This window comes from Passer domesticus, chromosome 25 (genome assembly GCF_036417665.1).
Source record: "Passer domesticus isolate bPasDom1 chromosome 25, bPasDom1.hap1, whole genome shotgun sequence".
NCBI classification, from domain to species: Eukaryota; Metazoa; Chordata; class Aves; order Passeriformes; family Passeridae; genus Passer; species Passer domesticus.
In genome coordinates, this window is record NC_087498.1 from 3,409,963 (window position 1) to 3,479,347 (window position 69,385).

Below are 69,385 nucleotides of genomic sequence, written 5' to 3' on the forward strand. Positions count from 1 at the left end.
TAATATGATATGATATGATATGATATGATATGATATGATATGATATAATATAATATAATATAATATAATATAATATAATATAATATAATATAATATAATATAATATAAATTTATTATATAATATATTGTATATCATTATATTATTTATTGTTTATTGTTTATTATTATTTTTTCATTATTATCTTTTAATATCTTTTACGATCTGTAAGTATCCTTTCTGTATTCTTTAGCACGGTTTAGTACAGCATTCTTTGATACAATATAGATCATAAAACAATCAATGATCCTCCTGAGAACACGGGGTCAGACCCATCACTCCTCCTGCCACGGGGGTCCCTGCCAGTGCAATCCTTCTGTGCCCAAACCCCAGCAGGGAATGGGGCACGGGGTGACCCAGCTCCCCTTCGACCCCAAAACCCCAGATCCTTCTCCTATCAAAATAAAAAAAACTGAAAAATTGTATCTCTTACAAACCCATCCCACAGTCCATAAATTTTAAATTCACAATCCAACAGATCAGGTGGAAAAACCCAACCAAAACATTGGAAAACCTTGGGAAAATGCTATTTATTTATTTCATATTTGTGCGTAAGGAGAGAAAAAAGAAGCACAAAATCATCTGAAAAAAGAAAAAATAGAAATATTATTTAAAAATCTTTTTAAAAATAGAAATATTATAAAAATCATGAAAAATAGAATATTTTTCATCTGAAAAAATAGAAATATTTTTCTATTCTATTTCTATTTTTCTGAAATAGAAAATCTGAAATATTCTTATAAAATATAGCCAAGAGACTGACAGATGGATAAAATCCTTTATTATCATTATTTATTTTTTGTACCTTGCCATTTATTCCAGAAAAACTTTCTCTCTCTTTCTCTCTCTCTATATATAAAAATCATTACCTCTTTCAGAATAAATCCTTAAAATCATTTATTTTAAAACAAACATATTTTTTTGTACAGCACTAGTTAAATACATTTATTTATTCTCAGTTTTCTGCCACCGAACCACCCCAGAGAACATTCCCAGTTTGGGGATCCGTCCTGGCCCCTTCCGTCGATTTCTCCTGCTGGAGCACGAGCAGGGAAATGTGGAATTTTTTATCCTTTGTGCTCAGACACGGCTCACAGGGATCCAAAATCCAATTTTACACCATCTGAGCGTCCAGATGTGCAGCACAGCTGGAAATCAGGCGGAAAAACCCAAACAAAACCTTGGGAAAATGCTCCTTAATTCCATTTTTTTCACCTTTTGTGTAAGGAAGAAGGGCAAAAAATACATTTCTTTTGTGCCGAACCTCCAAAACCCAAAGGAGTTTTGTTTTTTGACTTCTCCGCGTGGATCTGTTGGGCCAGGGAAGGAGGATCCGTGTGGGAATGGAGGGATGGAATTAACAGCTCTGCCTCAATGTTGGTGTTGTTGTTGTTGTCCCAAAGCCTGACCTCGCTCTGCACATTGATTTAATTCTGTTCCTCGCCCAGCCATCAGCTGGCCAGACAAAAGAATACCAGGAATACACATTTCCTCAGGGCACTGCCAAAATTCCTGCTTTCTGCTAAGAAAAAAAGGGAAAAAATTCCAAGAAAAACCAGAAGCAACGACTTCCTTTGGCCTGCCAGGAGCAGCGGCTGCTCCAGGACGTGCTGGATGGGAGAATCCATGAAATGAGGGAGAAAAAACGCTGGAAAACCACGGAAATTCCCAACATTTTCATGAAAATCCCAATTGGGGCTCCAAAACCTGGGAAATCCTGCCCAGGGATGGGGTTTTTTAGGGATGGGGCATCCAGAGGGTTTCTCTCTCCCTAAATCCAGCCCAAAAGGGCTGGAATTTAATCCCAAAGGTGGAGAAGAGGAATTTAACTTAGGGATTTAATCCCTGCCAGCCTCCAGGTTTGTTTTTTCCCAGCTGTGGAGATCAGAGCGTGGCACCAAATATTTGCACTGCAAGTGGGAATCAAATATCCATGAAATGCCTGGGATAAAGGGGGTTATCTGGGATTGGGAGCTGATCAGTAATGGGGGATTGGAACCCTCTGGAATTCTCTGGAATGATGTAAAGTTGGGGGGTTCTGGGTGTGATTCCAGAGGGGAAAAATCCCAAAAAATCTGGCAAAAATTCCTTGGGAAAGCTGGAATTCTAAAGAAAGGAATGTTCCACTCCATAAAAAGTTTAGGAGGGAAGAAATTCCTGTTTTTCTTGGATTTTGGGCGTTGCCAAATGTTGGGAATTCTCTCATGAGGTGGAAACCCTAATCCCCCACCCTTTTGGGGGGATTTCTAGGGAAAAAGGGAAAGGATAAACAGGAGCCTGCAGGGCTTTTCCTGATCCTGGGAATGCTGGCCTGGCTCTGCGGGATTCTCCCAGCAGTTTTCCTTGCCCTGCAGCAGGAATATTGGATCTGGATCTGAATATCCCCCGTGGGAATGTGGCACCAGCGCCCCTGGAAGTTCACTGCCACTCTCGGGGTATGGGAATGGGAAAAACGAGCAGGAAAACTGAGCAAAGACGGGTCAGGGGTATCCCGGGTGGGGCAGGGAGGGTTCCTGCCCTGATCCAGGCCCTGCTCCCCTGGGAATTCCCTGGAATTCCTCACCCCGGGCACCCGAAGGAGCCGTGTCCCTGTCCTGCCTGCTGAGCTCCCGCAGGAGCCCTGGGCAGGGCAGCTCTGGGGCCAAGGAAATTCCTCCGTGGGGGAAAAGATGGCACTGGGAGAGCTCAGCCCGGCTCCAGCTGCAGGAGGGACCAGGAAAAGAGAGAAACGGGAAAAGAGGGAATGAGGAGGGACCAGGAAAAGAGAGAAACGGGAAAAGAGGGAATGAGGAGGGACCAGGAAAAGAGGGAAACAGGTGGGACCAGGAAAAGAGGGAAACGGGAAAAGAGGGAATGAGGAGGGACCAGGAAAAGAGGGAAACAGGAAAATAGGGAACCAGGTGGGACCAGGAAAAGAGGGAAACGGGAAAAGAGGGAATGAGGAGGGACCAGGAAAAGAGGGAAACAGGAAAATAGGGAACCAGGTGGGACCAGGAAAATATGGAATTGGGAGAGACCAGAAAAAGAAGGAATCAGGAGGGACCAGGGAAAAATGGACCAGGAGAGAAAAGGAAAAGAAGGAACCAAGAAAAGAAGGAACCAGGAGGGACCAGGGAAAGAGGGAACCAGGAGGAACCACGAAAAAATGGCACCAGGAGGGACCAGGGGAAAAGGGAACCAGGAGACCCAAGGAAAACACGGCCCCGAATGCGTCACTGGGGGCTGGGGGCTGTCCCTGCTCTTCCCCATCCCCTGGAATCAATTAGGGAACAATTCGGGCTGGAAATGCCGGGAAGGGAGCAGAGCAGGGATGGGCAAACCTCAAACAATGCAGACGTCTGGAGACTCGTCTGGGACAGAGCCCCGGTGGCACCGGGGAGCTCCGGGCTCGCCTCATTTTCCCTCCCACCGAGCATTTTCCAAGGATTGCTGAAGGAATCACTCCCTGCTGCAGGAGGGAACAGCCCCACGGAGAGCTGGAGCCCGGAGCCAAGTGCCAGTCCCGGTCCTGGGTGCCAGTCCTGGGTTCCAGTCCCAGTCCTGGGTGCCAGTCTTGGTGCCAGTCCTGGTCCTGGATCCCAGTCTTGGTGCCAGTCCCAGTCCCAGGTGCCAGTCCCAGCTCCAGCAGTCCCAGCCACATGCAGAGGGAGCTGATCCTCCAGGAAAGCCAAGCCCATGGCACAGCAGAGCAGAGGGGCTCCGTGCCCTGCCCGCACCGTGCCAGGCTGGGGGGCAGAGCTTGGCAGGGATGGATTTATCTCCAAAGTGTCAGGAGAGGGAAAACCCCCCCGGGGCAGCAGCAAAGCTCTGTGAGCACCGATCCTGTCCAGGCTGGGCACGGCTGAGGGGCTTGGGGGGCTGAGGGGTGTGAGGGGCTGAGGGGTTTGGGGTCTGAGGGGTTTGGGGGGCTCTGCGCTGCTCCCCAGGGCTGTTTCTGGTGCCCACAGCCCTGCCCGGGGAGCTGCAGCCGTGCCAGGCCCTGCCCGGGCTCAGGACAGCCCAGTTTGGGAGCAGGGACATCCCAGTTAGGGAGCAGGGACAGCCCAGTTTGGGAGCAGGGACATCCCAGTTTGGGAGCAGGGATATCCCAGTTTGGGAGCAGGGACATCCCAGTTTGGGAGCAGGGATATCCCAGTTTGGGAGCAGGGATATCCCAGTTTGGGGGCAGGGATATCCCAGTTTGGGGGCAGGGATATCCCAGTTAGGGAGCAGGGATATCCCAGTTTGGGAGCAGGGATATCCCAGTTTGGGAGCAGGGACAGCCCAGTTTGGGAGCAGGGATATCCCAGTTTGGGAGCAGGGATATCCCAGTTTGGGAGCAGGGATATCCCAGTTTGGGAGCAGGGACAGCCCAGTTTGGGAGCAGGGATATCCCAGTTTGGGAGCAGGGACAGCCCAGTTTGGGAGCAGGGATATCCCAGTTTGGGGGCAGGGATATCCCAGTTTGGGAGCAGAGCTATCCCAGTTTGGGAGCAGGGACAGCCCAGTTTGGGAGCAGGGATATCCCAGTTTGGGAGCAGGGATATCCCAGTTTGGGGGCAGGGATATCCCAGTTTGGGAGTAGGGATATCCCAGTTTGGGAGTAGGGATATCCCAGTTTGGGAGTAGGGATATCCCAGTTTGGGAGTAGGGATATCCCAGTTTGGGAGTAGGGATATCCCAGTTTGGGAGCAGGGACAGCCCAGTTTGGGAGCAGAGCTATCCCAGTTTGGGAGTAGGGATATCCCAGTTTGGGAGCAGGGACTGGGAGAGGCTGGGGGCAGCAGGGGCAATTCTGGCTGCTCCACCCTCAGCTGGATTCGGGTACCAAAACAGGGAGGGGAAAGGGGGTTCTGCAGGCAGAGGTGAAATATGGGGGGCTGCCCTGGTTCCTGTGCCCCAGATGTGCCCAGATGTGCTCCAGGTGCTCCCAGTGCCAGGCCAGGCCGTGCCCAGCAGTCCTAACGTGGTCTCCCCAAAAACCAGGGGGTGCAGGGCAGCTTGTCTGAGCAAAGGGGCATTTCCTGCAACTCCTGCCTGGGCCAAACCCCACAGATCCCCAGACCCTGAGCCCCCAAACCCCACAAATCCCCAGACCCTGAGCCCCCAAACCCCACAAATCCCCAGACCCTGAACCTCCAAACTCCACAGATCCCCATCCTGAGCCCTCAAACCCCACAAATCCCCATCCTGAGCCCCCAAACTCCACAGATCCCCATCCTGAGCCCTCAAACCCCACAGATCCCCATCCTGAGCCCCCAAACCCCACAGATCCCCCCCTGACCCTCCCGGGGCAGCACAGGCTCCTCCCTGGAGCTCCTCTCAGAGGGGACAACACCAAGACAAGGTGGGGACAAGGCCACAGGTGCATGGAGGGCAGCTCCCGGGGGTTTGGGTCCTGCTGGAGCCGGGAATTCTGCCGAGGGTCGGGTGGGAGCCGCTCCCTTCTCAGCGCTTCCATCTCCACGGCAGCCAGGGCGCCGCCGGTCCCGGTTTAAAGGTTTAAAAGATGCTCTGCCGCCTGTTCTTGCCGCGGGCTGGGGAGGGGACACGGCGCTCAGGGGGCATCCCGAGCCGGTGCCACTCCCAGAGGAGCCAGCTGCGCCTCAGGACGCCCAGATGTGCCAAGGAACGTCAGCCGGGGGTGATTTGTGAGTGGAGAGGCGGCAGGGAGAGGGAGAGGGGTGGGTCTGTGCTGCCCGGAGCCGGGGCAGCCGTACCTGAGTGCTGGAAGGCCGAGCCGCGCTGCCCGGGGTCCCGCTGCAGCTGGATCTCCTTCAGGGAGAAGATGGAGGCAGCTGGGGGGGACAGAGGGAGAGGGGTCAGCATGGAGCGCCTCTCTCAGCCTGCCACCCATCTCATCCCACCCTAATTAATATTACAACATTATTATTATTATTATTATTATTATTATTATTATTATTATTACTACTATTATTATTACTATTATTATTACTATTATTATCATCATCATCATCATTATAATTATCATTATTATTACTACTATTATAATTATGTTATTATTTGTTATTATCTTTAATAGTATTCATAATAATATTAATATTATTATTTGTTATTATTCATTATTATCCATTATTATTATTGTAATTATCATTAATGTTTTTAATTATTATTATTAGTACCATTATTATTATTTGTTATTATTTGTTATTACAGTTATTGTCATTAATGGTATTATTATTACTATTATTATTAGTTACTATTTGTTGTTATAGTTATTATCATTAATGGTACAATAATTAGTATTAATATTATTATTAACTATTAGTTATTTTAATTAATTTTAAATAATATTACTTATTATTAGCTATTAGTTATTTTAAATAACATTACTTATTATTATTAGTGTTGTTGCTATGATGATGATGATGATGATGATGATGACTATTATTATTATTATTATTATTATTATTATTATTATTATTATTGTGCAGCAGCACTTACTGTCAGGCAGGAGGTGCACGCGCTCGCCCAGGCTCCTGAAGTAGGGGTGCTGCAGGGCTGCCTCGGCTGAGATCCGGCCCTTGGCTCTGTACTGCACACAGCCCCGAGAAAAGCCAGCAAAAATCATTTATATCACACAGCTGGGCACCTCTGTGCATTGACACCACACATCTGGGCACCTCTGCCCATCCCAGCACTGCTACCCACCGTGGCCCTGCCCTGCTCCAAGTGCCCCTTCCCTTCCCTTCCCTTCCCTTCCCTTCCCTTCCCTTCCCTTCCCTTCCCTTCCCTTCCCTTCCCTTCCCTTCCCTTCCCTTCCCTTCCCTTCCCTTCCCTTCCCTTCCCTTCCCTTCCCTTCCCTTCCCTTCCCTTCCCTTCCCTTCCCTTCCCTTCCCTTCCCTTCCCTTCCCTTCCCTTCCCTTCCCTTCCCTTCCCTTCCCTTCCCTTCCCTTCCCTTCCCTTCCCTTCCCTTCCCTTCCCTTCCCTTCCCTTCCCTTCCCTTCCCTTCCCCCTTCCCCCTTCCCCCTTCCCCCTTCCCCCTTCCCCCTTCCCCCTTCCCCCTTCCCCCTTCTCCCTTCTCCCTTCTCCCTTCTCCCTTCTCCCTTCTCCCTTCTCCCTTTTTTTCCCTTTTCCCTTTCCCTTCCCCACCCCTGGGCTGCCCCAGCACCCACCAGGAGCAGATTTGTCAGCAGGTCAACACCTTCCGAGTCCAGCCTGGGAGAGAGGGGAAATAAAACCAAAACTGCACCAAGGCTGCACCAACCACAGCGAGGGACGAGTGGCACTGCAGCCGCCAGCCCCACGAGGAGAAAACGAGCCTGGGCTGCCCGGGCTGCCCTCCACACCCCTCAAACCCCGATCTTTATCTGCCCCTGCTCCGGGGGTACCTCGGGGCGTGATTCAGCAGCGGCTGGGCTCGGTGCTGGCTGAAGTTGTAAGCCTTGAACTCCTCGTTGGACGTTATCCCGGGCCAGGTGTCCTCGGTGGGGGTTCCTGTGGGGGCACAGGGGACCTGCCATGGGCACTGGGTGTGATGGGAACCTTCGGAGTGTGGGGTCTGTCCCCGAGAGAGGGCACCCATGTCCCCAGGGGCTGGCAGTGCCAGCAGGGAGCCTCTCATCCTTACACTGGGCCAGCCTGGAGGGGGCTGCGGGCAGCTTCTGTCCGTGCCAGCTGACCCCTGCCCACCCTGTCCGTGCCTCATCATTCCTGTTCATTCCTGTCCACCTCATCCCATCCCTGCTCCCTCCTTCCTATTGCATCCCACCTCATCCCTGCCCATCCTGTTCCACCCCATCCCTGTTCATTCCTGTCAATCCCATCCCATCCCAGCCCAGCCCATCCCATCCCTTTTCCCTCCTACCGCATCCCACCTAACCCTAACCTCATCCCACGCTATCCCCGTTCATTCCTGCTCATCCCATCCCTTTTCCCTCCTTCCTACTGCATCCCACAGCATCCCACTCCATCCCTGTTCATTCCTCCACCTCATCTCATCCCATCTCATCCCTTTTCCCTCCTTCCTACCACATCCCACCTCATCCCTGTTCATCCCATTCCACCCCATCCCTGTTCCTTCCTTTCTACCCCACCCCTTTTCCCTCCTTCCCACCCCATCCCACTTCATCCCTGTTCATTCCTGTCCACCCCTATCCCTGTTTCCTCCTTCTCACCGCATCCCATCCCATGGATCCCATCCCATCCCATCCCATCCCATCCCATCCCATCCCATCCCATCCCATCCCATCCCATCCCATCCCATCCCATCCCATCCCATGGATCCCATCCCATCCCATCCCATCCCATGGATCCCGTCCCATCCCATCCCATGGATCCCATCCCATTCCATCCCATCCCCATCCCCATCCCATCCCATCCCATCCCATCCCATCCCATCCCATCCCATCCCATGGATCCCATCCCATGGATCCCATCCCATGGATCCCATCCCATGGATCCCATCCCATCCCATCCCATCCCATCCCATCCCATCCCATCCCATCCCGCTCCTCCCCGCCCCGTTCCGCTCCCGGTGCCGTTCCCGGAGCCGCTCCCGGAGCGTTCCCGGAGCATTCCCGGTGCCGCGGGCAGGCAGTGCCGGAGCCGCTCCCGGAGCGTTCCCGGAGCATTCCCGGTGCCGCTCCGGTGCCGCGGGCAGGCAGTGCCGGAGCCGCTCCCGGAGCGTTCCCGGAGCCGTTCCCGGAGCGTTCCCGGTGCCGCTCCGGTGCCGCGGGCAGGCAGTGCCCTCGCGCGGGGACGCGCGCTCAGCGCACGGCGCTCACCCAGCAGGCGGAAGATGAGGTGCAGCTCCTCCTTCACCGTGGAGCCGGGGAACATCGGCCGGCCCGTCACCATCTCGTAGTGGATGCAGCCGACCCCCCTAAAGCGCGGGGACACCCCGCGGTCAGCGGGACAAACCCGCGGGGGCCGCCGCCGGAGCGGGGTCGGCTCCTGGAGAGGATCCGCTCCCACCGGGTGGGGATGGCACGGACCGGCCCGAGCCCCAGGGGATGGGGAAACAGCTCTGGGGACAGGGAAAACTGCTCTGGGAGAGCCTGGGGACAGGGAAAACTGCTCTGGGAGAGCCTGGGGACACGGGGACTGGGAAATCACCTCTGGGGACAGGGAAAACTGCTCTGGGGACAGGGAAATCAGCTCTGGGAGAGCCTGGGGACAGGGAAAACTGCACTGGGAGAGCCTGGGAACAGGGAAAACTGCACTGGGAGAGCCTGGGAACAGGGAAAACTGCACTGGGAGAGCCTGGGGACATGGGGACAGGGAAATCACCTCTGGGAGAGCTCTGGGGACAGGGAAAACTGCACTGGGAGAGCTCTGGGGACAGGGAAATCTGCACTGGGAGAGCCTGGGGACATGGGGACAGGGAAATCTGCACTGGGAGAGCTCTGGGGACAGGGAAATCTGCACTGGGAGAGCCCTGGGGACATGGGGACAGGGAAATCTGCACTGGGAGAGCCCCAAACCCTCTGGTGTAAAAAGCCTCAGGGGACAAGGAAAACTTTTCTGGGAGAGCCCCGGGGACAGGGAAATTGCACCAAACTGGTGTAAAAAAGCCTCAGGGGACAAGGAAAACTTCTGGGAGAGCTCTGGGGGTGGGGAAAACAGCCCTGGGAGAGCCCCCCACCCCTTGTGGTACCCAGCACGGTGAGGATGAGGATGGAAACGCCCGACCCCTCCTGGAGAGCCCGGGAGCTCGGTGCCTCACCACATGTCGATGGGCGTGGAGTACTCGGTGGATCCCAGCAGGACGTCGGGGGGCCGGTACCAGAGCGTCACCACCTCGTTGGAGTAGGTTTTTGTGGGGACAGACTTGGCCCTGGCTAATCCTGGGGGCGGGAGGGACACGCATCCAGGAGTTGCTCCTTTTTTCCCAATCCTGCACCGCCCCTGGAGGGCTTCACCTACCGAAGTCAGCCAGCTTGAGCTCCCCGCGCTCGTTGATGAGCAGGTTCTGGGGTTTGAGGTCTCGGTGCAGGATTTTCCTGCCGTGGCAATAAGCCAGGCCACGGAGCAGCTGGAACATGAAGATCTGCAGGGAGGAGGAGGAGGAGGAGGAAGGTGCATTTAGGACTAAAACTCATCCTGCCTTGAGGAATGTGGATGGTGTGGGCAGGAAAGACCCCTCGGAGCTGTTGGGAATCGTCACGGAATGGGATGAGCGAAGAGTGCAGTGATTTTATTTGGGGTGGAAACGCTGGGGGAGCCTCAGGAGGGACAAAGGGAGCAAGAACTGAAGGGTGAAGGGATCCCCAGCTTCCCTCAGCCCTAAAACCCACCCACCCAGGACGAGGGACAGGGGAGGGGTCCCTGCACGCCCCTCACCTTCACATTGTGCACGCTCATCAGGTTCCCGCAGTTCTCCAGGTACTGCTTGAGGTCGTTGTCCTGCAGCGGGAAGGACACGTCAGTCTGTCCTCCCCTGGCCCCCCCAGCCCCCCGAGGAGCCCCCAGACCCACCAGGTACTCGAAGACGAGGGTGAGGCAGCGCTCGGTGTGGATGATGTCGTGCAGGGTGACGATGTTGGCGTGTTTGAGGTTCTTCAGCAGCGACACTGCGGGGACAGCGGGGTTGGGGCAGCAGGACCCAGGGCTGGGGCAGGGGCACGGGCACCCCAAACCCTCCTGGGGGTCTGGGGGAGGCCCCTCCCGGCCTCACCTTCCCGGATGGCCGTGCAAGGAGCGCCCTCCTCGTGCTCCAGGCGGATTTCCTTCAGCGCCACCAGGTTCTCCGTCAGCTTGCTGCGGCCCTTGAACACCGTGGCGTAGGTGCCCTGGCAGGGACAGGGGACAGGGGACATTTCCCAGGCTGGCACAGCACTGCTGTCCCCAAAGCATTTGGAGGAAGGACCATTTGAGGTGACAGCAGCAGGGCTGAGCTCCACGAGAAAGGCTTGCTCTGAAAATTTCTGGATATTGAAGATTTTTGCCCTTTGTTCTTCAAGCTACTCTTTGAGTTTTATTGAATTCCTTACAGGGGTGTCGCAGACTACTCACCTCTCCCAGTTTGTCCAGTTTAACGTAGGTTTCCAGCTTCCCAAAGCCAATATCTGACTGTGAGAGAGAAAGGAAAACACCACTGGGGAGGAGGGAACCTCATCCAGGGATGGCTTCACCTCCAGAAGGGTTTCCAGGACACTGGGCAGTGACAATTGGGATTTTTACTCCATTTACTGCCCAAACCCTCTGTGTATCCCGGGAAAAGCCGTGTCCTGAGCAGGGGGTGCAGGTGCTGGAACCCGAGTTGCTGCACAACCCCCAGAGCCACATTCCTTATTCATGAGGGGCTCATGAATATTCATGACACCTCACCCTGGCGTTGTTTTATTGATCAGACAGCACAGGCAGGTAAATCCCAGCTCTCCTGCCCCCTTCCCTCCTCCTGAAAGGGCACCTTGGGTCCCAAAATGCCTCCTGAGGCCTGGCCGAGGTACTGGGCACACCTGGTGTCTGCACACGGAGATTTTTCTCCTGTTTTATTGTACACAGAGTTTCTGCTCCTATTTCTGCTGCTGCAGCAAAGGAAGGGAAATGCCACCACTGGCGCCGAGGCTGATTCATTATTTATCCACATTTGCATTTCGGCTGAGCTGCAGGAGGGTTTCCCTCTGCTGCTTTGGGAAGGAGCCAGGCTGAGAGGGCAGCCAGGTGTGCACAGGGGAGGGAGAAGGTGGGAATGGCCCAGCAGGTGCAGGGGAAGGGATGCAGATCTCAGAACTGTGGGGTTGTTGAGGGTGGAAAATCCCTCTGGGATCATCGAGTCCAGGCTGTGCCCGATCCCCACCCTGAGCACTCAGTGCCACCTCCAGGGACGGGCACTCCAAACCCCCTGGGCAGCCCCTTCCAGCCCTTTCCAGGAGGAAATTCCTGCTGATGTCCACCCTGAGCCTCCCCAGCCCAGCCTGAGGCCGTTCCCTTTCCTCCTGTCCCTGTTCCCTGGGACAAGATCCCAAATCCCCCCCGGCTGTCCCCTCCTGGCAGGGAGTTGTGCAGAGCCACAAATTCCCCCTGAGCCTCCTTTGCTCCAGGCTGAGCCCCTTCCCGGCTCCCTCAGGACTCTCCAAACCCTTCCCAGCCCCCTCAGGACTCTCCAAACCCTTCCCAGCTCCCTCAGGACTCTCCAAACCCTTCCCAGCTCCCTCAGGACTCTCCAAACCCTTCCCAGCCCCCTCAGGACTCCCCAAACCCTTCCCAGCCCCCTCAGGACTCCCCAAACCCTTCCCAGCCCCCTCAGCTCCTCCCAGATGTGCAGGAAGGGCTGGGAACGGGCAGGGACAGGAGGGGACCTCAGTGACAGCTGGGGGAGCTGGCACAGTGGGACACGGCTGCAGCAGAGCCAGGGGGACACGCCTGGATGGCACTGCCCCTCTGCTCGGTGCCACTTACGAGGGAGGCCCGGCGGGACATCCTGCTCAGGGGCTTGGGGAGCTCCAGGCTCTCCATCTGCAGCTTCTGCAGGAACTCGGGGGGCAGCCGGATGTCCATGGGCAGCGAGAGGCGCTTGCTGACGTCCTGCAGGGAGGGACAGAGCACGGGGCGCTGGCACCAGGACTCTCGGGGGTCACAGGAGCTGGCACTGACGTGATTTCCCAGAAATTGCGGTGTGATTTCATGGTTTACCCCAGAACCCCGCGTTTCTCCCTGAAGATCCCCTCCCGGGTGTGTCAATCACCTCTCCTTTCCCCACCCTGATCCCAGACTGACTGTCTGTCAATCCTGGAATTCCAGTTTGAGTGATTGGGCAGATTCCAAAGACGCCCCCCAGAGCATCCAGGTGTCCTTTGTCCCTGGTACCTGGCTGGTGGCTCCCTATCCCTTCCCTCCCCCGGTAGAAGGGATCCACGTTTGGGAGTTCCATTGGAGAGTTCCTGGATTCAGAGGCCCGTGGGCCACAATAAAAACTCTGGATTGAAACCCTCCATCAGAACCGACTCCTTCCTTCACCATGGCCCTAAAGCTTCCCCGGCACAGTGACCCCCACCAGAGGAGCTCCATCCCACCCCATCCTGGAGCCCTGGCACGCCTGGGCTTGTCCCCACACACCCAGCTGTGACCCAAAGTGTCTGGGGTGCAGCACCACGCTGGCACTGCTCGGTTCAGCTGCGGGGCCCGGACAAGCCAAGGCACGTCCCCAGTGTTGGTAACACCAAAATGGAAAATTCCTCTTTGCCCAGGATCCTTCTCCTGGGAAGCTGAGAAGCCTGAGAGGAAAATGTAAATAAGAATTGTCTGATTTGGCTCTCCTGTTTTGCTGCTTTGGAACGTGGCAGGTGCGTGTTTGATTGGCTCCATGTGAATTGGTTTTACTTCATGACCAATCAAAGCCAGCCGTGTTGGACTCTGGTCAGTCACGGGTTTTTATTATTCATTTTTTTCAAGCCTTCTGATGTACCTTTTCTCTATAGTTTAGTATAGTTCTAGTATATAATTTCATATAATATAATAGAATATGATATAGTATAATTTAATATAATGTGATATAATATAATAGAATATGATATAGTATAATTTAATATAATGTGATATAATATAATAGAATATAATATAATATTTCATATAATATGTTATATAATATACTATGATGTAATGTAATGTAATATAATAAATATAATGTAATATATTATATAATATACTATGATGTAATGTAATATAATATAATATAATATAATTAATATAATGTAATTAATATAATCAGCCTTCTAAGAATATGGAGTCAGATTCCTCTCTTCCCTCATCCTGGAACCCTCACAACCACCACAGTGCCCGGGGGCTGGTGGCACACGGTGAGTGCCCTGCGGGAGTCACAGCATGTCAGGGCTGGTGTGTGACACTGCCACGTCCCAAACCACAGCCAGGCGGCGGGAGGTGACACCGGGCTGTCCCCAGGTCCCAAACCACAGCCAGGCAGCGGGAGGTGACACCCAGCTGTCCCCAGGTCCCAAACCACAGGCAGCAGGAGGTGACACCCAGCTGTCCCCAGGTCCCAAACCACAGCCAGGCGGCGGGAGGTGACACCCAGCTGTCCCCAGGTCCCAAACCACAGGCAGCAGGAGGTGACACCCAGCTGTCCCCAGGTCCCAAACCACAGCCAGCGGGAGGTGACACCGGGCTGTCCCCAGGTCCCAAACCACAGCCAGCGGGAGGTGACACCCGGCTGTCCCCAGGTCCCAAACCACAGCCAGGCGGCGGGAGGTGACACCCGGCTGTCCCCAGATCCCAAACCACAGCCAGCAGGAGGTGACACCCGGCTGTCCCCAGGTCCCAAACCACAGCCAGGCCATGGGAGGTGACACCCAGCTGTCCCCATGTCCCAAACCACAGGCAATGGGAGGTGACACCCGGCTGTCCCCAGGTCCCAAACCACAGCCAGGCCACGGGAGGTGACACCCAGCTGTCCCCAGGTCCCACAGCCAGGCAGCAGGAGGTGACACCCGGCTGTCCCCAGGTCCCAAACCACAGCCAGCGGGAGATGACACCGGGCTGTCCCCAGGTCCCAAACCACAGCCAGCGGGAGGTGACACCCAGCTGTCCCCATGTCCCAAACCACAGGCAATGGGAGGTGACACCCGGCTGTCCACAGATCCCAAACCACAGCCAGCAGGAGGTGACACCCAGCTGTCCCCATGTCCCAAACCACAGCCAGCAGGAGGTGACACCAGGCTGTCCCCAGGTCCCAAACCACAGCCAGCAGGAGGTGACACCGGGCTGTCCCCAGGTCCCAAACCACAGCAGGCAGCGGGAGGTGACACCCAGCTGTCCCCATGTCCCAAACCACAGCCAGGCAGCGGGAGGTGACACCCAGCTGTCCCCAGGTCCCAAACCACAGCCAGCGGGAGGTGACACCCAGCTGTCCCCATGTCCCAAACCACAGCCAGGCAGCGGGAGGTGACACCCAGCTGTCCCCATGTCCCAAACCACAGCCAGCAGGAGGTGACACCCAGCTGTCCCCAGGTCCCAAACCACAGCCAGGCAGCGGGAGGTGACACCCAGCTGTCCCCATGTCCCAAACCACAGCCAGGCAGCGGGAGGTGACACCCAGCTGTCCCCAGGTCCCAAACCACAGCCAGCAGGAGGTGACACCCAGCTGTCCCCAGGTCCCAAACCACAGCCAGCAGGAGGTGACACCCAGCTGTCCCCAGGTCCCACAGCCAGCAGGAGGTGACACCCAGCTGTCCCCAGGTCCCAAACCACAGCCAGGCAGCGGGAGGTGACACCCAGCTGTCCCCATGTCCCAAACCACAGCCAGCAGGAGGTGACACCCAGCTGTCCCCAGGTCCCAAACCACAGCCAGCGGGAGGTGACACCCGGCTGTCCCCAGGTCCCAAACCACAGCAGGCAGCAGGAGGTGACACCCAGCTGTCCCCAGATCCCAAACCACAGCCAGGCAGCGGGAGGTGACACCCAGCTGTCCCCATGTCCCCAGCCCAGCACTTGCCTCCACGGAGCAGCGGCGCTGGCCGTGGTTGCGGTAGCGCACGGCGGCCACCGGCGAGCGGCCCTGTCCCTCCTGTCCCTCCGGCGGGGACAGCGGGCTGCCGTCAGCTGCCAGCTCCCTGCCCAGCTGTGCCAGCTGCAGGTGTCCCTGGGCCAGGTCTGGGGACGAGAGGAGAGCAGAGTGAGCTGCGGGAGTGGCGGCAGGAGCGCCGAGGAGGGAGGGAGGGCAGGGCAGGGATGCTCTGGGGACGCGGGGATCGCTTCTTCCTTCTCTGTGTCCACAGGGAATTCTGCATTCTGGATTCCTGGGGCGTCAGGAAATGCTGAAATCGCTTCAGTACCAGGAGTCCTGTTTTGAGCAGGATGAGTCCAGGGGCTGCTCCCGAGGAGGCAGCACCGAACTGGGCGTGCTGGGAGCCAGGATGAAGCACTGGATGTGCTGGGGTGGAGAAAAGGTCAAGCAGGACCCATCCCTCCCTTCTTCCAGCTTTGCAGCCATGCCCTAAAACCCAAAAAAAAAAACCCCAAAATGCCTGCAGACGCTCCCTGGAGTGAGGGGAGCAGTGAAAGTGCCCCAGGAGCACGCCAGGCTGAGCTCAGCCCTGTCCCTGCCCTGCCCCAGCCCTGTCCCTGCCCTGTCCCCGGGGCCCAGGCGACAATCCGGGCTCCGGGATGATCTCAGGGCTGAGGAGGGCAGGCAGGGAGGGAGGCAGGAGGGAGGCAGGGAGGGAGGCAGGGCTGATTTTCACGGGGCGCTGAGCAGGGCTGGGACCTGGCTGCGTTTGCCCGGCTGACGGATGAGAGGTGGCAGGCAAGTGACCTGGCAACGCCGTGGGTCTGTGCCACCGTGCCCAGCCCTCACCTCCCCCGTGCCAGGGGGGTTGAGAGGGGCTGGAACGGCGCCAGGGCTTTTGGGCACGCAGTAAAACCCCTCCTCTGCTCCCTGTCCCTCTGCCTCCATCTGTTTTTACGGCGACAGGCAGGAAATGTCCCCTGAATTAACCACAGGTATGAGAATAATGTGGATTAATTCAACCGGACCGAATCTTTTTCACTTCCTCGTTTCCCGAGCGGATTGCAATCAAGGAAAGCAAAAGACATTTAAGGTCTTAGTGAACAGAGCCTGAGTAACTGCTGGAAATGATATTTTGGGTGAATTTGTGCTGTTCTCACAGGTGAAACAAAACCAGAGCTGGGTAAAAGGTGCAGCCTGCAAACCTGCAGCTCTGACTGCAGTGGAGCAGAGACAAACTCTTTGTCATATCTGATGTAAAATCAGAGGTGAATCCACAACCCGGACACTCCAGTGCGAGAGGAATGGAGGATTTGTCTTTCCAAACAAGCTGTGGGTCTGCTGGTAGATAAAACCAGCACTGAGAGATAAACAATGGGAAGGATTCCACTGCTTGATGAATGGGGAAAGATATTTGCTTTACAAATAAACTTCAGGTTTGCTGATAAATGAAACTGGACATTGAAAGATGAAAGAAACAACGGGGAAAAATCCCTAAATTCCATAGGAATTAAAATTGAAAAGGGAGGTTGTACATGAGAGGGGAATCTCTGGTATCAGGTGTTTTGGGAAGTCTGAACCTCTCAAGTACCTCAGAAATGGGGAAAGAGAGAGGGAAATTAGGATGAAAAGGAGGCTGTGTCCTCCAAAAATGTGAGAGACCCCAGGGAACGCCCCACGGCCTCTCCCTTTATTGGAATAAAGTCAAAGCACTCCTCTGTTTCCTTTTTGGACATAAACCTCTGATGTTTGTGGATCCATTTTCCTAACAAGTGGATCCAAAAGAATGGGGAAAGCAGGTAAAAATTCACAGAAAGCTGGCAGAGGTGAGGGGAGAGGGGTCTGGGCTGCCCTGGGGCAGGAATGTGCCAGCCCTGCCCTCCCTGCCCTGACACCGGCAGATTCCCAATCCCAAAGGGCTGGAGCTGCCCCTGGGGCTTGCAGGACCTTGTAGGGAGCTCAGGCTGGAGTTGTGAGCAGGCAGGACCTTGCAGGGAGCTCAGTGTGAGGCTGTGAGCTTGCAGGACCTTGCAGGGAGCTCAGGGTGAGGCTGTGAGCTGTCAGGATCTTGCAGGGAGCTCAGGCTGGGGCTGTGAGCTGGCAGGACCCTGCAGGACCTTGCAGGGAGCTCAGGCTGGAGCTGTGAGCTGTCAGGACCCTGCAGGACCTTGCAGGGAGCTCAGGCTGGGGCTGTGAGCTGTCAGGACCCTGCAGGACCTTGCAGGGAGCTCAGGGTGGGGCTGTGGGCGGGCAGAACTCATTCCACGTGAATTCCGGGAGCCCTGACACAGAACAGATCGGGGCTGCTGCCGTACCAAAGAGAAGGAGAGCAGCCACGGGCAGCCCTTTTATAAACACATTTCAACTCCTCCTCTGCCAAAAGCAGCTTTGATCTCCCAAGGAAAGGGGCCAGACCCTCCTCTGCCTGCCTGGCTCCCAGCTTCTCATTCCTTTGCTGCTCTGAGCTCGCGTTCTTCATCCTCCCTCCTCCCCCTCACCATCATCTCTTCAGGGTTTGGTGCCCCCAGGTCAGAGCTGGCTCTGGTTCATCCCTTCCAGCCCAGACACTGAATTTTGGGTGCTCTGGGAGGGCAGAACAGGCTGGGGGTGTTTGGGGGCTGCTGCTGGATGCCCCCATCTCCCATCAAAGCCACCAAGCCCTGGTCCCTCTGAAAATCACACTCAGGCTCCACCAAGGTGACATTGCTGCTGACAGGAGGTGTCCGGGCTGGAAAGCTGTTTGATTTTCCAGCCTGGAAAAAAAAACCACAAGCAGTTTTTCCTCCTTTTATCAGCATCTGTGGGGGTGAGGTCGTGAGAATGACGGGACGGGGAGGCAGGGCTGGGATTTCTCACCAGATGGGGCAGCTCTGTCCCCTGCTTGTCCCCTCACAGGAGCCACAGCAGCTCTGGAGCAGTCTGGGGTGGTGACCTGTGCTCACTGCAGTGGGAGCAGCTTTGGGGTCCCTTCCAAGCCAAACCATTCCTGATTTTGTGATTCCTGAGGAGGCCTGGCCTCCTCCTGCTGCCCAAGGATGGGTCCAGGCACTCAGAGCCACCAAGGTTTGGGATTTGCAGCCTGGGAGCGCTGGGAGCCAGGGATTTCTGAGGCTGGAGGGAAAACAAACCCCAGGCAATCCCTGAGGAGCCCAGGAGGTGAGGAAAGGAGAGCTGAGTGTTGATCCCTGCTGGAATCAGCTCTTGTCCCTGGAGCCACGATCACCTGAGCTGTCCCTGGCTGTCACCAGTGGGCTCTGGACTGTGGGGACACAGCCCGGGGACAGCCCCAGAGATGCTGGAGGAAGGGGAAAGCTGCAGCAGAGCTGTTTGGGGCACAGGAGCTGCTGCACCAAAGTCTCTTTTCCCCTCTGCCCTTTGGCTCCCCAGCTGGAAAAGGGGCACCAAGCCCCCGGAGAGATCCAAACTCAGCTCCAGCCTGCCCACGAGCCCTGTGAGAGGCTGGTGACACCCTGGGGCTGGCCACAGCCTCACACTGCCCTGCTGTCCCCTGGCTACCTCAGCACCAAGCCCAGAAGCCCAGGGGCCCTGGCAGACCCTGCTGGCCCCTTTTGCCACCCGAGGGCAAAGGAAGAGCTCGAGAGGTCTCGTTAAAGCAGAGCAAGAGGGAAATCACCTCTGGGGGTTGCAGAGGAGATAAGGAGGGGGAGATAAGGAGCCCACATCCCACGGCAGGAGCAGTGCCTCAGCCGTGCCCCATTTTATCCCCGAAGCTCCTGCAGGGCTAATTAACAGCTCAGGTCTAATTACCGCCCTCACTGAGGGCTGCAGTGTGTGGGAGTGAGGCAGGAGCCCCGGGGTGCTGCTGGGCTGTCTGCAGAGGGGAGGGAAGGAGGGAAGGTGGCTCTGGAGGAGCTTCCAGCATCCTCGGGCAGCCTGGCTGGCACTGCCAAACCCTCCCCGCCGGGCAGCGCCGGTGCCAGGCGCTGCCACCAGGGCTCAGCCCCCGTCAGAGAGGGCAAACAGAGCCCGAAGGGAGCCGAGGGCAGGCGAGGGCCGGGCTGCGGCACAGCTGGCAGGAGGCAGAGGGCATGGCCGGGGTGTACCCCGGCAGGAGCCCAGCCCGGCTCTGCCCGGCTCCCCAAGTTCTGCCAGGCATCCCAGGAGCTCTGCCCAAGCTCTGCCCAGCTCTACAAGGCTCTGCCAGGCTCTCCCCAAGCTTTGCCAGGCTCTGCCCAAGCTCTCCCCAAGCCCAGCCCGGCTCCCCAAGCTCTGCCCAAGCTCTGCCCAAGCCCAGCCCGGCTCCCCAAGCTCTGCCCAGGCTCTGCCCAAGCCCAGCCCGGCTTGCCCCAGCACGGTTGCCCTGGCCGGGCTGCTCCCAGCTCCTGCAGCATCCCCGAGCCTGCCCCAGCCTGCTCCGGGCTGTGATGGCTCAGGGGATGTGCGGGTTTGGATTTAACCCCTCATCTCCCTGGGCCCTGCTCTGGGGGCTGTGTTTGCTCAGGGGATGTGCCTGGTTTGGATTTAACCCCTCATCTCCCTGTGTGCTGAAAACCAACGTGCAGGGAGGGCCAAAGGCTGCCCCAGCGAGCCCCGGGTGCTGCCCAGGACAGAACGGCCCCTTTGCCTTTGGGAACATCTGGAGCCCCCACAGGGGTCCCCCCCTCTTTTGGGGAGGCAGGGGGAGATCCCGCTCTTTCCCACTCTCCACCGTAACCACAGCTCCCCATTTTGTGCAAATTCCTTTCCCTCCCATCCCGCTTTCCCGGTGCAGGATAAATCCCTCTGCAGCGTTAACGCCGAGGTGTTATTCACCCCAGAGGACAAGGGAACACCTCCACGCACCCCAGAGCGCCTGGGGGAGGGCTGGAGAGGCTCTCGCCCACCCCAGGTGGGCAGAGCAGGGAGCCAGGGGCTCCTCACCTTCGTTCCTCTGGTTGTTGAGCTGGTTGAACTGCTCCGTGAACTCCGTCAGAGACTCCTCGATGGTCTCCGTGCGCGGCACCGAGAGCGAAAACCTCCTCTTGAAGTTTTTCATCTTGTTCATCTTGCCTCGAGCTGCCAGGGAGGGCAGAGCCCTGCGGGGACGGGGACAGCAGGCTCAGAGGGCTGGGCAGCCCCGGGATGGGCCCCCAGCTCCTGGTTTTTGGGGTGGCAGCATCCTGACCCCAATTCCCACCCCACAGCTGCTGCTCTTTGGGGTTGGCAGCATCCTGACCCCAATTCCCACCCCACAGCTGCTGTTCCTTGTGGTTGGCAATGCCCTGACTCCAATTTCCCACCCCACAACTGCTGCTTTTTGGTGTTGGCAATATCCTGACTCCAATTCCCACCCCACAGCTGCTGTTCTTTGGGGTGGCAGCATCCTCACCCCAATTCCCACCCTACAACTGCTGCTCTGTGGGGTTGACAATGTCCCCACCCCAATTTCCACCCCACAGTTGCTGCTCTGTGGGGTTGGCAATGTCCCCACCCCAATTCCCACCCCACAACTGCTGCTCTTTGGGGTTGGCAGCATCCTGACCCCAATTTCTACCCCACAATTGCTGCTCTTTGGGGTGGCAGCATCCTCACCCCAATTTCCACTCCACAACTGCTGCTCTGTGGGGTTGGCAATGTCCCCACCCCAATTTCCACCCCACAGCTGCTGCTTTTGGTGGTTGGCAATATCCTGACATGAATTTTCCTCCCCCAGGGGTCCATCCCTTCTCTGGGTCAGAGCAGAAGAGGAGCCACAGGAATTGGGTTCTCTGTGGTTTTGAGAGCTGGCTCTGGTCAGGAGGTGCAGGAAGAGTGGGTTTTTTTGAGCCCAGAGCAGGGCTGTGCACACTCAATCACAGCTGTGCCTTATGGCATCCTTGGAAACTCCAGGAATGCCTGGACGGGGGGGAAAGCAGCGTGAAAACAGAAGGAAAGCAAGAAGAAGACAAAACAGCGATGGAAAAGACTCAGTCTCACGTTTCTCACTGGAAAAGGAGACTCCTCTCCCCCAGTTTGGCCTCGGCTTTGCCCTCGCAACAAAGACTTGCTGAGCCAGCAGCGAAGTGCTGAGTGGGGGCAGCAGGGGCAGGGGAGATCCCCTGAGTCCCAGCCCCGGGAGATGCTCCGAGCTCCCAACCCGATCCCAGCTCCATCCCAGCCCGATCCCAGCTCCGTCCCAGCTCCGTCCCAGCTCCGTCCCAGCTCCATCCCAGCTCCAGCCCGATCCCAGCTCCATCCCAGCTCCATCCCATCTCCATCCCAGCTCCATCCCAGCCCGATCCCAGCTCCATTCCAGCTCCGTCCCAGCTCCGTCCCAGCTCCGTCCCAGCTCCATCCCAGCTCCATCCCAGCTCCAGCCCGATCCCAGCTCCATCCCAGCTCCGTCCCAGCTCCATCCCAGCTCCATCCCAGCTCGATCCCAGCTCCATCCCAGCTCCATCCCAGCCCGATCCCAGCCTGATCCCAGCTCGATCCCAGCTCCCTCCCAGCCCGATTCCAGCCCGATCCCAGCTCCATCCCAGCCCGATCCCAGCTCCCGGTGCCTCCTGCTGGGCGTCAGAACCGCCTTAACCGCAGATCAGATTAAGGCAATAAAACCCTTAAAGGGAGAAAACGCTCGGGGCAGGGGCTGGGCTGAGCAGCCGCGGGGCCAGCGGGGAGCTGAGCTCGCCCGGGAGGCGGCTTTGCCTTTCCTGCTTTGGCTCTTGCCCGGCTCAGCGGGGCCGGGATCAGGCTGGGAGCGCTGCCTGTGCCTGGGCTGGGGTTGGGCTCCAGCCCCGCTGCAATTCCTCCTGCTCAGCACGGATCCAGCACGGATCCAGCGCTCCCTGGATTTACAGGCATGAAATCCCAGAATCCCAGAGCGGTTTGGGTTGGAGGGACCTTGGGATTCATCTCCTGTCCCTGCCATGGGCAGGGACACTTTCCACCGTGCCAGGTTGCTGCAGACCCTGTCCAGCCTAGCCTTGGACACTGCCAGGGATGGGACATCATCGTTCCACCCCCAACCAGCCACAGCTCTGCCCCTCCAGCCTCAGGCCTGAGGAGGTTTGGGTCTGTCCCTCTCCTCTTCCCAATGCCAGCAGTGTGGGGATGCTGCTCCTGCATCCCTCATCCCCTGGACACTCCAGCCTCCCTGCCAGGGGATTTTCCATGAACAACCCTGGACTTGTAACATTGCTCTGAGCCCACAACCCGATTGGAAGAACACAATCACCCCCTGGTACCAAACAGACCCCAAAACTTCTCAAGGATGTTTTTTCCCCATAGGGAGCGGCTCTTTCTGGCCCATCCTGTGTCTGGAGCAGCTCTGCCCCTTCCTCCTGAGCATCCCTGCTCCTGCTCTTCCCTGGCTGTCCCCAGAGCCCCCCAGCCCCCTCCCAGCCTTATCAGCACACTGCTCTGAGCACCCAACCCAATCTGAAGAGCACAATCTGTACCAAACAGATCCCAAAACTTCTCAAGGATGTTTTTTTTTCCCACAAGGAGCGGCTCCTTCCCGCACATCCCAGACCCCTGGAGCAGTTTGGCCCCTTCCTCCTGGGTGTCCCCACTCAAACCCTTCCCTGGCTATCCCCAGAGCCCCCCAGCCCCCTCCCAGACTTATCAGCACCACCCTGGACTCTAACACTGCTCTGAGCCCCCAACCCAATCTGAAGAGCACAATCTGTACCAAACAGATCCCAAAACTTCTCAAGGATGTTTTTTTTCCCCACAGGGAGCGGCTCTTTCTGGCCCATCCTGTGTCTGGAGCAGCTCAGCCCCTTCCTCCTGGGTGTCCCCACTCAAACTCTTCCCTGGCTGTCCCCAGAGCCCCCCAGCCCCCTCCCCGGTTCATCAGCCCGGCCCAAGGCGATCTCAGCGTTCCAGGCTGATCCCACAGCGCATCCCCGTCGCCAGGACAACGGCAGCGCCCGGCCCGGCGTGCCTGCATCTGAGAGCTCAGAAGATTTTCCGTCAGCAACACAAACACTCCGCCTGGGCGCCTGCCAGGCTCTGCGGCGAGGCACGGCACCCTGCAGTGGGTGAATCCCCTGAAAACCCCGGGAATTCACCTGAATCCCGGCAATTCCCCCGCGCAGCTCGCGCCTTCCGCTCCGAATTCCCGAGGCTGAAGGCTCGGCCTCGCCTGGACCCGGGGCTGGGGGGGTTTGCCGGGGGTGGGAAGGGAGGCAGGGGGGGTTGGGACAGCTCCACTCCAGCCTCAGACGTTGGAATGTTTTCCCAGCGCTGCAGGAACGTGCTTGGGCACAGGGAAGAGGTGGCACCGGGGATGCTCTGGGCTCCAGAGGAGATTGAGGAGATCCAAAGTGAATCCAGCTCCTGGTCCTGCACCGGGGACAAAGCCCCAGCCTGGCAGGGACTGGAATGGGATGAGCAGGACATCAAGCAGGATTTTGGGATCTTGGGAAGGCGTTTGGCTGAGCAATTCCTGCTTTAACAATCCCCCACTGATCCCAACCATAACCTCCTTAGATCCTTTGCTCAGGATCAAATCTGGGTCAGGAAAGATGCAGGGAACAGGAAAGACACTCGGGTGAGTGAGGAAAATGAGAAGTGGTGTCTCCATCTCCTTTCCCCCCCCAAAAAAAGCCGTGGGTGGTTTACAGGGAATCAGCTTCTCACTGACACAAAACTGCTCCACAAATCCAGATCCTTCCCCCTTTTGCTTCCTGCAGGAATGCCAGCAGCTCCAGGCTGCTAAATATAAACCTGGGAGAGGAGAGGAGCTGAGAGAGGGGTAAAAATAGCCCCGGGCTCGCTGCAGCCTCTCCTGCCACGCCCGAGCTGCTCCCTGCTCCTGCTCTCGCCTCCCCGGGCTCATTTTTCCAGCTACACCTGGACCTGAATGGGATCCGCTGCTGGGAGTTCACATTAAAGCTGGGATTTATGGGATTGTGCTTGTTCTCAGCCCTTGGCTCCTCCCCAGCAGGAATTTGCCCTGTCCCATACGGATACAGAATCCCAAAGCTGGGATTTATGGGATTTATGGGATTGTGCTTGTCCTCAGCCCTCAGCTCCTCACCAAGAGGAATTCTCCTTCCTTGACAGGAATTCACCCTGTCCCATATGGATACAGGATCCCAAAGCTGGGATTTATGGGACTGTGAACTGGGATTTATGGGATTGTGCTTGTCCTCAGCCCTTGGCTCCTCCCCAGCAGGAATTCACCCTGTCCCATATGGATACAGGATCCCAAAGCTGGGATTTACGGGATTGTGATTGGGGATTTATGGGATTGTGCTTGTCCTCAGCCCTCAGCTCCTAACAGAGAGGAATTCTCCTTCCCTGACAGGAATCCACCCTGTCCCATACGGATACAGGATCCCAAAGCTGGGATTTGTGGGATTGTGAGCTGGGATTTATGGGATTGTTCTTGTCCTCAGCCCTCAGCTCCTTCCCTGACAGGAATTCACCCTGTCCCATATGGATACAGGATCCCAAAGCTGGGATCTATGTGATTTATAGGACTGTGCTTGTCCTCAGCCCTTGGCTCCTTCCCTGACAGGAATTTGCTCTGTCCCATACGGATACAGGATCCCAAAGCTGGGATTTACAGGATTGTGAGTTGGGATTTATGGGATTGTCTTTATCCTCTGCCCTCAGCTCCTTCCCTGACAGGAACTCACCCTGTCCCATATGGGATCCATACAGGATTCCAAAGCTGGGATTTGCTGCAAGCAAAGCACCCCAGCCTTGGTGCCAGGGGGAATTTAGGGTCAGCCTGGGGCAGGAAATGTGGGGCTCCAGGGGGAATTCAGGGTCGGGCCGGGCAATGTGGGGTGCCCCTCAGCCCCCCGGGGTTCCAGGAGCTTCGCCCACCCTCCAGCCGCATTCCTTGTGGGGGGGGAAAAAAATCCCTTTTTACAGCTGCTGTCCCCGGCACGGATTTCAAAGGAAGAGCTCCTAGCGACCGCCTCTTGTCTTGTTTAATTTTGTTTAATTTTGTTGGGTTTTTTCCCCCCCCTCAGTGTCCTAAAGGAAGCGGCGGCATTTATTGACTTTCCGAGGGAAAGTGCCCCTTGTCAAGCAAAGCGATGACATCACTTTTGGTTTTACAGCCGGGCAGGAACAATGACAGCAATGCCTGGATGCTGCCGGGGATGCAGAGCGAGCTGGATAATTAACAGCAGGCAGGAACATGACGTTGCACGGCGGGACACGAAGGGAAGGAGCAGTTTCGCAAGGCAATGAGGAATTTAGGCATCAGCGGGCAAAAAAAATGAAATCACCCTGCTTGGAACCCGGCCAAAAGCCAGGATTAAAGCCAGCAGGGCGAGTGATCTGCATTTACTGGAAGTGGGGTGGAGATAAATACCCGGCTGAAACACTTCAAAGAGCCCCAAAGGTGAATCCCAGCAGGGAAGATCCTCACGGGAGCCAGACGTGGAATTAACGATGCTTTAAACGCTGCCCTCGAGGCTGTGTCCGGAAATCACCTTTACAGCTCCTCGGTGAACTGTTCCCCCCGGGAATGGATCTCTCCTGTGCTTCTGCAGCTCCCCTGCTCTGGAATTCCCGAGCCAGGTGTTTTAGGCATCACCAGAGCGTGGAACTGTCCCCCACCTCCTCCAGCAGGGTTTGGAAGCAAAGCTTTCCAGCATTAATTACTGCCTCTCAAAAATGATCAATTTTCTGTATTTTTCCTTACCCTTTTACCAGATTCCTGCCCCCATTTCCCAGCCGAAAGAGAGGAAAAGTTTGCTTCTTCTAAACCGTTTTTGTTTATTTATTTATTTTTAATCCCTGGAGAGATTACCAGTTGTGTTTCCAAGGCAAACTGAAAAGCCCCATTCAGCACTCGGTGCTCCTGGCTATGAGGTGGCATCGATTCACTCCTGCAAGGCCCGGAGAAATGGGGAATTCTGCTCCTCGGGGAGCTTTTATTTGCTCAGCAAATACAGCAATCCTGCAATGCTGTGTGTGGCTGCAGGGCCCAGCCAACCCCGCTGGAATTCACAGAATTCACAGAATCACCGGGTTGGAAGAGACCTCAAAGATCACCGAGTCCAGCCCAGCCCCAACACCTCAACTGCACCCTGGCCCCCAGTGCCACATCCAGGCTTTGTTAAACACCCCAGGGATGGTGACTGCACCACCTCCCCGGGCAGCCATTCCAGAACTTTATCACCTTTCTGTAAAAAACTTTTCCCTGATATCCAACCTGCAGCATTCACATTCTCTGAAATAATCCCTTCACCCAGGATTTTTCTCCTGAGAAACTTCAGAGAAAATGAAAACAATTCTTATCTCACTTGCTTCTCCTCTGTTGTGCTCACATGTGGAATGTGTTTGGGGATGGTTCACCCACAGGTGATTGTTTCATTGGTTTCGTGTGAATTGTTTTGATTCTTTGACCAATCAGGGCCAAGCTGTGTCAGACTCTGGAAAGAGTCACAAGTTTTCATTATTATCTTTTTAGCATTCTGTCTGTATCCTTTCTGTATTCATTAATATAGTTTAGTTTAGTGTTGTTTAATACAATATAGATCATAAAATAATAAATTAGCCTTCTGAGAACACGGAGTCAGATTCATCACTCCTGCCTGCCTGGGATCCCTGCAAATACAACACCAACGTGAATTTTCCCTGGTGCAGCTTGAGGCTGTGTCCTCTGGCTCTGCCAGGACGTGCCCCTCCCCACATGGGCTGGACACAGAGCCGGGGGCAGCAGAGGCTCCCCAGGGCCAGGCAGCTCCCTCTGAGCTTCCCCCGAGCTCCAGCACAGAGTGGGAGCAGGGAAAAGCTGCCTGGGATGGGAGAGATTCCATCCTCCCTGTGCTTCACATTCCTGGGCTGACAGGAGCTCAGCACCCCCAGATTCCTCCTGCACTCCGGATTTCCTCTGCAGGACTGCGCTGAGGTCCTCAGAAATGTGGGAAAGGGGATGGGAGTGACTCCAGGCTGCTCTGGGGACTCAAAGAACTGCAGATGGAGAGTGCTGATTAGAGCTCAATCCATCTCCATCAGCAGGGATCTCAGAGCTCATCCCATCTCCATGGACAGGGATCTCAGAGCTCATCCCATCTCCATGGACAGGGATCTCAGAGCCCATCCCATCTCCATCACAGGGATCTTAGAGCTCATCCCTTCTCCATGGACAGGGATCCTAGAGCCCATCCCTTCTCCATGGGCAGGGATCTCAGAGCCCATCCCATTTCCATGGACAGGGATCTCAGAGCCCATCCCATCTCCATCACAGGGATCTTAGAGCCCATCCCATCTCCATCACAGGGATCTCAGAGCTCATCCCATCTCCATGGACAGGGATCTTAGAGCTCATCCCATCTCCATCACAGGGATCTCAGAGCTCATCCCATCTCCATCACAGGGATCTCAGAGCTCATCCCATCTCCATCACAGGGATCTTAGAGCCCATCCCTTCTCCATCAGCAGGGATCTCAGAGCTCATCCCATCTCCATGGACAGGGATCTCAGAGCCCATCCCTTCTCCATCAGCAGGGATCTCAGAGCCCATCCCATTTCCATGGACAGGGATCTCAGAGCTCATCCCATTGCCATAGACAGGGATCTCAGAGCCCATCCCATATCCATGGGCAGGGACCTTAGAGCTCATCCCATCTCCATGGACAGGGATCTCAGAGCCCATCCCATATCCATGGGCAGGGACCTTAGAGCTCATCCCATCTCCATGGACAGGGATCTCAGAGCCCATCCCATCTCCATCACAGGGATCTTAGAGCCCATCCCATCTCCATGGACAGGGATCTCAGAGCCCATCCCATTTCCATGGACAGGGATCTCAGAGCCCATCCCATCTCCATCACAGGGATCCTAGAGCTCATCCCATCTCCATGGACAGGGATCTCAGAGCCCATCCCATTTCCATGGACAGGGATCTTAGAGCTCATCCCTTCTCCATGGGCAGGGATCTCAGAGCTCATCCCATTTCCATGGACAGGGATCTCAGAGCCCATCCCATCTCCATCACAGGGATCCTAGAGCTCATCCCATCTCCATGGACAGGGATCTCAGAGCCCATCCCATCTCCATCACAGGGATCCTAGAGCTCATCCCATCTCCATGGACAGGGATCTCAGAGCCCATCCCATTTCCATGGACAGGGATCTCAGAGCCCATCCCATTGCCATAGACAGGGATCTCAGAGCTCATCCCATTGCCATAGACAGGGATCTCAGAGCCCATCCCATATCCATGGGCAGGGACCTTAGAGCTCATCCCATCTCCATGGACAGGGATCTCAGAGCTCATCCCTTCTCCATGGACAGGGATCTCAGAGCTCATCCCATTTCCATGGACAGGGATCTCAGAGCCCATCCCATCTCCATCAGCAGGGACATCTTTCACCATCCCTGGCTGCTCCAAGCTGCCCTTGGCCGCTCCCAGGGATGGGATTCCAACCTGTGCTGGCTGCAGGGATGGGAGGGAAGGGAAGCCCTGTGCTGGGTGCACATTCCCACTCTGCTTTGGAGCTGACAAGGAGCCCAGTAACAGGAGCACACAAAGGACCTTTGTTCTGCCCTGGGATATTTTGCCTTTCTCTGTGCCCTCAGCTCTCCCTCGGCTCCTGGTGAGCTCAGGGCAGCTCTGAGCGAGGCATCCCAATGCCAGCCATTATTCCAGCAGCTCAGAACACTGGGCACTTATTCCTTAACCTGGGAGAAGTGGCCAGTGCTCAGCTGCAGCAACAATGGGGCCACTGCTGGCCGGTCTGGCCACCCCAGGGCTGGGGGAGCTCAGGGCTGGCATTGTCCCCACCCTGCCGGGGTCGTGTCAGCACTTCCCTGGTACGTGCAGCATCCCCAGGGTGGGAGCAGCCTGGATTCTGAGGATTCCGAGGATTCTGGGGATTCTGAGGATCCCTACACTCAGGGACTCACAGCCCCTGGATCAGCAGGTGCCCTGCACTGCCAAAGGGCCAGCAGTGGGAAGTCTCAGCAAAACTCTGAGCAGGAATTTCTCCTCAGACACAATCCTGAGGATTCTGAGAATTCTGGGGATTCTGAGGATCCCTGCACTCAGGGACTCACAGCCCCTGGATCAGCAGGTGCCCTGCACTGCCAAAGGGCCAGCAGTGGGAAATCTCAGCAAAACTCTGAGCAGGAATTTCTCCCTCGGACAAAATTCTGAGAATTCTGAGGATTCTGAGGATCCCTACACTCAGGGACTCACAGCCCCTGGATCAGCAGGTGCCCTGCACTTCTGGTTCACTCCAGAAGGGCTGCAAGTGGGAAATGTCAACAAAACTCTGAGCAGGAATTTGTCCCTTGGATGTAATTATGAGGATTCTGAGAATTCTGAGGATTCTGAGAATCCCTGCACTCAGGGATTCACAGCCCCAGGTGCCCTGCACTGCCCGAAGGGTCAGCAGTGGGAAATCTCAGGGGCAGCTGAGCACAGGGATCCCAGCCCAGCTCCCCTTTCCCAAAAGATATTAAAAGCACCAGGAATGACATCCTGGACACCCGATAGCCCTGTGGAATTTGAGAAATGCAGCCACCTCTGTCACACGGGAAAGGAGGGGGACAAAGAGCTGCACACAAGGTGCAGAGAAGAAGGGGAAGCCACATCCTTGGGAAAAGCCTTTCCAGAGGGATCCTGGCCTCAAAGGCCCTGGACAGGATTAAATTTCCCAGGAAAAAAACCCACAAAACAGTTGGAATCTAAACAAAACCCCACGTTTCTGTGGAGCAGCAGCAGCACGAGCACTTGGAGCAATTAAGAGCTCGGCTCTTTGCCATGGGGTTTCGAGGAGAATGGAAATGTTTTGTCTTGACAAAAGGACTTGGAAAAAAACCTGAAATCTCTGCCTGTTTCACTCCACAGCCTGGAGACACCTGGATTTCCACATCCTGAAGGAAGATCTGGAGAGATTTCACTTGGGGTTAAAGCTCCCTCCTCTCCCAGCAGGATCCCAGCTCTGCTCCAGCAGCTCCTCGGAGCTCCTAAACCACCCCAAACCACCCTGGGACAGATCTTCCTGCAGAGCAGGGATGGAGTGAGAGGGGAAGGTGCTCCTGTCCCCACTCCTGTCACTCCCAGTCCCGGCCTGGGCTTCCCCCAGGACAAAGCTCTGGAGCAGCAGTGCCACAGTTTGGCATTAGAGGCACAAACCCCCCTGGAAATCTGATTTATTTAAAGCCCTGCGAGGGCCACGTGGTTGGCAGGGAGGGAGCAAACCCTGCCAGGCTCCTGCCCTGACTGCACTAAGCCGGGATTAAACCTTAAACCAGCCCTGCACCCATCCTTGGAGGGCCTTGTGCTGCATGTGGGAATATCCCACATTTCCCCCTCAGATGGGAAGGAAAAGCAGCCACAGAGAGGGGGGCGAGGAGAAGCCAACATTTGAGGGTTTCCAGGCACAGCAGGAGCTGTGATCAGTATTATTTTTATTTAAATAAATATATAAACATCATTATTTTTGGATCCCTCTCTCATAGAAAGGGAAATCCTGCAAAACCTTTCATCCTGATCCTTCCTCATCCTGATGATCTCAGAGCCCCAGCTGGGTGAGATGTGGGATCTGTGGGATCTGTGAGGTCTGTAGGGTCTGGGGAATCTGTGGGGTCTGTGGGGTTTGTGGGGTCTGTGGAGTTTGGGGGATCTGTGGGGTCTGGGGGATCTGTGGGGTCTATAGGGTCTGTGGGGTCTGTGGGGTCTGGGGGATCTGTGGGGTCTGTAGGGTCTGTGGGGTCTGTGAGGTCCTCCTGGCCTGGCTCTGCTTCCCCAGTGAGGAAAGAGATCATCCCAGTCCTTGCCCCAGCTGGGGATCAGGAATTTCTGCTGTTCCCAGCTGAGGGAAGGGATCATCCCATGCTGGAACTCTGAAGAGTGAGACTTCAAAAACAATGTTTCCTGAGTTTTATTCGCCCTGACCTTGGAGCAAGAAAGAGCCTGGAATTCCAACAATCCCAGCCTTGCCCCAGCTGGGGATCAGGAATTTCTGCTCTGCTGTTTCCTGATCAGGGAAGGGATCATCCCAGCCTTGCCCCAGCTGGGGATCAGGAGTTTCTGTCCCACTGAGCTAATTTCCTAAAACCTATAAAAATAAAAAACTAAACTTTTCCCCTAAAAAATTAAACTTCTCCAAACATTCTTCCGTAACTGCCCCTGAAAACCTTCAAATAAAAATCTAGTTTTATGTTACCTCCTCATTAAAATTATCTCCAATTTCACTTCCAAGTTAAGAAAAAGGCAACAGAATAGAGAGATCCCAAGAGCAATAAACAGATTATTCCTGCCTCAGTGCAAGCTCTGATCCCTTTCCTGGGAGGAAACGTTTCAGGCCTGTCTGGGAACCCGGGTGAGCACGGAGTGTTTGGATAAACCTTGCTCCTCGTTAAACTGTAAATGCCATCTGTGCCACCCAGCCAAGGACAGCGCCGTGTCCTCAGAGCTGTGGTGTCACTCGTAGACAAAGCAGATACATTGGTGGGGTTGAAAATAATGAATTTTCCTTTTAATATTTTAATACTTTTATTATAGTTCTATATTAATTTATTTGTATAAGATATTTTATTATTATTATTTTTATAGTTTAATAAATATCTTTAATATATTTCTAAATTAAATAATATTAATGATAACATTAGTTGATGTTATTAAATATTATATTTGATATTGTTTATTTAATAATATTTTAATATTTTATTTTAGAAATTATTTATATTATTTATTTAATAATATTTAATGTTTTATTTAAATTTTTTTTCACTTTACTCCAAACCCAGCTTCTCTCTGCTATAAGAGCCTCACTGGGGGAGGGAGCCCTGCTGTCCTTGACAAGCCAGGCTGGTTCCTGCTCAAGCCTTGGAGAGATAACAGAGCCCAGAGCGAGATAACAGAGGGAAAGAGAGGGATCTCCCCAGGAAAAGTCATGGCTGGGCCCTCAGACCTTGGACACTGCAGCCTGGCTGCATAAAAGAGGCGTCAGAAGTGGACAATAATGGAAATAAATTAAAATATTGTGCTTTTCCACCAGTCCAAATCAAAACATAAGGGAATTTCCATGTGGTTTTCACAGGAAAATAACAGAAATAAATTCAAATATTGTGCTTTCCCTCCAACTCCAAATCAAAACATAAAAGAATTTCCATGTAGTTTTCACAGGAGTGGAGGAAAATCCACGTTAAAAAAGGGATGACACCGAGCAGGGCCTTGGGCACTGTCAGGGAGAGAGAGGCACTGACCTGCAGTCTGCTGTGCATAAAAGAGGGATCAAAAATGTAACAATAATGGAAATAAATTCAAATATTGTGCTTTGCCACCAGTCCAAATCAAAACATTAAGTAATTTCCATGTGGTTTTCACAGGAGTGGAGTAAAAAAGGGATGACACCGAGCAGGGCCTTAGACACTCTCAGGGAGAGACCTTAGACATTGCAGCCTGCTGTGCATTAAAGAGGCGTCAGAAACGTAAAAATACCAGAAATCAATTCAAATATTTTCTTTTCCCCCCACTCCAAATCAAAACATAAAGGAATTGCCATGTGGTTTTCACAGGAGAGGAGGAAAATCTACACTAAAAAAGGGATGACACCGAGCAGGGCCTTGGGCACTGTCAGGGAGAGGCCTTGGACACTGCAGCCTGCTGTGCATAAAAGAGTTATCAGAAACGTAAAAATAATGGAAATAAATTCATATATTGTGCTTTTCTCCCCACTCCAAATGAAAACATAGAGGAATTGCCATGTGGTTTTCACCGGAGTGAAAAAGGGATGACACCGAGCAGGGCCTTAGACACCGTCAGGGAGAGGAGAGGCTTGGACACTGCAGCCTGCTGTGCATAAAAGAGGCATCAGCAGCAGAAAATAATGGAAATAAATTCAAATATTGTGCTTTTCCCCCCACTCCAAATCAAAACATAAATAAATTTCCACGTGGTTTTCACAGGAGTGGAGTAAAAAAGGGATGACACCGAGCAGGGCCTTAGACACTCTCAGGGAGAGACCTTAGACATTGCAGCCTGCTGTGCATTAAAGAGGCATCAGAAACGTAAAAATAACAGAAATCAATTCAAATATTTTCTTTTCCCCCCACTCCAAATCAAAACAGAGGAATTTCCATGTGGTTTTCACAGGAGTGGAGGAAAATCCACGTTAACAAAGGGATGACACCGAGCAGGGCCGTTCCAAGTGCATCCAACCCTCCTCTCCTGCCTCCCAGCTGATAAGGAAACCTGGAGATAAGGCAGGATTATAACCCTGAGGTTTGAATAGAGGAGGGATTTTGGCCCAGGCTCTCTCAGCAGGGCCTCCCAGTGCTCCCAGTTGTGATGTGGCTCAGCACTGGTGTGGCTGCCTGTGCCTGCTGCAGGCTGGGCCTGCCACGCTATGATAGCGTAATTAGTGGCACAATTAATCATTAATCAGGGGGGATTGGGAGGGATTAAATGCTTAAGCAGCACATGTGCTGCTAATGGTAATTTATTAAAATGCTCCTTCCCCCTTGGATGCTCTGCTGTGTTTGCCTGGAATTAAAATGCCCCAATTGAGCCTTTTCCAGGCACTTTTCTGAGGAAATGGCTCTGCCCATCCCTGTGTGGGGAATTTGGGGGAACCCAGAAGATCCCAGAGAGGCTCTGCAGGGACAGGGCACCCACGGGAGCGATGGGACAGTGACAGGACAGAGGTGGGACAGCATGGGACAGAAATGGGGTAACCATGGGACAGTGATGGAGCAGGGACGGGACAGAGATGGAGCAGGGGATGGGAGAGCATGGGACAGTGACAGGACAGAGATGGGACAGAGATGGAGCAGTGAGGGGACAGAGATGGAGCAGTGATGGGATAACAATGGGGCAGTGATGGGACAGTGAGGGGACAGTGAAGGACAGCATGGGGCAATATGGGACAGAGATGGGGCAGAGATGGGATAACAATAGGATAATGATGGCACAGAGATGGGACAATGATGGGACAGAGATGGGACAGAGATGGGACAGCAATGGGACAGCTCCTGCTGCTCCTGCTCTCCCCAGGGCCTTTGGGAGCCCCTGCTCAGGCAGAGCAGGGTGTGGGGTGTTGTTGGCTGATTTGTTCAATTCAGTTTGGGCACACAGAGACTCTCCTTGCATTTTAATTTGGACCAGACACAAACCAGTCTGGGTATAACCAAAACCTCCAGTTCTGCCTCCTCCTCCTCACAGTCCCCAGGCACACCAAGACCATTTCCTTGGTTCTGTTTTTATGGATCATGGATCTAATGGATCAGGGCTCCTCAGTTTCTGAGATCTCCTGAAAGTCCCTCTGGATCTACATTGGCCCATAAACCACCAACCTAAAATAATAGGCCCATAAACCACCAACCAATAATTCCAATCATAGATGGCATAATTCCAAGCTCCAGGTGATGTTCCATGCTGGAATGCAGGAAAAAAACCCCTCAAAGTGCTGAATTTATATTCCTGTGCATGTTCCCGAGTGCAGAACTGAGGCTCCTGCTCACAAACCTTGTCAGATTTAGCAACTAAAAAAAGCCACGGCTCCAAGAGTGGGAAGTGCTGGGAGCAACAGGAGAGAGGGAAAAGCTGGGGGTGTTTTGAGGATAAATCCCCCCAGGATCAGGAATCCCAGCCCCTGAGTGACCAGCACATTAATGCTGCCTGACTAATTAAATAGAAAATAAACCATTAAAATAAAAATGGAGACAGAGGAGAAATATAAGGAACGCTGGGAATGTTTTCCTGCTTCCCAAAAAAGGCACATTTTGATTTTTTTGGGGGTTTTAGTGTTTACAGTCGGCTTCAGCAGCCTCTCCTTTTAAATGGAACGATTCAAGGCAAAATCACCACAGAAAACTGCTCAAAGCCAGTGCCCTGCCCCACTCCAGCTGGGAAAATTTGGGTTGTTTTAAAGGAAATGGCTGAGGATTTCAGGGATTGGGGAAGAAAGAGAGGGAGAGGGTTCATGGAGAGGCTTCAATAATAAAAACACTGAGAAGGTGCCCAAAAGATGAATTAAATTCATAAAACCCAGAGCACAGCGAGACAGGAGCCATTTGATTCAGACCAACACATCCTGGAGAGAGTTTTAGGCCTCAGGTTTGAGATCCAGAGCTGCCAGTGATGGGATTTTCCCAACCCCAGGAATAAACTCTGTGCCTCAGTTTCCCAGCTGATAAATAAGGATGACAAGGGCAGTGCAAGGGTGGAACGTTTGGGTGTCACCAATAAAATAAGGGAAAACATGAAAAAATTTAAAACTAACTAAATAATGAACGGAAAATGCCATTAATTGGAGTGTCCTCATTAGCAGCCCACAGGAGCTCTCCCTTCCCAGGCACTCAGGGAAGGGCAGCAATTCCACTCCCTCTCCCTCCTGTTTTCCCCATCTCTGCACCCCAGCAGCAGCTCAGGTGACCCCGGTGTCCCAGCAGAGGTGACAGGGACCGAGCTCTGCCAGCTCTGGATTGGGAATTTGCCACTCAGTTTATGATTGTTGTTGTGGCAGTGCCCGGAGGCCCGAGGGAGGGAGGGGTCACGGTGACAAACAAGGAACTGTCCCTGGTTTGAACCCACACAGGGCGAGGAAAGGGAAGCAAGCCCAGCTGAGATCCCCGAAATGTCCCATCTGAGCTGCTCCTGGATCCCAAAAAGCAGCAATCCTTGTAAACAGCAGCTCAAACACCCCTCTCTGAACACTTCCCAAGTTATTCCTGCCCCCAGCACCCTGGGGGTGGCAGAAAATGGAGCAAAAGCCCCAACCAAAGGTGGAATTGCTGGTGCTGGCAGCGGGATCCAGTGCCTGGAGCATCCTCCTGCTTCCCCAGCTGCATCCCTGCAGGTCCTGCCTCCCTGGAGCTGCACTCTGCACCCAGAGCTGCTGCTCAGGTGAGAGAAGGAACACCCAGACTTCCAGCAGGGATCAGGAAGAGAGATGTGGGCAATTCCCAGCGGGGAATGCGGCTGGGAAAATCCTGTGGTGGCTTGGAGCTCATCCCTAGAAGAGCAGGGAAAGGCAGGAGGAAAGGGAAAGGTCTGAGGCTGGGCTTGGAAGGAGCTGCCTGAAGGACGAGCAGACAGATGAGAGGTGACAGCGGTGGCAGCAGCACAGATGAACCTCAGCCCTCTGTGCCAGGGCTTCCCACACTGCTCCCTGCCTCGAAAATCATCCCAGCAGCAGTTTCTCTTCCAGCCAGACAAGAGATAGGAGCCAGAGATTGGGAGCGACTGAGCAAACAAGCAGCAGATGAGCAGCACTGGCTGCGGGCAAAACGCTGCTGCCTTGCAAGGAACGCTGGGCTGGGAGGTGGGGAGAGGGCAAAAGATGCTCGGGCTGATTACTCTGCAAAGTTAATTGTTCACCAGATTGGGATCTGGGCCACATCCATCAACAGGCTGCTTCCTGCCGCCAGGTTTCCTGGACAAACAGCAGGAGCCAGTGGATTTAGAGGAGAGCAAACCCAGCGGGGCAAAGCTCTGCCTGGACAGGGTTCACTCTCCAGCAGAGCCCTCTCGTCGCTTCCCTGCCTGCACAGAGGCAAACCCAGCCCAGCTGAGCTGAGCTTTTGGGGTGTCAGCACATGAATTAGAGCAGAACTCGCTCCAGGCTTGGGATCTCCTCTGAGCTGAGCCAAGCTCCCCTGTCCTGCTGCCTGAAGAAGCTGCCCCAATTTCCCTGAGGATGGAAGGAGAATCTGGGAGGCTCCTACCGAGCCTAAGGCCTTTTGGAAACTCTTACTCTTCTTGGACATGACTCCAAGCAAACAGATCCCAGCTTTTCTGGAGATTCTCAGCCCTCCTGGCCCAAACCTCAGCTCTGTGGAGGCCAGAGGAATGTCCCAGGGTTTACAGGCATTGACCAAACATTCATTTCTCTCAGAAGGCCGGACCAAGGGGATGATGGTCTCAGTAGAAACTGCAACGTGGATATTTTAATGCACGCAGCGAGTGGACACCCAGGGTTCTGCCTGACCAGGTGGTGGGACACGGAGAACGGAAGGATCCTCATGGATTTGGGAGATCAAAACTCAGCTGAGCTCCCTGTAGCACCCTGAGCCATTTTGCCCCTGTATTTTACCCCTGTGCAAAATGCAGCTGCTCCCATCTGCCTGCTCTGGGTCCAGTGCCAGCGAGGGAAGGCAAAACCTGTCCCCTGCAGCTCCCTCTGCACCCCAGCCTGTCCCCAGGGGACAAGTGACACTGGCAAGGAATGCACACGAGAGGCAGCAGCTCAAGATTTAAAGCAGCTCGTTTGGAAGCCAATAAAAAGCAGCCAGCTGCACTTCAGCCACCTGTAACCAGCAATGTGTGACACCATCCCTTCCCTCTGTCACTCTGTCAGCAGCACAGCCCCTCTGAAGGGTCCATTCAGGGCTGCACAAAGAGCTGCCTCAGTGAAAGGGGCCTGGAGATGAGCATTCAGTGCTTCCCATCCCTGCCAGCATCCCAGAGCTCTGCACAGCTCAGGGAGCAAAGCCCTGAGAACAAAGCAAGGTCAGGAGTTACCAGAGGGGGGATCTCAGACGTGGGGACACGGCGGTGACGTGGCCAAGGCCAGGCAGAACCCGTGGCAAGGCCAGGGACAGGGGAAGATCTCCAGAGCCCTGATTAGTTGTAATTTTTTCTCTCTTTCTCTCTGTCCCAGCAGGATGGGAGAGGAGGAACTCCCAGGATTTCTGGCGAGGTTGTTCCACTACTCATTTATTAACTGCTCCCATTTGGACGTGGTACTGATATTTTCCAGCGTGAGTGAGTGAGTAAGCCTGGGAACCTGGGACCAAATCTGTGAGCCCTGCCTAGTGCACAGACACCAAAACTTGCTCAGAAATCTTCTGGTGTGACGGAGAGCCTGGAAATCAGCAAACTCTGAGCTGGGTGCCTCACACACTGAGGAAATTCCACGGATGGGGTGAGCCAGGTGCCCTCCTATTCCTGCCTCTTCCTCTGGGACTCTTGGACATCCCCTCCCACCTTTTTTTAGGGAGGAAAGGATGCTCCACACCACAAACACGCTGAGATTTCTGTGCCACCTGTGTGTGCCTGCTGACACCATGTCCATTACCCGACGGCCAGATTCCTGGAGGGAATCTCTTCAGGACCATGGGAACTGCTGTTCCCGACCTCTCCCCTGCCCCAGAGGCGCTGTCACAGCCTGGTGAGGCTGGAGAACAGGACTCTGCTTGCACTGACCACATCTCAGCCCCACGTGTCGGTACACCCCAGATCCACACCCCAAATCTGCCCCACACCACTGGGAGGGAATTAATTAATGAATCCCAGCTCCCTGCAGGGCCCTGTTTGATGGCTCTTGCCCTTTCACAAACCTCATCCAGAGGCTCCAGCTTTCTGCCTGATGCTCCTTCAAAGCTTTTCCCCCTTCAGGCACCTTCCCCAAGCCCAGCACACATCACATTGCACCGCTGCTTTCCTTGATGCACAGCACAAAACCCAGCGCCAGCAGCCCCAGGCCTGACCCTGATTCTTTCTTCCTCTCAGAGCTGATGCCACCATTGTGCCAACACGCTCAGCCCAGGCTGTTTTCACCGAGAGATGAGGCTGTTAAAGCTTCTCAGGCTGCCCTGGCACGGAGGGCAGCTCCCAAGGGGCTGTCTGGGGACAAAGAGGGGGACACGCTCTGGGGCACACCCCCGGGAACTTGTCACAGCAACAGGCAGCGCTGGAGAGATGCAGCTGGTTGTGACAGCCGCCAAAAACTGCAGCGCCAGGGGAATGCCGAGCTGCCAGCCCGGGGCAGGGCTCCCTCCCGAGCCGGGACCCACCGGACAGACCCTGGCTGTCACCCCGGGCGCTTCCACACTGAAAGAATCCCCCCAGGCCCCTCACAGCGGGACCCACCCAGGCATGCCCATCAAAATCCAATACTGGGCTTGACCCGAGCTCCCTGAAACAGATTTAGGACCAAACACGCGCAGGAATCTCCCTCACCAGGGAGCTACGAACCGCACCGAGCTACGAACCGCACCGAGCTGAACCCTCCCTCTCCGTTCCTCCGACTCCAACTCTCCCCTCCCCTCGCACTTTGTGCCCCGCCAGCCCCAAAGGCAGCGGCGGTGGTCTCCAGAGGGGCTGGGGGGGCGAGCAGGAGCCCGGAGGGGCTGGGGGGACGGGCAGGGTCAGGAGAGGGGCTGGGGAGCGGGCAGGGTCAGGAGAGGGGCTGGGGGACGGGCAGGGTCCCCGGAGGGGCTGGGGGAGCGGGCAGGTCACCAGAGGGGCTGGGGGACGGGCAGGGTCCCGGAGGGGCTGGGGGGACGGGCAGGGTCAGGAGAGGGGCTGGGGAGCGGGCAGGGTCCTGGAGGGGCTGGGGGGACGGGCAGGGTCAGGAGAGGGGCTGGGGGGACGGGCAGGGTCCCCGGCCCGCGGCGGGGTCCCCCCGGCACTCACCGGCCGCCGAGCAGGTCGCTCTCCCTCCTGCCGTGTCCCTTCCTCCTTCCTGCGGGGCAGAGCAGGGGCGGTGCTGCGGGCAGAGCAGGGGCCGCTCGGGAACGGGGCCGGGCTGCGAGCGGAGCGGGGCCGGCACCGGAGAGCGGCTGGAGCGGGACCGGCACCGGAGCGGGGCGGATGCCGGAGCCGGTACCGGAGCAGGAGAGGGTTGGAGCGGTGCCGGAGCACACGAGAGGAGCCGGTGCCGGTGCCGGAGCAGGAAAACGGTTGGAGCGGTCCCGGTGCCGGGGGAGCGGTGCCGGTGCCGAGCAGGGGGCAGTTGGAGCGGTGCCGGTGCCGGGGGAATTGGAGCGGTGCCGGTGCCGGTGCCGGTAGCGGAGCAGGGGCAGTCGGAGCGGTGCCGGTGGCGGTGCCGGTGCCGGGGGAATTGGAGCGGGGCCGGTGGCGGTGGCGGTGCCGGGGCAGTCGGAGCGGTGCCGGTGCCGGTGCCGGTGCCGGGGGAATTGGAGCGGTGCCGGTGCCGGTGCCGGTGCCGGTGCCGGTGCGGGCGCGGTGCGGGACCCGGCGCGGTGCGGGAGCGCTGCCGGCGCTCGGCTCCGTGCGGCGCTGGCTCCTCCCCGCCGCAGCCCCGGGATCGGGAGCCCGCTCGGCCCCGCCGGCCCGGGCAGAGCCGCGCACGGAGAGCACAAACACACCAACACGGCGCGGCGATCCCCGCCTCGCACGGCAGGCAGGGCAGCTCCCTCCTGCGGCTCCTCCTCGAGCCCGAGACACCGGCACCGGAGCGCCTTTCAGCCTCTCGGGGCTGTGGATTTAGCAGCCGCACCCCCCACCCATTCCAGCTCCTTGTTGTCTTATATTTAGTCAAACATTCTGGGTTGGCCAAAAATAGAGCAGCCATGGAAATAAATCAGGCTGACTGGAGGTGCCAACGTTGTCTGCCTGAAAGTAATTAATTTCTTATATCCTCGGCTATATTAATCCTCGCCTTCCCTCCGCACGCCGCCCTGTCTGTCAGCAGAGCTGTTGTAATGAGTGCCGAAATCTGGGGGATGTGCAGGAGGTTTAGGGTGTGGGGAAGGGCAGGGGGAAACTGAGGCAGGGAAGGCACAAAATCCATCTCCACAGAGAGTGCAGAGTGGGAGCACGGAGGGCACAGCAGGGCTGGCGAGGAGGACAGAAGGAGACACAAGTTCTGTGGTGGAAAATCCTAAATTTAGGGTCTTCTTTCCAGATGCGGATATTCCACAAAAACAAACAAACAAACAAACAAACAAACAAAACCCAAAAAAACAAAAAAAAAAAAAACAAAAACAAAAACACAACTGTCCAGGAGACACAAATTTGGGCTTGCTCAGTTTGCTGCTGCCAGAACTCCTTTCCCCCTTGTTCCTTTGGCGCGTGGGACTTGCTGACTCTCATTTCTGATCTCAGAACCACCAGCCTGCCTGGGAGACACCTCGAGGAGAGGGGAAGTGCTTCCCAGATGGTGCACCAGGAGCTTCAAATCCGAGCCCCCATGGAGGGGAGGGATGTTCTGGAAGGATCCATCTCCTCCGGCCACCTCAGCCTGTCCCAGGGCAGCACCCTGAGGCCCTCAGCAAGGTTTGGGTGCCCTGGGAGTGGGGTCAAACCTTCAGCAGCAGCTCTTCAGTGGGAGCAGGAGCTGAACCAGCGGGCTCTGAACGGGGCTGCCCCTCTGGGAGCAGGTGGGGGGCTCAAAACTGAGGCACAGTGACCCAGAGGGACGTGGTGGCTTTGCAGCAGGGCTGAGAGGCCATCCTTGGTGACACGGGGTGAGCTCTCGTCTGTCACCTGTGTCTGATGGGGATTGGCATCCTGGCTCTGTGGGGCTCAGGGAGGAGCAGCAGGGGTGGGGCCAGGGGTGATGTGGTGTGCAGGGTGTGTGTGACACACAGGGTTATGTGTGACACCCAGGCTGTGTGTGACACACGGGGTTATGTGTGACACCCAGGGCTGTGTGTGACACCCAGAGCTGTGTGTGACACTGTGTGTGACACCCAGGCTGTGTGTGACACCCAGGCTGTGTGTGACACATGGGGTTATGTGTGACATCCAGGCTGTGTGTGACACCCAGGCTGTGTGACACCCAGGCTGTGTGTGACACCCAGGGCTGTGTGTGACACCCAGGCTGTGTGTGACACCCAGAGCTGTGTGTGACACACAGGGTTATGTGTGACACCCAGAGCTGTGTGTGACACCCCGGCTGGCTCCTGTGGCCGCCTGCCCCGCGCTCACCCCGGTCAATGAGTGCCCGGTCATGTGGGTGCTCAGTCAGCGCCCTGGGAGTGCCCATCCCGCTCCCTTCCTGCTGCTGCCTGCACAAATGGCCCCTTTGGGGGGTTTTCCACATGCCAGGCTCTGCCTGGCTCTCACTTCCACACTCACCCGTCTCCTCCCTGCAGAGGGGAGATGTCACCCTGGGGAGATGTCTCTGGCACTTCTGGGTCATTCCCAACAGCTCCCAGACCACCTGGAGCCTTGAATCCAGTTTGAAACCGAAAGGAAAAGACATTCCCAGGAAAAGCTCCAACAAATTAAACTGAAGGCCCCAAACTGGAACTTGAGAGAAACCACGAGGAGAAAGCATCGAGCAAAGGGCAGGAATGTGACAGCAATTAGGGGACGGAGCCGCGAGCTCGGCCCTTGTGTCACACCAGCTGCTCGCTGGTGCGGAACATTCCTCACAAACACAAATTACAGCCCTGGGCATGCCAGGCATTGCTGCGGGTGCCGACAGCGCCGGCCCTGGGCGGGATGAGCGGGGGGAGCTCCCAGCTGCTGCAGCTCGGGACCGAGCCGGAGGGCAGCGGAGGGGTCGGGGGATGGATGGGGGCACGGCTGAGGGGCACAGCGAGGCCGGTGATGGGGCTGGGGCCGTCCCAAAGCACAGCCCGAAGCCAAGGGTCCCTTGAAGGTGTCCCTTGAAAGTGTCCCCTGACGCTTCTGCGGGCGCTGAGGTCGCCGGGGTTAACTCGGTGCCCACCTGTGATCCCCGAGTGAATTCGCTCCGCAGAGCCTCGGGGCATTTTCCGAACTCAGCGGAATGGCTGAGCAGAGGGCACACAAAATTGCTGGGGGTTTAGGGAGTTTTTTCTAGAATTACTTTGTGTTCTGCCGTTGTTTTTTCTCTTTTTTGTGATCGCAGACCCTCAGTGGGGTGTGGGGGAAATGAAGGGTGAAGATGGGCTGGTTGTAGTCGGGAGTGTTCCCAAAAAATGGGTCTGGCTGGAAACTCCAACGCTTTGTGTCATGGCTGTGATCACCTCAGCTCGTGCTGGGGGAGACTTCAAATCCTTCTCTTCCTCCTCCTCCTACTCCTCCTCCTCCTCCTCCTCCTCCTCCTCCTCCCGCTGTGTTCCACACCGGGAATGGTCGCACAGCTCCCGGTCTGTCCCTGCCTGGGGCAGCCAGGGGAGCGCTGGGTCTCAGCCCACAGCCCTTTTGATGTAAATTGAATTTTTTTTAGGGATACTCGTGCTGTGTTTCCTCACACCGGGCGTCCCCTGCCACCTCCTGCCTGCAGCACCTCGGCCAGGCCGTGAGAGGAGGGGAGGTGAGGAGGGGAGGGGCTGGGGGCTGGGGGCTGGCAGCCACCTGGGCGGTGACATCCCGAGGGGCTGGGCTGGCTGGGAGCCGTGTCCAGGCAGCAATGGCATGCACATCACCCCGAGTGACAGCTCCGGGCTCAGTCCTGGCATTTCCTCCTGGTAGGAGCAATCCTGTTTCTTCCCCACGGCAAAAAATCACCCAGCAGGAGCTGCTGCTTCCCAAATCCAGGGAAAAGGGCTCCTGTGCTCCGCAGGCTGCGGGCAGGAGGAGCTGCCAGGAGCTCCAGGGAATGCCGCAGCATCCTGAGCAGCATTCCAGTCACACCCTGAGGGATTTCCCAGGGCTTCTCCTCTCCAGAACCTTCTCTGCAGGGCCCTGAGAGGGGCAGAAGGAAGGTGAGGAACCAGCACAGCAACCCCAGCCCCGGCCTCACTGTGTGCCCCTTGTCCCTGTCCCAGGCAGTCTGAGGATGGGAATTTGGGAATTCCGAGGGGCTGGCACGGAGCTGGAGCCCAGCCCTGTGAAACTGTGCCCGCCCCAGGCTGGCTCCTGGCCAGGCACATGAAACCCTCTGCTTGTCCTGCTGGGGACACTGCAGCCAGTGCTGGGGGCTGGGGACAGGGGGGACAGAGCCCAGGGTGGCCTGGGGAGAGGGACAGCCTGGCAAAGGCACCTGGGGAGCAGGGACAGCCTGGAAAAGTGACCTGGGGAGCAGGGACAGCCTGGCAAACCTGCCTTAGGAGCAGAGCAGAGCAGCTCAGGCTGAGCAGAGGTGACAGCAGTGTCCAAATGTGTCACAGCAGGAGAGAGCAGCCCTGCTACAGCCATGCCAAGCGTCCTTTGGTGTAAAACCACTGAATTTTTAGTGTAAGAACACCCGGTTTTGGGTGCCAGCTGCTGGCCCCTGTGGAATACCTGTCCCCAGAGTGGGGGACTCATCCCACAGCACACACAGGAGCTCACCTGCCGTGCCAGGCTGCAGGGGAGATCAAACACACCCAGCAGCAACACAGCAAGAACCCAGGCCCAGCAAGAACCAGTCAGGAAAGATCCGAGCTCCAAAGCCAGCTCTACCCAGCAGGCACCGCTGTGTCCCTGGGGAGAGCTCCAGAGCTTGGATCTGCAGCCCGGAGGAGCCCTGGCCGTGGCCAGGAAAAGCAGAAAGTCGATTAAACCTGACAGCTCAGACTGAGGCTGTGGAGGAACAGCACCAGGACTGAGCCTGGCTCCTGCAGGGAGCTCTGGGGGTCACATTCACCTGTTTCCCTGCTGCAGGGCTCTCAGGGAGGATGCAGAGCCCTCAGCAGCTCCGTCTGCCCCAGCGCTCAGCTCACATGGCCTCGCATGTGTGCAGCTCCCGAGGAGAGCTCCGGGGCTCTGCAGGGAACATTTCACAGTCACTGCATCCCTTCCCCACTGCCCTGCCACTCGATAGCAGCGTGGGCAGCGAGTCATGGAAAGGAAAATGTGTTCAATGCCTCCTCCTCCTCCTGCTGCTGCCCTGGCCTGGCCTGGCTGCTCCCCCCAGGCACAGGCAGGCACGTGGAAATCATTGCCCGGAGAGCAGAGCTGTGTTTCAGCAGCAGTGCCAGGGCTGGGTGAAAGCTGGCTGCTGAATCGAGGAGAACTGGGAAATGGGGCCATGCTCCAGTGCCCAGCCTGCCTCGGCAGGAGCTGCTCGCTGGAGAGGGCAAACGAGCCCAGGGTCAGAGCCCAGCCCGGGCTGGGGCTGGGCAGGTCCCAGGTGTCGGAACCCAGGACGTCCCTCCGGGGACCTGGATGGTCTGGGCCCCTGGCAGGGGGCTGAGGAGCCCTGGCAGAAGGCAAAAAACACCTGGGGATTCGATCTTAGCCCCTGGGAGAAATTACCAACCTTGTATGAAGAGTCACAGGTCACAAAAGTCTGAGTAGCTTAGTAGTGGCAATCACAGGGTGGAGGAAACAGTTTTGGAACCTTGTACAGGGGGATTTAGAACCTTGTACGGGGGGGGTTTAAAACCTTGTACAGGGGGTTTAGAACCTTGTACAGGGAGGTTTAGAACCTTGTACAGGGGGATTTAGAACCTTGTACGGGGGGTTTAGAACCTTGTACAGGGGGTTTAGAACCTTGTACAGGGGGTTTAAAACCTTGTACAGGGGGTTTAAAACCTTGTACAGGGGGTTTAGAACCTTGTACAGGGGGTTTAAAACCTTGTACAGGGGGTTTAGAACCTTGTACAGGGGGATTTAGAACCTTGTACAGGGGGTTTAGAACCTTGTACAGGGGGGTTTAGAACCTTGTACAGGGGGATTTAGAACCTTGTACAGGGGGTTTAGAACCTTGTACAAGGAGGTTTAGAACCTTGTACAGGGGTTTTGGGATTTTGTACATGGGGGTCAGGGGCTCCCAAGAGGGAGGGATTTGGGTGTGCCCTGTCCTCCTCCTTTCTTCGCCCTGGCATCCACGTTCAGAATGATGTTGGCACTCACAGGTTGGTTTAGAGGAGAAGGTCACTGTCTGGCACAAGTGATAGGTATTGGAACACAATTATAAACATAGTACACGTAGTTTTTAGTATAAAAGATAGCACCAGCCTGGGAGGTGGGCAGTGTGCCTCAGACTGACCTGCTGGACAGGCCTGTGGCAGGTTGGAATAAAAACATCTTAGCAACAATAAACAGCCTTGAGAACCACAAATGAAGAATTCTCCCTCTTTCTTTGACCATCAGGCTGGCTCGGGGTCATCCTGACCCCAGGGAACTCGAGACACTCTGATTTTACCACAGCCCCCCAGCTACACCTCTGGTGGGTTCACAGACTCGGGGAATGTCGGTCATAAAATGGTTTGGGTTGGGAAGGACCCTAAAGATGATCTTGTCTAAAACTCCACCTCCCGCTATCCCAGGTTGTGCCGAGCCCTGTCCAGCCTGGCCTTGGACACTTCCAAGGATGGGGCAGCCCCTGCCAGGACCTCCCCACCCTCCCAGGGAAGGATTTTCCCACCCATCCAACCTGGACTGCCCCTCTTTCTGTCTGAACCCATTCCCCCTTGTGCTGTCGCTCCCAGAAGGGGCAGGACAGAAGTGATATTGTTATTCCTGTTTTAAAAGCGGGTGGATTGAGGAGCAGGAGAAACGGGGATGTTTGGGTATCCCTGTGCCTGTCCCAGAGCTGAGGGAGCTCCTCAGGGTCTCCCTGCAAATCCCCAAGCCCGGATCACTGCAGGCTCTTCTTGTCCCATGCTGGAACTGGGACAGGGAAGCCACAGCTTCTCTGGGAATTCCAGCCCCTCACGTTCCTCCCAGCCAGGAATTCCTTCCTGATATCCTATCTAAATCTGCCCTCTTCCAGCCTAAAACCATTCCCTGTGTCCTGGTCATTCCAGCCAGGAATTCCTTCCCAATATCCAACCCAAACCTCCCCTTTTCCAGCTTAAAATCCTTCCCCCTTGTCCTGGTCATTCCAGCCAGGAATTCCTTCCCAATATCCAACCCAAACCTTCCCTTTTCCAGCCTAAAACCATTCCCTGTGTCCTGGTCATTCCAGCCAGGAATTCCTTCCTGATATCCTATCTAAATCTGCCCTTTTCCAACCTAAAAGCATTCCCTGTGTCCTGGTCATTCCAGCCAGGAATTCCTTCCCAATACCCAACCCAAACCTCCCCTGTTCCATTCCCTGTGTCCTGTCCCTCCATCCCTTGTCTCCAGTCCCTCTCCAGCTCTCCTGGAGCTCTCTGTGAATCTCAAATCACCTGAAACCACTGGAAATCGCTGAATTGACATTCTCAGGGCTGTGGGACACAAAATCCTGTCCCCAGGGTGCCCAGCAGTGCTGACCATGGCAACCACGAGGCCGACTGCAAACCACTGAATCCAGCAGCATCTCCTCTGAGTTTTGCCCATGGAGCATCACCATAACAACAGCTCCACCAATCCACACCAGAGATCCAGGCCCTTAGCAACCAGGAGCTGCCAAATTGCAAAACAAAGTTAAAAAAAAAATAAAAATCTGCACCAAGTGTTTCCTGCACGGCCCTGCTGTGGGTGGGCAGAGCTGCAGCGGGCAAAGCCAGGAAAATGCCCAGAGCACCACAGATCCCGAAAGTTCTGCCCCAGGAGGTGCCAGAGCCTCTCTTGTGGTGCCACTGGAGGGTTTGGCCGCTGTTTTTGGTGTTTTACTGCGTAGTTCCCCTCCCACAGAGGGAAAGCTCGGTGCACACAGAACCTGAGCTGTCACCCCTGAGCGCTGTGATTGTCACCCAGCCCTGGCACCTGCAGGAGCTGCTGGGCCTGGGCCTTTCCAGGTGTTTTCAGCAGCTGTTTCCCAGGGGTTAAACCACTTCAGCAGCTTCAAAAGAGCCAGAGTTTGCTCCTGTGAGTGAACCTTGTCCCCTGTCACCCTGCTTGGAGCGTGGGGAGGAGATAAGCTGTTTTTGTTTTTTTTTCAGGGAACCATCCATCTCTCCCACTGAGTCACTGCCACAGTTCCCCTTGCCAGGCAGGTCACGGGGTGAGCTGGAGCTGAGCACACCCAGGGCTCCTGGGAGCAATGGTCAGCGAGGCCAAAGTCCTGCAGGGAAATGTGCCCGAGCAAAGCCAGCAGGTCTTTCTCCCTGCCAGGACACACCAAACACACCAGCAAAGGGCCTGGTGCTTTCCTGCTGGCACAAACTGGGAGTCCCTGCTTGGACTGGGACCAGCAGCACCCAGGGGTTGAGAACAGAGCTCAAACTTGGGATTTCCAGCCCAAAGCAGCAAACCCTGCTAGCAGGAGGCCTGGCTGGAGGATAATTAGGATTTTCCGAGCCCTTGGCTGCAGGGATGCGTGGGTGGGTGGGTGGGTGGATGGAGCAGGAGGAGCTGTGGCAGCGGCTGGCACTGCACAGCAGGAACAGCTTGGGTGGCACCAGGGACTCCCTCACTGCTGGCTGGCACAGCCGCGGGATGCTCAGCCAGCATTTGCAGCTTGACTCACAGCCTGCTCAGCTATTTTCAGCCCAAAGGAGGAATCCAGCCCGGCTCTGGCTTCCCAAAACATTGGTGCAGGCATAAACTTCAGCGGGCATTAGAGGGATGATGGATGTGAGAATGTTTCCAAAACAGAGAGCCAGGGACGGGCTGGGGCGGCAGGGCTGGGCATGGGAATGGTGCAGCACTGAGGAGAAATCCCTGGAGGGCTGGAATGGCAGGGATGGAGCTGGGAAAGGCTCTGGGCCGAGCTGGGAGCGGGGTGGGCACTGTGCCACCCTCACTCCCATGCCAGCCCCGCTGTGGTGTCTGCAAGGTTCAGAATTCCAGGAGGCAGAAGGACACGGGGAGGGGCAGAGAACCCTGAACAGGAACAGGGGTTCTTTTCCCTGTAAACCAAAACTCACTCCTCAATGTGCTGATATCAGTTCAGAGGAGGCGTTGGGCACTGCCAGGGCAGCCTGAGGTCGTGGGGGTGGCAGCTTGGGGCTGGGAGACATCCTGCATTTGGAATTTTAGGGGGCAGGAGGCCACAAGGGGCCACCGACCCCTGGATAGGAACGCCGACCCTTTTCCATGGGAAACCAAACTCTCCCCACCAGGTTTTTGTTGTCAGTTTGCAGGAGGTGCTGGGCACTGCCAGGGCAGCCTGTGTTGCTGGTGGTGGCAGCTTGGGGCTGGGAGAAATCCTGCATTCAGAATTTTAGACAGCAGAAGGCCACTTGGGGCCACCGACCCCTGGATAGGAACGCCGACCCTTTTCCATGGGAAACAAAAGTCGCCAGCCCAAGTTCCTGGTGTCAGTTTGCAGGAGGTGCTGGGCACTGCCCGGGCAGCCCGAGCTGGAGGTGGTGGCAGCTTGGGTCAGGGACACATCCTGCGCCGTTTGGGATTTGAGGGTGTGGCAGCCCACGGGGGCCGCTGGGGCTGCTGGAGCTGCTGTTCCCCACCCCACACCTCCCATCCCGTGTGCCACCCCCAGCTCTGCTGGGACACTGGGGAATTGGAGCAGATGCCTGGGAACAGGGAAAATCCCTCCTGCAGCTGCCCTTCCCTCTGGGAGGGACAGGGGGACGCTGAAGCAGCAACAGCAGCCCCAAAACCCTCCCGGCTGGGGGAGGTGACAGGAACACGGTGGGTGACCCACGGTGTGCTCAAGGCAGCGGTGGCACCGCGGGGAGCTCACGGTTCCTCTTCCTGTGCACCTCAGGGTCTCTCCTGGACTCATCCCAGCGGGATTTAGGGGATCTCAAACGCTGCTCCAGCCTTTTCCCTCCCCAAGGAGCCCTCACAGGCTGCTCTGTGCTGGTTCTGCCCTCAGAACACCACAAACCAAACCGGCTGGGGCAGGCGGGGTGGACAAGGACCTTGTCCCCTCCTTCCCTGCGAGCCAAGGCAGCGTGGCAGCCGGAGGGCGCAGGAATTCCTGCAGCAGGGAGCTGGCACAGCCTGGCAGGGCTGGCAGCTGCCCAGGGAAAAGCCTCCCTGGGACAGCGCAAGGCTCAGGTGCTGCTGGGCTGGGCAGGAGGGAAACGAGATCTGAGGGGGGCCAGGATTGGTTTGAACTGGTGCTGAGGGACAGGGACACAGGACATGGGGACATGGGACACAGGGCATGGGGACATGGGACACGGGACACAGGGACAGGGACACAGGACATGGGGACATGGGACATGGGACATGGGGACACAGGACATGGGGACATGGGACATGGGACATGGGGACACAGGACATGGGGACATGGGACACAGGACACAGGGACAGGGACACAGGACATGGGACATGGGGACATGGGACACAGGATATGGGACAGGGACAAGGGATACAGGACACACGGACACAGGGACACAGGGCACAAGGACACAGGGCACAGGACATGGAACACAAGGACAGGAACACAGGACACAGGACATGGGGACATGGGACACAGGACATGGGGACAAGGGACACAGGACACAGGGACACAGAACACAAGACACAGGACACAGGGACATGGGACTTGGGGACATGGGGACACAGGGACAAGGGACAGAGGACATGGGACACAGGACATGGGGGCACAGTGACAAGGGACAGAGGACATGGGACACAGGACACAGGGACACGGGACACAGACCACAGGACATTTTTCCCTGGATCCCGGGCCGTTCCCATCCCGGAGAGCTGCACAGCCTCTCCCTGGAGCTTTCTCCTCCTGGAGCTTTTCCCCGCGTCCCTCCTTGATCCCTCCCTAGCTCCTCTCCCCACCCACGGCCACCCCCGCCTGGCCTGTCCCCTGCTCCAGCCTTGTCCCCAGCCCCGCGGAGGTGGCGGCAGCTTTTGGAAAATGCTTCCACCTCGTGGCCCTCCGGGGAAACGCCGGCTCATGGAAAGCCCAGCCTGGCACCAGCGCGGCCGTGCCACCCTCTGCGCTCGCCCGGTGCCCCGGCTCGGCTCCGGGTGGGCACAGAGGGAGAAGCCTCGGGCACGCTTTGGGAAGCAGCTGGTGGCGTTCAGGGCTTCACTCCTCCCTGGAAATGCTGCGGGAAGGGGGATCACAGCCCTGCGAGGGTCCCTGTCCCCATTGTGCCACCAGCACAGCTGGAGCTGCTGGGAAAGGCTCCCCTGCTCCACTGGGGGAGATTCCGGGGCTCCAGGAATCCGCGAAAACACCGTGGGCTCTCAGAGGGGTCTGTAGGACACTGGGGTCTCACAGAGCTCCGGTAGGACACTGGGGTCTCACACAGGTCTGTAGGACACTGGGGTCTCACTCAGGTCTGTAGGACACTGGGGTCTCACAGAGCTCTGGTAGGACACTGGGGTCTCACAGAGCTCTGGTAGGACACTGGGGTCTCACTCAGGTCTGTAGGACACTGGGGTCTCACAGAGCTCTGGTAGGACACTGGGGTCTCACTCAGGTCTGTAGGACACTGGGGTCTCACAGGGTCTGTAGGACACTGGGGTCTCACAGGGGTCTGTAGGACACCGGGGTCTCACACAGGTCTGTAGGACACTGGGGTCTCACAGGGTCTGTAGGACACTGGGGTCTCACAGAGCTCTGGTAGGACACTGGGGTCTCACATGGGTCTGTAGGACACTGGGGTCTCACAGAGCTCTGGTAGGACACTGGGGTCTCACAGGGGTCTGTAGGACACTGGGGTCTCACAGAGCTCTGGTAGGACACTGGGGTCTCACACAGGTCTGTAGGACACTGGGATCTCAGGTCTGTAGGACACTGGGGTCTCACAGAGCTCTGGTAGGACACCGGGGTCTCACACGGGTCTGTAGGACACCAGGGTCTCACAGGGGTCTGTAGGACACCGGGGTCTCACACAGGTCTGTAGGACACTGGGGTCTCACAGGGCTCTGTAGGACACTGGGGTCTCACAGAGCTCTGGTAGGACACTGGGGTCTCACACAGGTCTGTAGGACACTGGGATCTCAGGTCTGTAGGACACTGGGGTCTCACAGGGGTCTGTAGGACACCGGGGTCTCACACGGGTCTGTAGGACACTGGGGTCTCACACGGGTCTGTAGGACACCGGGGTCTCACACGGGTCTGTAGGACACTGGGGTCTCACTCAGGTCTGTAGGACACTGGGGTCTCACAGGGTCTGTAGGACACCGGGGTCTCACAGGGCTCTGTAGGACACCGGGGTCTCACAGGGTCTGTAGGACACCGGGGTCTCACACGGGTCTGTAGGACACTGGGGTCTCACAGAGCTCTGGTAGGACACTGGGGTCTCACACAGGTCTGTAGGACACTGGGATCTCAGGTCTGTAGGACACTGGGGTCTCACACAGCTCTGGTAGGACACCGGGGTCTCACACAGGTCTGTAGGACACTGGGGTCTCACAGGGGTCTGTAGGACACTGGGCTCTCATTGGATCCCAGAATCCCAGCACGGTTTGGGGTGGAAGGGACGTTGAAGCCCATCCAGTGCCAGGGCAGGGACACCTCCCACTGCCCCAGGCTGCCCCAAGCCCCGTCCAGCCGGGTTGGGACACTGCCAGGGATCCAGGGGCAGCCACACAAAATAAACAAAGGAATTCCCTGGTGGAATCTGCTGTCCCAAGGAACGGGCTTCGCTGGGCACGAGCAAGACTCAGCTTTATTTTAAACCAATTGCACTTTTAGCAATTTTTGCTACTGTTAGAAACCAAAACCCATGAAGATGACAAACCCGTTCTCCAGGCTCCTTTATTTTGCACAAACCCACCGGGATTGTTCCCTCTGATGCCGGGGGAGGAGCAGAGTGCCCCGAGGGTGCTGCAGCGGGGGACCCGAGCTGGGGTCACCCCACACCCTCCCCGAGGAGCAGCTGCTCCCCACACCCACCCGAGGGGCGCTCCCGCTCCGAAGTGACATCCCTGCTGCCACAGCCACGTCGGGATCCTCCCAGAGGATGTCGCCAGGCTGCGGTGTCCCCTTGTGGCCCAGCTGCAGCTTGAAGAGCTGCGGAGTGAAGGGAATTCCCCAGAGGAATCGGGAATTAACGGCGGAGGATGAGCAGCCCTGCAGCTCGGTTTGTGTTGTTGGGAATGGCGGTGCCTTGGAATCACGCAGGGAACTGTCAGAGGGGTGCACTAATTTAAAAAATGTTTAAAAAGCCTGGATGTGGCACTGGGGGCCAGGGCTTAGTTGAGGTATTGCAGCTGGGCTGGACTCGATGATCTTTGAGGTCTCTTCCAGCCTGATAATTCTGTGAATTTTGCAATTTCCCATGGAATAAAGGACCTCAAATTTCACAGGAAAAGTGAGTTTGGCTGCAGTGGAAGCTTTCCCAGTGAAACTCCCCTCGTGTTTGCAGGGAGCCGGGGAGGGCAGCCCTGCAGAGAACACTGGATTCTCCCGTGGCTGCTGCCTGAAGCATTCCAAATTGCTTTTTTTGCAATTTGCATTGGCAAATCCCGACAGGCAACACGTCGGCAGGGCTCGAAAAGAGGCACAGCCAGGCTCCTCTTCCCGACATCTCATCCGCCACAGCGCGGGGAGAGGCGGCTTTAAAGCCGGGCAGGATCGAGCTCCCGCTCTGCTGGCCGGGGCTCAAGCCGAGCGCTCCGGTAAAGGAGCAGGAAATCGGGAGCGGCGGGATGGGGAGCGCTCTGTCCGGCCCATCCGGACACTTGGCACGCCGGGAGCTGCCGGGGGTTAATCAGAGGCCTGCTGGAACCTGCCAGTCGCCACACGAGGAAATTAAAACCCGGGCACCATATGCCGCGCGTCCCCGGGAGGGAGCGGAGCGTCGGGAGCGGCGTCCGCATCTGCCCGGGGCAGGTGCGAGCTGAGCGGGGTCAGACCCGGGATAAAGGGAGAGCTTCCCGTGGGTTATCCCAAAGGGATAAAGGGAGTCCTTCCCCCGGAGTTCATGCCCCCAGGATAACATGCTTCCCAGGGGTTCATCCTCCCGGGATAACGCCCCTCCTTCCCAGGGTTATCCCCCTCAATAACCTCAATAATGCCTCTCTTTTCCCAGGGCTGTCCCCCTCAATAACGCCCCTCCTTCCCAGGATTTATCCCCCTCAACCCCGCTCCTCCTTGTCCCGGGTTAACCCCTTCAATCCCGCCTCTCCTTCTCGCGGGTTAACCCTCTCAACCCCGCTCCTCCTTGTCCCGGGTTAACCCCTTCAACCCCGCCTCTCCTTCTCCCGGGTTAACCCTCTCAACCCCGCTCCTCCTTGTCCCGGGTTAACCCCTTCAATCCCGCTGCTCCTTCTCACGGGTTAACCCTCTCAACCCCGCGCCTCCTTGTCCCGGGTTAAGCCCCGGCCGTGCCGGGGGGAAGGATGGCACACGTTCAGCGCAGCCCAGCGGCAGAGCAGCCGGTGAGGCAGAGCCAATGGCCGCTGTTCATGCTCAGCGAGCGCGTCCATCTCCCCCCACACCCTCGAGCCCTTAAGTTGCAGCTTTTCACTGCCTCGCTGAGCAGAGCCGAGCAGAGCAGAGCCGAGCAGAGATGCTGCTCAGCGGGAACAGAAGGCACAGCCTGCTGACAGGTAGCCAGCATGGACCCTGAGCCCGCCAGGGCCGGCTGCTGAGACAGGTACGTGCCTCCCGAGGCAGGGAGCCGAGAGCAATCACGTTTGGGATGCAAACTTTAATTTTCCAGCAGCGGGAATATGGAGATCTGGCTCCCTCGGAATGATTCCTCCCCGCTTCCCCAGCGCCGCCACCTCCCCTTCCCCTGCGTTCTCTCCCCGTCCCCCCCGGCTCCGACACTTCGCTGCGGCCTCTCCATCTGGGCGCCTTCGTTTTGGGGGGATTTGGTGCTCCTTGAACCTGGCAAAATCGGGAGAGAGGAGAGCAGCAGGACAGGGTGGTCTCCGCGGGCTGGGTGGGCTCCGGAGCCAGGCATGGCCAGGGTGTCTCATTCCAGGGATCCCGGCTGGTAAATCCATCCTTGGAGAGCCAGGCATGGCCGGGGTGGCTCATTCCGAGTAAATTCATCTGGTAAATCCATTCCTGGGGGGCCAGAAAAGGCCAGGGTGGCTCATTCCGGGGATCCCGGCTGGTAAATCCATCCCCGGTGAGCCAGGCATGGCCAGGGTGGCTCATTCCGGGGATCCCGGCTGGTAAATCCGTCCCTGGTGATCCTTGCTCAGCTCGCGGGAGGATCCAGGAGCTCTCCCATCCCGAAGTTCCTGCCCTGTCTGGCACCCGGCGCTCCCCGGGGAGGGGAGGGGCAGCGGTGAAACGGGGCCATGGTAGAGTTAAACTGCACAGTTAAACTGCACTGTTAAACTGCACAGTTAAACTCACAGTTAAACTGCACTGTTAAACTCACAGTTAAACTGCACTGTTAAACTGCACAGTTAAACTGCACAGTTAAACTCTCAGTTAAACTCCCCAGCTGAACTCCCAAGGTGCCCCTGACCCGGCGCTGGCCGGTGTCACCTGTGTCCCCTGCCCTGTGGGGAGGCCTGGCTGTGCCCCTGGTGTGCAGAGCTGTGCCCGGGCACCCTCCCTCTCCTCCTGGGGATACCCAGCCTCCTGCTCAGAGTCCGCACGGGGGGCTGGGGGCACCGGGGGAGGCAGAGGTGGCACTGCTGTCGCTGTCCCCTCCTCTGGTGGCTGTTTCCCCGTGGGAGCTGCCCGGGCTCGCTGCTCCCGGGATTTCGGTGTTTTCTCAGGCCTGTCAAGGGGAATTTAAACCAGGGAGCTGTGGGATCCTCCAGGCAGGGATAGCAGGGTCTGCCTCCCCTGGGGGGCTGGGAAGGGTTTTGCGGTCCCGGGAAGAAGAGAGGAGCGGGCTGTGCTCTCCCTGGGCTCGGCTTTGCCCGGGCTGGACCGGGGCGGTCTCGGGGTCCCCATTTCCCATTTCCACCCTCGGAGCTCATTCCCGGCTCTGCGGCTGGGGAATGTTGTCCAACAAATCCCTCCTGGAGCCGGTGCCGTCAGGTGGCGCCCGGGAATCGGCAGCGGGAGCTGGGAGAGGGAGCGGCGCATGGCACGGGGGACAGGGACACCCGGAGAGCCTGTGACACAGGGAATGGGGACACACAGAGCCCCTGTGACACAGGGAACGGGGACAGGGACACACAGAGACCCTGTGACACAGGGAATGGGGACACCCGGAGAGCCTGTGACACAGGGAACGGGGACAGGGGACACCCGGAGAGCCTGTGACACAGGGAATGGGGACACCCGGAGAGCCTGTGACACAGGGAACAGGGACAGGGGACACCCGGAGAGCCTGTGACACAGGGACAGGGACACCCGGAACCCCTGTGACACAGGGACAGGGACACCCGGAACCCCTGTGACACAGGGAATGGGGACACACAGAGCCCCTGTGACACAGGGAAAGGGGACACCCGGAGACCCTGTGACACAGGGAACGGGGACAGGGAACACCCAGAGACCCCGTGACACAGAGAATAAGGACATGATTCCCACCCGTCCAGGATCCCTCCCATCCCTCAGGGATCTCTCTCACCCCTCCAGGACCTCTCCCAGCACCTTCAAAGCCGCCGCAGCCCGAGGGGACAGAGCAGCTCTGGAGCTGATGGTGCTGAGGGACACGAGTTGTCCCCAGAAATCCCAAACCCAGGAACATTTCTGCAGCTCAGCTGGGAGCAGAGAGAGTTGGGTGTGCAAAGAGCTGCTCACACTGACAAAAAAGCACCCCTGGGTTTGTATCCAGGTTCACTCAGCTGCGACTGCACTGGGGACAAAATCCCAGGCTGGGTTCCAGCTCGGGGACAGGACCAGGAGCGGGGATTTGGGCACAGCCTGGCCTAGTCCTGTGGCTCTCCTGCCTCTCCTGAGGCTTGGGAAGGCTGAGCTGGAACAGGGACCAGGACAGCAAAAGAATAAAGCAGGGATTTATTAGGACGCCCCAATGGATCCACCTTGGGCAGCACAACCCAAAATGGGCACAAAATGAACCCAAGATGAACCAAAATGGTCAAAAAATGAACCCAAGATGAACCAAAATGGCCACAAAATGGACAATGGTCACGGGGTCTCTCACTTTTATCAGTTCTGCTCCATTTGCATATTTGAGCTAATTGTCCAATTCCATCTCCAGCCCAGGCAGTCCCATCCTTGTTTTTCTCTCTTCATTCCACGCTGTTTGTGCTCTTGGGTTGAGATTTGGATCATTTGTCCTTGGTGCCCAGCTAGAGCAGGAATTGTTTTGTCTCCGTGAACAGAGCTCACCATCCCTTGATGTGAAACTCAGACCCACACACTGAAGCAGCACAGAACCTGAAAAATAGAAAATCCAAACCCTGAGGCATCACTGATGCCCAGAGCCCATCCCAGGGGTGGCAGAGCTGCCCGGGCTCTCTGTGGAGCCGGGATTTGCAGCAGCCCCGGCGCAGGGGAGCACGTCCCCTGCTAATCAGCATTTAATTAAAGGACATGCTGACATTTGGAAATCAGAAACAAGTCTCCTGTGTGGGCTGCCTCTCTCTGCCGCTCGCCTCTTCTCTGAATCACTCCCTGACATTTTGCCAGATTAGGATGTGACTCCCTCTCTCTCTCTCTTTTTCTGCTTCCTTATAAAAATAAATTGAAAAGGAGCCGCCAAGGCCCCGCCGCTCCTCGGGGAGACGCCGGGGGGGACGGGGGAGATCTGCCGTGATTCCCGGGATTGCAGCGCGTCCTGCAGAGCCCCGAGGGGGGGCAGCTCTCTGTGGGGCACAGGCGGCTGTGGCTGGCCTGGGACAACGCTTCTGCCCGTCCGAAAGCGCCCAGCGAGCCGGGTGGCCCCCGCGGGGCTGGCACCAGCCCGGGATGGCGCTCAGCGAGTCCCAGGCAGGGAAATGGGGAGCCCCGGCAGCGGCTGGAGCTGTGCGGACCCCCGGCTGGGGCGGGAGGGATGGGGGAGCCTCGGAGCGTCACCCCAGGCTGGGGACAGGAGGGCTGAGCCCTGGCTGGACTCACGGTGGGGGGGACACGACACCCCCGGCCCCGGAGTTGGTGGGGTCCCCCTTCTTCCCTCACCCTTAGAACTATCGGCCCCCCACATGCAGCCCCCCCGTGTCCCTCTTGTGTCCTCTCCGTGTCCCCCACATGTCCCCCCCTGTCTCCCATGTCCCTGTGTGTCCCCCTGTGTCCCTGGGTGTCACCCCGTGTTCCTGTGTGTCCTCCCATGTCCCCTCCATGTCCCCCACATGTCCCTCCGTGTCTCCCATGCCCCTGTGTGTCCCCCCGTGTCCCCTCCCTGTCCCCCTCGTGTCCCCCCCCCGTGTCCCCCCATGTTCCTGGGTGTCACCCCTTGTCCCCTCCGTGTCGCCCCATGTCCCTCCCGTGTCTCCCCGTGTTCCTGGATGTCGCCCTCGTGTTTCTGTGTGTCCTCCCGTGTCCCCTCCATGTCACCCACATGTCCCTCCGTGTCTTCCATATTCCTGTGTGTCCCCCCGTGCCCCCCCCCCGTGTTCCTGTGTGTCCCCCCCGTGTCCCCTCCGTGTGCCCGCCGCCAATCCCCCCCGTGCCCCCTTTCCCCCCGGTGTCGCTGAGCGGGGCCGGGCTCCGGGGGCTCGGGGGTCCCTTCCCCGTCCCTCCCGGGCTCCGGGGGTCCCCCGGCTCGTCCCCCCTCCCATCCCCGCGTCCCCCCCGCCTCCCGCACCTCCTGCCGCGCTGAATCGCGGCCAGCGGCTCTGCTCAGCTGCGGGAGACGCGAACAGCAGCGAGCCGGGGAGCGGGGGCCGGGGGAAGCCTCGCTTCCCTCGGCTGCTCATTTCGGTCCTCCTTCCAAGCAGAAATTCCTGCCATTAATCAGGAGCGGGAGCGCGATCGCAGCCGCGCGGGACGGAATTCCAGCGGGCCCGAGGCAAAGCCGAGCCCGGAATTCATCGCCCCGTGACAGAAATGCCGGGAGATCCCCGAGACAAACGGAGGAGAGCGCCCGGAGCGTCCTGCCAGGCTGGGGCTGCCTGGGACAGCGACAGCGACAGGGACAGGGTCCCTGCAGTCACAGCTGGGCTGCTGGGGCGCTGGAGGGAGCAGAACTCGAGCAGATCGCTCATTGCAAGCTGACAGAAAGGAGGGAGCGGGCGCTGTCCCAAATTGGGGTTTTCACCCCCCAGACGTTGATCCACACGCGGGGTTGGGGTGTTGGAGTTATTTCCTGTTGCCGGGTCACCCCAAACCCATAACCACGGGATCCCAGGCTGGTTTGGGTTGGAAGGGACCGTAAAGCCCACCCAGTGCCACCTCCCACACCTCCCCCCGTCCCAGGCTGTCCCCAGCCTGGCCTTGGGCGCTCGCAGGGATCCAGGGACAGCCACAGCTTCTCTGTCACCCGTGCCAGGGAAGGAACAACCCCTTCCCAATATCCCACCTGCCCTTCCCCTGTGCCGGGGGAGCCCCTCCGAGGTGCCAGGGGACACCTGGGAGCAGCTGGAGCAGCCCAGCCGGCGCTGTCACCGCTGTCACCGCTGTCACCGCTGTCACCGGGCGCTCTGGGGCTGCTGCCTTGCCCAGACCGGGCGCAGGTGCTGCAGCTGCTGCAGCTCTCTCTGCTGTAATTGCGCTGCCGCTGCCGCCCCGCCGAGGCCATTTCCCCTTTATTGGTTTGTTTTGAGTTGTGTGGCCGCGCTGGGAGCGAGATGGATGGGGCTGGTCCCGCCTGCTGGGAGGCTTTGGTGTGGGAATGGCTGTGGGGGAGTTCCCAGGGCAGGGGGCAGCTCCAGAGCCCCGTTCCTGCCCCAGGGCAGGGAGAGGTGATGCCAGGCCTGAGGGGCCATGCCCAGGGCTGGGTGCTGCTGGGTATTTGCCCCAATGAGGGACCTGCAGTTGTCACTTCCAGCAACTCCCGGTAAAACCCAAAGAGTCAAAATCCAAACTCCAAATCCACAGATGCCAGGGACTGGTGTGCCCTGAGGCTCTCCCATTCCAGGGTCTGTCCTCCCCTGGTGTTTCTCAGGAGAAATCAGACAATGGGAATGCTGCTGAGCCCATCCTCAGCCTCTGATCCCTGCAGGTGTCTCGCTCTGTGTGGGGGCTCTGATCTGAGCTGCCTTTGCAGTCTGAGAGGGATTTTGTGCTTGCAGCTGGGCAAAGCAGGTGATTTTTGCTCCCTGAACAACCAACCAACCTCCTTCCCTTCCCTTCCCTTCCCTTCCCTTCCCTTCCCTTCCCTTCCCTTCCCTTCCCTTCCCTTCCCTTCCCTTCCCTTCCCTTCCCTTCCCTTCCCTTCCCTTCCCTTCCCTTCCCTTCCCTTCCCTTCCCTTCCCTTCCCTTCCCTTCCCTTCCCTTCATTTTTGTGGCCGATTTCTTCTGTTCCCTGCAGATTTTCCGGCAAAGGGAAACCCCCGGGGAGCTGGGTGAGGAAAACCCTGCAATTCCTTTCAAACCCCGGGGTGTGTGGCAGGGGCCGGGCACCTCCGGGTGCCCCGTGCTGTGCCTGGCATGTCCCGGTGCCCGCCCGGCTCCTGCCGGGAGCTGCGGGCAGCCCGGCCGAGGGAATATTGATTGGTTTTCCAGCAGAAGCTGACAGAGCCCGTTCCTGGTGTCTAATGAAGACTGATGATCCCATCCTCTCGCCCCGGTGCTGTGGGGAAAAGGGAAATTATTCTCTGCATCCTGGAGGGAGACTCCACAGCCGTCCAGCCCTCGCCTCGCCTCATTCCCGCTGGTTTTCCCTTCTTTTCCCATCCTCATGGATCCTTCCCAGCTCCCAGAGCTCCGTTCCCTCATCCCAGCACACGGATCTGCTGCTGGTCCACACCAAGGGGGTGAAGATTTCACCGCTGGGGGAGGATTTGTTGTGGATGGAATTTCTTTTCCCGGCGTGGAAAGATCTCCCACTCCACAGTCAGGCAGAAAAAACAGTTTAAATGGGTCAGGGTTTAAAAGAAAAATAAGAAACCTCGCCTATTAGCAGGGTTTTATTTCTCTTGTGGCTTTCACCCTTCAGGGTTGGTGTTTTCGGGTTTTCTCAGCAAACAGGACGGTGGGAAATGCTGAAGTGTTCCTGGGTCAGGGCTGAGAATCCTCCAGGATCACAAGGCTGGGGGAAGAAAGAGGAAAAGCCCAAGTGCAGGAATGCACGAGGTGTGAAATGCCGAGGAATTTCAAAGGAGCCATCCCTTCTACACCTCCAGCAATCTGAGGAGCCTCACTGCTCCATCAGGCCCAAATGTCCTCACGGGCCTGGCACTCCAGGGATCTGCCAGCAGCTCTCGCACTTCCCGCCGAGCTCCATCCTGGGAAAACACCCAGCAAATTCACTTTAAAATCGTGTTTTGACGCCTGGACCCTGCCCTGACTGCTTTGGGGTGGGATCTCTGCTGTTCCCATCAATATCCCGAGCTCCATCCAGCCAATTTCTTGGAAGGGGACAAATAAATTCTTGTCGAACCAGGGGGGAAATCCTCCTGCAGCAGCAAGGTGCATTTCCCGAGCCCATTTGGATATTCACGGCACAGCGATGACTCCTTTTCCTCAGCTCACAGAACGAATTTCATCAGGAATTCAACACGGCCGTGAGAGGAGAGCCGGGCGAGGCTCCGGGGAGGCGAGGAAACCGCAGCGCTCCGGAATTCCGAATCAAACCCTCCAAAAACAAAACACCTCCGGCACCTGCCTGCACATCACGGGCCTCCAAACCACAACAAGGAACCTTGGGCTGGGCTGGGGGATATTTCTGGGGTAGGGTGATTTAGGGGAAGAGCTTCGGGAGCAATCCCCGGGCTGCCAGGAGCGCATCCCGGCGTTGCTGCTGCTCGCTGCCGAGTTCAGCTGCAAACATCTGGCGAAGTTGAGCACCAGGGGCGAGGGGAAGTCGGGCTGACAGCTCCTGTGAGATCAACGCCGCCAGCGTCATTGCTGGGTGAAAGCTCCCTCACAAAGGCAAGGGATGGAAGCAAATCTTACATGACACGTTTATTTTTGTCGTCTATTTATTAGCTCAGAGCAAAAGTCCTGCTGCGCTGCATTATGGGGGATTATGCAAATGAGGGACATCAAGACAATTAAAAAAAAAAAGCCCCAAGTGAGCACAATGTCAGAGCGGAGCAGATGCTGGGGACGGCTCAGCCCTCCCTGGCCCTCCTGCCCCGGCAGTGCCGTGCCCGGATCCGGCATTGTCCCCCCCCACATCCCAAAGCTCCTGGCTCCTTGGGCAGCCCCAGCAGCTCATTAGGCCCGTCAGTTAATGAGCTGCCCGGCGCATCAGGGGAATTCATCAATTATCCCATCCTTATTTAAGGGGAGGATGCGCGGGATGCTCCGTCCTCACCCGCACCCCTGCAGCCGAGATGAACCGCTGAAATTCGGATTTTTGGGGTTGTTTAGAGGGCAGGAGGGTCCTTGCCCACCTCCAGGGATCTCCTCCAGGGCAGAGCAGCCCCGCAGCCGCTGTCCCGGCCCGGGGGAGGGAATGCCTCCCGAGCCCGGCTAAATCCCATCGAATCCACAAAAATCCCCGCGGTTCCGCTGCCAGCCGGGATTTGGGAGAGCTGAGGTGGGGGAATAGCAACGAGCCGCGGAAAAGAGAGAAAAAAAAAAAAGGTCCCAAATCCGACTTGTCTTTGCTGTGCCAAGCCCGCAGGACTCGGGATGGGTTCGGGATTTAATCCTGTCTGAACCCCGCTGGCTGGAGCTGAGGTGAGCCAGGGACAGCTCCTGGAAGTGGGGAAACGCCGTTTTTTCCCCCAAAAAAACCCCTGGAATAGCGAAGGCAGCGGGGGAAGCCGCAGGGGAAGCCGCTTCCATCCTCACCCCGCTAATTACACTCATTAGGGGAGCAATGCTGCCGCCGAGCCCGAGCTAGCCCAGCTATTTTAAATTCCCCTGCCTGCTCAAAGCGCGCACCGCGGACCTCGGGTGGGCTTTTTTTTTGTTTTTCCTTGGAAAAGGGGATTTCTCCTTCCAGGTCAGAGGCTCTTTTGTGTCTGCTCGGCTGCGAGACGGGGCCGGAGACAAAGCAGGAAGGGGGAAAGCGGGAGAGAAGCGAGCCGGGAAGACCGGGATGGCTGCGGGGGGCACAGGGAGCCGTGCCCCGGGTACCGCATCCTCCGTGCGGGAATGGGAATCTGCGGCGGGAGATGGAGAGCCACGAGATAATTTATGCACCAGCTCGGCTCGGGGTTGCGGGTGGGAGGGAGGGAGGCCTCTCCCCATCACCCTTCACCCGCCCCCTCCCGCCCCGCAGAGCCTCGCCATCCCCTCCACAATTGGGAAGGCACCTCTTCAGCACCGCTCGGGCTTTTGTTCCTTCTCTTCCCCGCCGGCAGAGCCCTCCCCGGGCTCCTGAAGTTGCTTTGAGGGACACCCCCGCAAAAAAAAGAATCGCTGGAGTCCCGCGGGTGAAGCTGCGGGACGAGAGAGGAGGGGGGAAGAAAAGCAGGAAAAAAAAAAAAAAAAAAGAGGAGGAGGAGGAAAAAAAAAAAAGTAAGACGGCGTTTTTTTCTCTCGTTTTCTTTGTCTGGAGCGTTGCCGGCAGGAGTTGCGTGCGAGAGGGGGGCACGGGGGAGCACACGGAGCCCCCCCCGGCCCGGAGCATCCCGGGCTGGGAATGTGGGAATACACGGATTTAATCCTCCCGGAGGTGCTGTAGCTGAGGGGTGGCTGTGCCTTGCTGTGGCTGTGTTCTTGTGGAGGTTGCTGGTGAGCTTGGGGAGGAAAAAAAAAAAATGAAACTGGCTTTGTTTTGGGTGAAAATAATCCCGAACCGGCCAAAATTCTTCTCTGTGTGGATATCTGGGAGGCGTGCGGGTATATTCATGTTTTTATTTATGTTGACAGAGAATTCCATGCAACACATGTTAGCGTAGTTATCAGTTAATTACACGTGAGCTCGTTAACTCTTGCATGGCGGGGCCGGAGCGGCTGCTCCGGAGCGATTGAAGTTTTTTGTCTCGCCGGGGCCGAGCGGCAGCGGGCTGTGGGTGTGGGTGCGGGCACCCGGGCATTGTTTGCGGGGGATAAACCCCGCCGAGGCTGCGGGAGGTGCGGTTCTTTTCTTGGAGGGCGCGGGGCAGCGCTGCTGGTGCCCGCCCGGATCCCCTGGACGCTGCGAGGATGCCGGGAGGAAGCGGCAGGGCTGGAACGCTCCCTCCTCCCCCGGCAAACTCGCAGCTCCGAGCCCCGAGCGGGGAGAGGAGGAAGAGGGAGAAGGGAGGAAGGCTCTCCGGGTCCTCTCCGATGAGGTAATCCCGAAGGAAGATAAGGGAAGCGGTGCGTGTATGGACCTGAGCGGTGATGTCAGCCCGGGAACGGCGGATTCGGGGCTGCGGGAGGGGAACTGCCGCGATTTTGGCGTCACCTGACGGCCGCTGTTAATTCAGGTGTGTGCTGGAACCGCCCCGAGGGTCCTCGGGGGGTCGTGCGGGGGTTTGGGGGCTGCTCTGGGGTCTCTGCGCGGCTCTCACGTGTCTGGAGCGCTGAGGAAAATGAGGATTTTTTTTTTTCCCTGCCAGAAGCTTCAGTGCCTCGGAGGAGAGGGGAGGGCGAGCAGGGAGCGCCCAGAGGGACCCCAAAAAAATGTCCCCTCCTGGTTCCTGCGTGTCCCCAGGGACACACAGGGACACCCCGGTGGCAGCAGCGGGGCTGGGCTGGCTCCAGGCAGGGCCAGCAGGAGCAGGGACACGTTTGGGACACCTCTGGGTGTCCCCTGCAGGTGTGGCTGGCCCTGGGGAGGGGACAGTGGCGCTCAGGGGGCGGGGGACAGCTCCGGGGGGGGCAAAGGGATGCTCCAGGTGAGTTCCTGGCTCCAGGTGAGTTCCTGGCGGTGCTGAGAGGTGCCAGGAGGCAGCAGAATGGGACCAGTCCCTGGGGACAGGGGACAACAGGGAATAATGGGGAACAACAGGGGAAAACAGGGAGTTACAGGGAATAACAGGGAATTACAGGAAAAAATGGGGAGTAACAGGGAATAACAGAGGAAAACAGAAAATTACAGGGGAAAACGGGGAATTACAGGGAATAATAGGGAATTACAGGGAAAAATGGGGAATAACAGAGGAAAACAAGGAATTAGAGGGACAGGATTACAGAGGAAAATGGGGAACAACAGGGAATAATAGGGAAAACGGAATAATGGGGAATAACAGGGAGCAACAGGGAATTACAGGGAATAACAGGGAGTTACAAGGGAACAACGAGGAAAAGCAGGGGAAAATGGGGAACTACAGGGAATAATAGGGAAAAACAGAGAATGACAGAATTACAGGGAATGACAGGGAGCAACAGGGCTGGCAGTGGCCAGAGCACAAATATCCCACGTCTGCCTCCCCTCAGACACCCGGGGTGCCCCCAGCCCTCCAGCGGGCTCTGGGATGGCCCTGCTCCCCCTCCAGGGGCTAATCCACCCTCTGATCCCAGCCCCACAATTCCTACTCACACCCCCTGCCTGTGATGGTCCAGAGCTGGCGTCAGCCCCAGCTCGGCTCTCAGGTCCTTCCCTGTGCTCAGCACGAGCCTGGAACCCCAAACCAGAGCCAACTCAGCCCCTCAGTGCCCAGACAGGGACTCCCTGTGAGGCCTGAGCAGCCTCTGCCCCTTCAGCTGTGTGAGAAATGCTCTGCAGCCTCCTTTTCCCGTGGGACATGTTCCTACAGAGCCAAAAAATCCGAGAATCATGACTTGGAGAGTGAGGTAAAGGCTGGGGAATGTCATTGTTACGATGATAAATATCCTCTAAATCCCCCCAAAACTGCCCCCATGCCTGTGCTGGAGGACTCAGCCCTGGTGGGTGATGTGGGGGAGGGGTTGAACTCTTTCCTTGCCAAGTTTGTGCCCAGGGTGATGTCCCTGGAGTCACCAAGCTGGGCTTGAGCCCACGGAAGGCTCTTCCTGGGGGGCTGAATTTGCCCCTGATGGTTTTACCCTGCCTTCACCTTTTACCCCTGGACAAACCCCAGGGGCTCCATCCTCACCTGTCCCTAATTCCTCCTGTCTGTGCTCCCCCTGCTCTGCTCACTCCTGACACCGAGCCCTCAGCCCACCGCCCCCAGCCCCTCAGCTCCCAGGGGAGCAGGGTCCAGCCCTGCACTGCCCAGGGGGGCTCAGCTGCAGCTCCACGTCCTGCCAGGGCCAGAGCATCCACCCCTGCTCCCTGATGGAGGCAGAACATCCACCCCTGATCCCTGCCAGGGCCAGAGCATCCACCCCTGCTCCCTGATGGAGGCAGAACATCCACCCCTGATCCCTGCCAGGGCCAGAGCATCCACCCCTGCTCCCTGATGGAGGCAGAACATCCACCCCTGATCCCTGCCAGGGCCAGAACACCAATGCCCCCATCCCTTGCTGATCCAGACCACTGAACCTGATCCAGACCCAGACCAGCAATTCCCATCCCTGCCTGACCCAGACCATCAATCCCTCATCCCTTGCTGATCCAGACCATTGAACCTGATCCAGACCCAGATCCAGACCATCAATCCCCCATCCCTACGTGATCCAGACCATCAATTCCTATCCCTGCCCCATCCAGATCATCAATCCCTCCATCCCTGCCTGACCCAGACCATCAATCCCTCATCCCTTGCTGATCCAGACCAATATTCCCCCATCCCTGCCTGACCCAGACCATCAATCCCCCATCCCTGCCCCATCCAGACCATTGAACCTGATCCCTGCCAGGGCCAGAACATCAATTCCCATCCCTGCCCCATCCGGACCATAAATCCTGCATCCCTGAGTGATCCAGACCATCGAACCTGATCCAGACCCAGATCCAGATCATCAATTCCCCATTCCTGACTGACCCAGGCCATCAATCCCCCCATCCCTTGCTGATCCAGACCACTGATCCAGACCCAGACCATCAATCCCCCATCCCTGCCCCATCCAGACCATTGAACCTGATCCCTGCCAGGGCCAGAACATCAATTCCCGTCCCTGCCTCATCCAGACCATAAATCCCTGATCCAGACCATTGAACCTGATCCAGATCCAGACCCAGACCATCAATCCCCCATCCCTGAGTGGTCCCCACCCCTGACCCCCCATCCCTGCCCCATCCAACCCCTCCCTCACCAGCCCTGTGGCTGCTCTGGCAAATCCAGACAAATTCCCCCTGCAGCGCCTCCCGCCTCGCAGCCCAGAGTTAATTCCAGCTGGGGCAGCAGGAGCTGAAATTTCTGTGCCCAGAATTGTGCCAAAAGGCCCAGGAGGGTCTCGTCAGCCAGGGCCTTACCTGGATTCCTGAGTGCTGCCCTCCCCTAATGGGCTGCATGGAAAAATTGATGGCAGGGATTGAGTGAGAGGAGCAGATTTGGGTTATTGCCTCGTCCCTTCCCTCTCCCGTCCTTCCACCTGGAAATAAATCCGGAGGGATTGTCACTCTGCAAAGGGCAGAGGGCTGAGCAGAGGGATTTGGGATTTGGGCCCTCACAAGTCACAATTTTGGGATCCTGGGGCCTCTCCAAGGGTCACTTCCCTGCTCAGGATGGATTTGTTGGTTTGCAGAGCATGAGGGGTCAAACAGAAATGAATTTATCCTGAATTTTTCCAGCGAGCTGAGAAATGAAATGATTTAGGGGTGGAGGACTTTTTTTTTCTTGGTACAAAGAAAAACCTTCTCACCTGAAATAGGTCATGTGGGGAAGAGGGAAGGAGGGCTGGAAGTGGGAAGGAGAGGTTGCAGCTCTTCCAGGCTGGTTTTGTGCCTGGAGCCGAGTGGGACAGACAAACTGGAGATGCAAAATATAAAATATAAAATATCTCTCCTGGCTCCACTTCATCCTGGGGGAACATTCCTGCAACCTCAGGCACTGAGGAAAAGCAGCTCCTGTGGGACTGCCCGGAGTGGGGACAGCACTGTCCCCTCAGCACCTCCCCAGCCCCGCTTTCCACACCAAATTCCTGCTGTGGAATTCCCACTGGAAAAGGAAAACATCTCCTGGGCTGCCCGAGCTATCCTGTGCTCCTGGAGAGGGCTGGGCAGGAGCCCCCCAAGGGGAGCAGAGTGCAGAAGTAGCCAGGGGTGGAAGATTCCTTCTCCTGGAGCAGCTCCACGCTGGGTTCTGCGCTCTGCAGGGAGCCTGTGGCTGGAAAATCAGGAGAGGCTTGGCCCTTCCCCAAGTGGGTTTTCCATGGGAAGGGAGCTGGGCTCTGCCTGCAGTGCTGCTGTGGCTGAAACTGGGATTTCTGGGGCACATTTCCCTGGAATTCCCACAAAGGGGATGGAGACGCTCTGGTCTCACCCTCGGCTCCCCAGGGAAGCAGGGGGCTCTGCTCTGCTGGGCTTTGCAGGAGCTGGGGCGTTCCTCAGCTTCCCCCTTTTTATTCCTGGGAGATTTATCAGGAGTTCTGCAAAGATTTGGGCTCTGTTCAAGCAGCTCTCAGCAGAAAATCGGGTGGTGATGAGAAAGCTGATGAAAATCCATAAATAACCCCGGAATCACCCTGCCCATGGGATGTACAAGTGACAGACACCAGTGCACCTCCAGCTGCACCACAAACATTTCTCAGCTCTCTTTTCCATGGGAGAGGTTCCATGAAACCAAAAATCTGGGTATGAGGGGAAAGGCTGGGAAAGGACTTTGTTACAGTGACAAATATTCCCCAAATCCCTGATTGGTGACCCTGGGCGCCTCAGAAATGTGATCAGATCTCATCTGCCTGGGCTGGAGCCACTCGAAAATGGATCATTGCCCAAATCTGCCTTGAGCTGCTCCCCAAAATCTGGGGGTTAGAGTTTAAAAATCCCCCAGGAATTGGGGCCTGATGGGCCACGAGCCAGTCCGGGGCTGGGGAGGGGGAGCTGCAGCTGATCCCCCAAAACTGAGGCTGCTCCCACCTCCTCGGGATGCAACTGGTGTGGATCCCGAGGTGCTCCAGGCTCTGCTCCGGAGCGTCCGTCCATCTGTCTGTCCATCTGTCCGTCCCTCCTGCTCTGGGGGGGTTTATTTGTGTCCATCTCTGATCAGGGGCAGCCCCAGGCGGGCTCTGCTCCTGTCCTGGGCTCTCCCCACGCCTGGGACAGGAGCAGGGAGCTGGGAAAAGCGGGAATGAGCCTTGGGAATGGTGCTGGGCTCTGTGGAGGATCCTCCTGAGCTCCGATTTTTGGGTGTTTTGATTTGGGCACTGCCATGTGGGCACCCCAGGGCTCTCCCTGCTCCGGAGGGGATTCCCTGGAGCCACAGGAGCACCCAGGGGCTGCTGCAAACGAGGGAGGCAGGGGGGAGTGAGAGCTCCGAAGGCACTCGAGGGCTTTGGGGAAGCTGGGATGGATCCTGTGCAGGTTTTCAGAGCATCCCAAAAATCCCCCGGGGCTGGAAAAACCAGGATAAGCCCCCAGCGCCCCTGGATGCCCGGGGGGCTCGGCAGGGAGCTGCTGAAGGCAGCAGAGCACTTTTCAAACATCGATCCGAGCGCCGGGAGTCTCCGAGGTGGTTTTGGTGCCTCCGCCCGGGGTTTCCAGGAGCATCCCGCCGGGAATGCGCTGCCAGGCTTTGTGCCGCTCTGGCGCTGGCGTTTTTGGGGCAGCCCGGCTGCGTTGAGGGCCGTGAGGGTTTTGTGAGAGCCCCCACGCTCCCCCCGCGCCGTCCCCACCTCCCAACCTGCCCAAACCTCCCCCAAAGCAGCGCCTGGGACGGGGAGCACGGGGGAGGCTCCGAGCGTATCCAAGATACAGCGGATTTGGGCACCCTGTCAAATGTTCTCATTGTCTGACCCTTGTCCAGACGCCAGCAAAACCCTTTGGGAAATTCCCCCTCCGCCCAGCGCCGCGGCTTTAATTACAGGAGAGGAATGCGAGGCGCAGAGCGCGGCTCCCCCC

The 69,385-nt window shown here is 57.1% G+C and overlaps 1 protein-coding gene and 2 long non-coding RNA genes across 7 annotated transcripts; 2 read left to right on the top strand and 1 right to left on the bottom strand.

The window, feature by feature from the left end:
• Positions 1–801: 801 nt before the first annotated feature.
• Positions 802–40,479, bottom strand: CDK18 (cyclin dependent kinase 18). The gene is made up of 16 exons (XM_064399128.1): positions 39,708–40,479; positions 20,325–20,479; positions 15,432–15,589; positions 12,383–12,508; positions 10,994–11,050; positions 10,656–10,770; positions 10,457–10,551; positions 10,322–10,384; positions 9,905–10,028; positions 9,705–9,825; positions 8,764–8,861; positions 7,369–7,474; positions 7,153–7,195; positions 6,482–6,572; positions 5,737–5,814; positions 802–5,553 (listed from the first exon to the last, which is right to left on the bottom strand). Exons 2-16 carry the CDS (start codon positions 20,446–20,448, stop codon positions 5,519–5,521), a joined length of 1,434 nt encoding a protein of 477 aa, XP_064255198.1. The 5' UTR covers positions 20,449–20,479; positions 39,708–40,479; the 3' UTR covers positions 802–5,518.
• Positions 23,585–25,672, top strand: LOC135286141 (uncharacterized). Its single transcript, XR_010350622.1, has 2 exons — positions 23,585–23,919; positions 24,062–25,672. It is a non-coding gene; the product is annotated as an uncharacterized LOC135286141 (long non-coding RNA).
• A 13,619-nt stretch (positions 40,480–54,098) lies between the features above and the next one.
• LOC135286142 (uncharacterized) lies at positions 54,099–60,530 on the top strand. Of its 5 annotated transcripts, XR_010350626.1 has the most exons (4): positions 54,099–54,250; positions 59,639–59,721; positions 59,948–59,981; positions 60,142–60,530. It is a non-coding gene; the product is annotated as an uncharacterized LOC135286142 (long non-coding RNA). The 5 variants fall into 5 exon arrangements; XR_010350623.1 differs by lacking the exon at positions 59,948–59,981 and having other exon boundaries at positions 60,145–60,530; XR_010350627.1 differs by lacking the exons at positions 54,099–54,250; positions 59,948–59,981 and adding an exon at positions 58,305–58,761 and having other exon boundaries at positions 60,145–60,530.
• The last annotated feature ends 8,855 nt before the right edge of the window (positions 60,531–69,385 follow it).

Coding starts and splice junctions, on each gene's coding strand:
- CDK18 (XM_064399128.1), bottom strand. CDS start 20,448: ATGAACAAGATGAAAAACTTCAAGAGGAGGTTTTCGCTCTCGGTGCCG. Junction 15,590..20,324: donor CAACAACCAGAGGAACGAAG/GTGAGGAGCCCC, acceptor TCTCGTCCCCAG/ACCTGGCCCAGGGACACCTG. Junction 6,573..7,152: donor TGCTGACAAATCTGCTCCTG/GTGGGTGCTGGG, acceptor GGCTGTGTGCAG/TACAGAGCCAAGGGCCGGAT.